Source organism: Camelus dromedarius, chromosome 8 (assembly GCF_036321535.1).
Source record: "Camelus dromedarius isolate mCamDro1 chromosome 8, mCamDro1.pat, whole genome shotgun sequence".
NCBI lineage: Eukaryota > Metazoa > Chordata > Mammalia > Artiodactyla > Camelidae > Camelus > Camelus dromedarius.
The window spans coordinates 64250860-64322948 of NC_087443.1; the positions used below are offsets into that span (position 1 = coordinate 64250860).

General features: G+C 36.9%; 1 long non-coding RNA gene across 1 annotated transcript; it reads left to right on the forward strand.

Moving 5' to 3' along the window:
* Positions 1 to 1380: 1380 nt before the first annotated feature.
* Positions 1381 to 45627, forward strand: LOC135321871 (uncharacterized). Its single transcript, XR_010382055.1, has 3 exons — positions 1381 to 1632; positions 2000 to 2034; positions 45533 to 45627. It is a non-coding gene; the product is annotated as an uncharacterized LOC135321871 (long non-coding RNA).
* Positions 45628 to 72089: the final 26462 nt, after the last annotated feature.

The window sequence follows — 72089 nt, forward strand, 5'->3', positions numbered from 1 at the left end:
GAGTGCTCCAGTATTTCACAATCTTGTCCAATTCTTTTTACTAATTTAAATTTGTTGTTTTTGTTATTTGTTTGATGGGACCTAGTAATTTTAATATAATTACATGTATTTGATTGTGATCTAGTCTGTTTGTTGCCTCTAGATAACATGACAAAGACTCTGGAGATATGTTTCAGGTATCTGTCCCTGGACCCAATGTTCCCATTAAATCTTCTCATTGTTTTCTCATAACCTTTTCTAGGTTTAAAGAATTTTTTTCTGCATTATTTAAATACTGTGACATGAACAATATCTCAGTGGGATAAGTGCCAAGCATGGAGGTGTTCTCTAAAGCAGGAGTCATTCCTGGGCTGTGAGACAGTGTCCCTTTAGGCATGGAGATACCTACATTGAGCCTGCTTCCTGAATTGCTTCTATCATAACCCAACCAACCATGAGTCATTATATTAAAAATCAACAAAGAGTCACTCAGAAAGGTAAGACGCTTCCTAGGGATTGTTTCGGTATGAGGCAGGCAGATAAGAATGAGAAAGTGTCCTAAGTGGTTGTTCACAGGCCAGCTGTGCATTTATGAGACTTAGGTTATTATATTAAAAAACTGTATTGAGTTCAGCATTTTGTAAGATAATGATACATATTTTGAAACAAATTGAAACAATATACAAGGGTATAAATTTTCAAATGATTATTTTTCATTTTTCTGTAGAGAATATTGTGTTAAGGTTTTATGTATTTATATATTTTAAAATATTTGAAATACTATTTTGAGCTATTACAGGCATACAAGAAACAACAGGGAATAGTGTATTGAACACTTCTTTACACGTTACTAGCCAGCTTTATCAAATTCCCATATTTCAGATTTTTCCATGTTTATTTTTTTTATGCTTATACATATTACTAGATTAGCAAATGTTTTGTTCTTTCTTTTTAATGTAGTCATAGTCTGCATACAGTTCTTCTCCTTGCACTGACATTTTCCCAAGTCAGTACATCTAGGATAGCAGTTTGCAAACTGGCTATCCATTATAATCACATGGAAAAATTTTTAAAATATTCCCATATCTACATCAAGATATATCATTTAGAAAATATCATTTAGGACTTCTGTACCATTGCTGGATATATACAAAATCTCAAATTATGTTCCCCAAATTACCTAATTATCACAAAAAGAGTGACCTCAGTAAAGGAAACTGGACACCACCTTAATCATGTTATCAAAGGTGACAATTAATATTGGGACAAAAATGACATCAGTGTGCCTTCTTGATATGATGCATTGAAAGCATATAACATCACTCTTCTGGCATTCTTACCAAAATGCATAAACTGGATCTAGTCATGAGGATAGCTAGACAAATTTAGCTATTGAAGGGCATTCTGCAAAATAACTAGCTTAATTTACAGGGCTAGATTCTTTGTTGTTTTTTTAATACCTTTATTGTGGTATGATTTCTGTACAGTAAACTACACATATTTCACATGTACAATTTGATGAATTTTGATAGATGTATACACCAATGAAACCACCACCACAATCAAGATTGCTAATACTTCCATCATTCCCCAAGAGGTGCAAATTTCGAATTCCCAATTTATCCCTTCCAACGCTCTTCACCCCTGGAAACCGTAAGTTTTGTTCTCTCTGTCTGTAAGTCTGTTTCTGATTTATAAATAAGTTCATTTGTGGCCTTTTTTTTAGATTCCACATATAAGTGATATCATATGGTATTTTTCTTTCTCTTTCTGGCTTCACTTAAAATGACAATTTCCAGGTCCATCCATGTTGCTGCAAATGGCATTGTTTCATTCTTTTTTTTATGGCTGGGTAGTATTCCAGTGTGTGTGTGTGTGTGTGTGTGTTTGTGTATCTCCCTCAAATCTTTATCCAGTCATCTGTTGATGGACATTTGGATTGTTTGTGTCCTGGCTATTGTAAATACTACTGCTGTGAATATTGGGGTGCATGTGTCTTTTCGAATTGTATTTCCTCCAGATATATGCCCAGGAGTGGGACTGCTGGATCATATGGTAAGTCTATTTTTATCTTTTTAAGGAATCTTAAAAAATGTCCTCCATACTGGCTACACCAAACTGCATTACTACCAGCAGTGTAGGAGGGTTTTCTTTTCTCCACACCCTCTCCAGTATTTATTGTTTGTGGGCTTTTTAATGATGGCCATTCTGATTGGTGTGAGGTGATATCTCCTTGTGGCTTTAATTTGTTAGAGAAATGCAATTGGTGATGTTGAGCATGTTTTCATGTGCTTGTTGGCCATCTGGATGTCTTATTTGGAGAGATGTCTATTTAGGTCTTCTGTCCACTTTTTTATTGAGTTGTTTGTTGTTTTGATATTAAGCTGTATGAGCTATTTGTATATTTTTGAAATTAGTCATTTATCAGTTACATCATTTGCAAATATTTTCTCCCATTCTGTGGATTGTCTTTTCATTTTGTTGATGGTATCCTTAGCTGTGCAAAAGCTTTTAAGTTTAATTAGATCTCATTTGTTTATTATTCTAGGAGCTGGTTCAAAAAATACTGCTGTGATTTATGTTAAAGAGTGTTATGCCTCTGATTTTCTGTAGTTTTATAGTAGCTGGTCTTAATTTAGGTCTTTAATCCATTTTGAGTTTATTTTTGTCTTTGGTGTTAGAAAATGTTCTAATTTCAGTCTTTTACAGGTAGCTGTCCAGTTTTCCCAGCACTACTTGTTGAATAGACTGTCTTTTCTCCATTGTATATTCTTGCCTCCTTTGTTACAGATTGACTATAAGTGTGTGGGTTTATTTCTGGACTTTCTATCCTGTTTCATTGACCTATGTGTCTGTTTTTGTGCCAATACCATACTGTTTTGATTACTGTAGCTTTGTAGTATAAAGACAGGGAGGAGATTCTTTGAAAAAGTAAACTGAAAGAAATACAAATCTTTCTTCTATTTAGTGGGTACTCATAGGTATTTACTGAACTGAAGCTAGTTCAGTAAGGTCAAAACTAGTTCCCAGTTGGTCTCTACCCAGATCATATTTGAGGAACCTGTGAGATTTTGAAGCTGATGATACAGAGCAAGCTGCTCTCCTTGAAACCACCTCATGGTGCAACCTTCAGAGCTGGACCTCTCTTTCAAAAGGATACAGGACTGACCTAGGTGGAAGGGCAGAAGCTGGGATTCTGGAAGTCTGAGTTATGATAAGAGTAAGATAGGATAAGACAGAATCAGATAGGATCACTACTGTGGAAATCCTTTGGCGTAAAATGTTACAAATTTCTACACCATCACAAGAAAGTAATATCCTAATTATCCTATTATCATGTGTGTTGCATTACAAGATTAACACTTTGCATTGACTGAGAACAGAGTTTTCTCACCTTCCTTATTGATAACCTTCTGAAGTCAGAACCTCAGATCCTACCACCTCCTTCTCCTCTCGTGATCTAGTCCCTTCTCTTCACCCTCCTCCTCTCCCTGAAGCCCCAGTTTTATTACTGGAAGCACAGTCATCTCTTCCTTAAAAAGCCCCATGGTCTCCTGCAGATAAGTAATGAAGTCTTGTCACCTATGGCCATAGTATATCTCATCCTACAGCCTCACCCCCAGCATATCTTCCTTGTTGATGTATATTTTACTTTCACAATTTGAATGCTGAATTTAGCATCATAAAATTGAGCTGCCAAAAGAAGTAGCTGGTGACATAAAAATGGCAGAGAAGCTTTCTCCAGGATCACATTGTCTTTGTTTCAGTGTTTCTCTAGCTTATCACCAGCAGTCAAGGGTTTTTATACTTGGGGGCAAAGAACAAGGTAGTTTCAGCTAATTCCCTCCACCCTTAAACGTTTTCATTTTAGTATTAATTAAAATCCATTTGAGACGAGGCATATGACTCTGATGGAGGGCTGACTAGGACAGATTCTGGACTCTCCATGCCAGTTCAAGGTGACAACAAAAAAAGCTGCCAAAAACTCGTAGCATGGCCTTAGGCAAGCTATTTGAGCTCTCTGGGCCTCTGTTCCATTACCTGTAAGACAAATGATAATTTTGGAGTGTGAAATTACCTTCAGCTCTGGCACTTCTAGTTCTGGCTTCAATGGGAAAGGAAATATAATTTCCTACATGCCACCTGCATGCGGTCTGGTCATATTTCATGCTCTCCGTGTGCAAATGGAGAGGGAAGGAGTACTGATGTATCAATTCCCAATAGAGGGAACCTGATCAATGCTAGGAGGAGGTGTGATTGGTTGGCCTTGTTCTCTCCTACATCTTCTGACCTGCTCAGGCTGCCGTAATAAGTACCATAGCCTGGGTGGTTTAAATAACATAAACTTATTTCTCACAGTTTCTGGAAGCTGAGAAGTCTAAGATCAGGATGCCAGCATGGTTAGGTTCTGGTGAAGGCTCTCTTCCTGGCTTACAGACAGTCATTTCACTGAGTCCTCACACAGCAAAGAGAGAGACAGAGAGAGAAGCTCTCTGGTGTATCTTCCTATAAGGACATCATTCTATCAAGGATGCCTCACTGTCATGACGTTCTCTAAACCTAATTGCTTTTCAAAGGCTCCATCTTAAATACCATTGCATTGTGGGGTTAGGGCTTCAAAATATGAATTCTGGGGAGACACAATTCAATCAATAGCAGGAATAAGGTGAAATATTTAATCTGCAAAATAGGCATACAAAGCTCTGTTCTACATAATTCAAAGAATTCTTACAAAACAAAATTTCACTTGAACACTTTCAGGTTAACCCACATAGGTCAAGGTGTCAGAAAACTTTAAAGCATTATCATTAACTCTTATTTCTGCACCTGCTTTATTTGAGCAAATGGAGTGCTTTTCCCCCAAAATTTAAAAATCTCCTTGACACAAGGATAATTGTTTCTCCATAGTATCGTCCACAGCACATAACACAGTACAGGCACATAACTGTATGAATTGCGGAAAGGAGGGAGAGAGAGAGGCTTCCAAGGTCCTTTTCTGGTGGGTCTCACTGTGCTGGTAGAGGCTAGCACTGTCCATTCTCCCTGTCGTTTGTCCTTAGGATTTAATTTTTCTGATGAACTGATACCAACATTTTTAAGAATCCCAAAGTTCAAAAATACCACCAGGATAAAGCACATTCTTATTTCAGGAACATAATAAACAGAAGATAAGCAAACTAAATTTTAAACAATCTGATATCCCTATTGAATAGTCAGATTCACTTAATATCTAATACTAGTCACTTTAAATACACATTTTAAATGTGTGCCTTGGCAAAATTTGACTAGGTCTTCACATTCTGACACTCTGAGTCATCCCCTAATGGTCAAAGTTGAATGAGAGTGAGACTCCCAGCCACCTGTAGGTTGTCTTAACCAGTGTCTGAAGTGCTTGGATCTCTTTCCTGAGTCCCTATAGTTACTAGTGAGAAATATTAAAATTGTAACATGAAGCATCATCTGCGTTAATCTCTCACCTGATGGAGGATCTTCTACTACATCCTCTAATGATGGTAATTTAGTCTCCAGTGTGGAACTCTCTGGTTTATAAGATACTTCACCCATTGTTGGATGTTCTTATACTTAGGAAGCTCCTTGTCTTATTGAGACAAAATTTTCTTCCCTATGATCTTTGCTCTTTTATATTAGTTCAGCCATATATAAGATCATTAATATTCAGTGATAAAGGTTTTATTTCCAAACCATGAGAAAACGTTTGGTAGTCCTTAGAAACTTTATAAACACACATAAACAAATTTGAAAGAGGGAGATGGTTGAACATATTAGGTATAATCTCACTCTCCAAACATAATTACTCTTAAATTTTAAGTATACGTTCTTGCAAGTTTAAAAAATAATTTGGCCTTTTAAAAAATGTTATTATACTGCAACACTCTTCTGCAGGTAACCCCCCCACCACACACACACACTTAACAATACAATATCAGCATGCAGGATATCAATATATGTTCTTCTGCATGTGATTATTAAATGTTTCATTGTATAGTTGTATAATAATTATGTAGAACTACTCATACAGGGTTTATTAAATAATGAAAACTATTCTATGAAATGCTAATCTATTTTGGGTATTCTGTATTCCAATGATGTTTGCCTAATTTTTGTCTTAGGTTAAAATGCTGGTATTGGGATTACTGACTAAAATTTTTTTCTTGATTGTTTTTAAATAGCTATGGCATTTTACCTCAGTTTTATATTATTGTCTAAATGAGATAATTATTTTATGTATTTATCTACATTTGTAAAAAAAAAATGCTGTACTAGAGAGGTCCAAGTAAAAATATTTCTAGCAGAATTCTAGATATGAATCTCTAGGTTGACTCATTGAACAGTCGAGGGCTTCCATTAACTGTGTATATATAGAATAATGTCCTTAAATGTCACTGATGTTCGTCCAAGGAGAATCATATTTTATAAATAAGAGTCACCATGAGACTCAACAACTAATAATTTCTGTAATGAATTTTTGTCCTATTTTCTAAAATTATAACAGCAATATATTATTGTGAAATGCTAGTATAAGAATACATAGTTCATTTTCTTCCCTGGCTTTTCTTCCTTCCCTGTTAGGTGCATTTCAAAATCATATGGTCACACAATATTAGGTGGCAAAAAAAGAGAAACAGAACATTTCATTTTAGAGTATAATTCATACTAGCTCCTAAGAATCGCATCTAATTTTTCTCCTTCCCTCTCTGAATGAATGAACAAATGAACTTCTAGGCACTTTCAAACCATCTTTTTAATAATTAGCTATGGAGTTTTGACAACTGTTCTTGCTAGGTGGAATTATTCCATGTTTTATTGTTAGAGTTGCCTGATAATGGTGTGTATTCACTTACATTTATTATTAGACTTGTATTTTCTTACTTGTTTTGGTTCATATTTAATAAAACATTAGTTATCCACACTCTTTCATAGGAGTAGAACCAAGATCATAGACTATCAGTGTAAAAGGGGGGTCTTACAAAGCATCTCATCTAGTGTTGGAATTTTTATTTAATATGGAGTCCAGGGATGGACTGTGGCTTAAGTAAGGTCACAGGTCAGTCAGCGGTAGAGCCTGGACCAGATTCCAGATCATTGTGCTTTTTAGCTTATTGCTTTTTCTCCACTCTCTGCCCCCTTCTTTTTTTCTTTTTTTCCTTAAGTACTCTTGGTTAAATCAATGATTTTGAATCATTTATTGCATCTTCTAAATAATCTTTTTCCTTTCTCTTAATTTGTCCTTTTCGCTTTCCTTCACTATAAAAACTTGGAAGAATCAAAAGAAGGCCTCAGATCCTTCCTGCTCTCACAATTCTGTCCTCTTAGGATTATACACATACTATTGTATGTCATAACCAAGAAGGCTCTTGCCTAATTTGGATTCTAGGAATGTATACGCTCTGCCAAGCCTTTCCTCGGTGCTCACTTTCCCCTGTGTTAAGTTGTACCCACATGCACTGTCTCCTTTAACGTAATCTGCACAACACTCCCATTAAAGAGATAGTATTATATCTAATTTATACATGTGGAAAACTGAATCTCAGAGAGGAAAGAAACATTTACATTTTACAGATAATGTATAATGGACCTAGAATCTGAGGAGCAGTCTGTCAGATTCAGAGACAGCTTGATTTCTTCCCTCTAGAGTTTGGTGTGTATGTGTGCATGCGCACACGCATATATGCCTGAGTCTCTGTGTGAATGCATGTGTCTGAGTCCACATATATATTATGTTTACGTCTGGAATGCGTGCATCCATACACATGCCTAAACAGGTGTGTTAGGACAGGGGAGAGATGATCTTGTCATTTCAACGGATGTGGCTCTGATAAGAAGAGGAAGTGCCCTTTGACTAGTCTGAGCATCTCTCAACACAAGAGTAATGCCTATTCTCAGTCTTTTCCAGAGGGAGAATGTCCTCTCGTTTCAGTTTTCATAGGAACATCTATCCTTAGCACACCATTTATGAGACACATTCTGTCAGGGGGCAGGTGCATGGGCTCACTGCAGTTAATCTCTTTCTCACCCCACACTTCTGAGAGTGAGAAATGAAAGGGCATTAGAGGGATAGAGATACAACCCAAGAAGGGGCCACATAAAATGTTACCTTTTGGCTCAACACACTGGTCCATTCGTGAGTCCTAGTCCTGAGCTCCCATCTCAGCAGGGCAGGCAGGGTATATTGCTAGCTGAAACTCACTCTCCATTATTCTGTAGGAGTATTGGCTAAAACTTTTCTGAAAGCTAAGATTTTATGCCAAATGTTTTTTCTTACCCCATATGTTACATGTAAGATGAATAAATGCAAAGAAAAGAGGTGAACTATTGGTAGAATGTAAACTTTGGAGTCAGAGATTTCAGTGTGAGTCCCCACACTGCCATGTAATAACCTGAAGTGAGATTAAGTCACATAACCTTTCTGGGCTCCCATTTGTAGCATAAGCATCCTGACATGTTTCTTGAGGTTTGGGGGAATGTTGAATGAGTTAAATACATATACTGCTTAACATAGTACTTGGCACATAGTGAGTTCTCAGTGCTGATAATGATATAAATTGAAAATAATTAGAACATTTCCCCCATCTATCATTTATCTTCCCACATATAATTTACAGAGCACATTCACATGCCACTTTTTCCTCAGAGCAGTCCATTCAAGTAGGCATGCACTCTTGTTTCCATTTGCAGACAGGTTTCATAAATTGAATGCATGGTGTGGATAGACTTCATCCAATGCTCTTTCTATCACAACAGCTGCCACCAGGAGGAGAGGATAGTGGCCCTCCTTGCCCTGGTACATGCTGGATGGCTCTATTAGGGACTGCCTCAGAACGAGCCCCTGCTCTTCCACAGTAGGACAGATGGTCTGAAGGAATAAGACCCTAAAGACCAGAATCCTTCCAGTCCATGGTAATAAGCACCTTGGGGAAAAATTTCAATTTTGTTTAACTTTTCTGATAAATTTCAGGGTATTTGTTCTGTTGACTTAGTTTCTTCGGGGGAAAAAATGATTCTTTTTCTCTATGAATCAGGAAAGTAAGTTATGGAGAAAGTTGGTGCAATTCCAAGGCTTGAATCTGATTTTCCATCGAGCAGGTGGTGAGCTAGGAAATGCTATGGGATTATTTCAAGTGTTCACAGAAACATACAGAAAAAGGCTTTGTTGGGGAAAGAGACTTTTCCCCCTCCTACCCTTTTTTAGTTCTTTTGATTGTTAAAATAACTAAATTGACACAGGACAGATTAACAGGAGAAAAAAAGCAAATGTAATTTGTATGTATGGAGGTCTCACTGAAATAGGACCCAAGAATGGCCAAAGCAGGCAGCTTTTACATTTTTATGACAGAGAAACAAGAAACCTATGAAGAGTCGATAAGATAAACTTAAGCTTGGGTACTTCGTTAGTGAAGAATCTAAACAGATTTTGAGTTTGGGGTAGTAAATTAGTAAAGGACTGCTTTTCTAGCTTCTGGTACTGGGAGGGTGCCGTTCACATGGGAGATTTATTTCCTGCTTTCAGGGAGACAGACGACGTTCAAAGTGCCCTTCTTGCACCAGCTGTTTCTTAAGTAACTTTAATTCAAAATAATCAATATGCCACTTGGGCAAAGCTTGGGGTGGTCTGCCCTGAGCCCCAACAGCTTGTTCAGGGAAGTGAGGTTCATACAGTAAAATGCAGATATCCTTCCCTAGTGTTCTCATCAGGCTTGGGTAATTTGTAGAACTCATCAGGCTTGGGTAATTTGTAGAAATAAGGAAAAATAAACAGGTTGTGGGATTTATTCCCTCAAAAGGTGAGAGAAAAAAATGACACAAAACGGAGATACAATGGGAATACGAGAAATTATGTCAGCTTTGTCAGGAAGAAGGCATTAATCTGCATATTCTTGATTTTTCTTCTCTGCATACATTTCGTATGTTTTGTCTAGAAATAGCCTACCCTCATTCTTGCCTTTATATCTGCCAGGACATGTTGCTGGGTATGTGTTTTTTAAGCAGCTCTAAGAATATGCCTGGCAGTAATATTTTCCCCTTAGCGACTATTTCCCATTAGGGTCAACAGTGGCTGTAGACTGTAGACTGTTTTTTATGCATCTCCAAGACAGTATACCACTAGTCTGAAGGGGGTGTGTGTACACATGTATATTCCAATGGCATTTCTTCTTTTCTAGTACCATGGTCTGGCTTGAATCCATAGATACCGAGTTAATATGACCTTTCCTAGATCTTCTGCTTGGTAAGCATTGTCTTACTGAATCCTCACAACAATGCTCTGAAGACAGTACTATTATTAATTTCATTTTGCAGATGTAGAAACTGATCTGGTAAAACAAAGCTGATTGGAAGGGAGAGCTATCAGAAAACTGATTGGTACACTTTAACACTTTTGAGGAAATGGTATAATTATTTGTTAAAGTTTTCCTTTTTCCTAAAACAGATTTGTTTTCCATGCCAGAGAAAGCAAGATGAGCTCTCATTTTTTGCTCTTTCCTCAAGTAGGAAAGTGAGATGACCCAGGATCTGACAGTGATTGTGCTGAAAGGATTTTGTGACTAACAACCTTAGGTCAGGTAGGGACATCCATCTGAAATGATGGGGAATAAAAATAGGGAAAGAGAACAGTTTATTTCAACTCCAATCAGAATAAGACCAAGTGGATAAATGTTTACCAAAAGGAACTTGTCTTTAGATAGCACTCATTCCCATAGGTATTACAAACTGAAACAGGAAATAAAAAGCTATTAAAATAAATGATCCAATAGTGTTCTTTAAACAACTATCAGCACTTGGGCAAGAAGGAAACCCATATCCTCCGTTTCTTTTGTATTCCCAAAGTTCAAACTCCTGCATCTTTCTTGGTAGGTCAGCACTAAATTTGGGTAATGACTTCTAAGTCCTTGACACTACTAGTTAAATGATTAAGTGAGATTTCCAGAAATCCTCTTTCCCATTTCCCAGTGAATTTTAGAGGAGATGTTGCACTTCTCAATCTTTTTTCTTTGCTCATGCTTCATGGAAGTGTCTGTGAAAAGGGCAAGGGGAGGAGGACAATAGAGGTCAAGTAAGAAAAAAAAAGTGGTTTACTTTCCCAGTATTGTTTCTCATTGGTACCTGGAGTTACAATTTGCTATTTAGTTTTATACGGATGGATACTTTTTAAGGAGGGAAGAGTAAAGGTTACTGTAGTGGGTGTTTTAAAAGTATATGTATACATTCAGTGTGTGTGTATATAGACACACACGTATCAATCACATTTTCTTTATCCATTCATCTGCCGATGGATGGATGTTAGGTTCCATGTCTTGACTATTGTGAATAGTGCCACAGTGAACACTGTGTGCTAGTATCTCTTTAAGACTGTGATTTCAATTCTTTTGGAAATACCCAGAAGTGAATTGATGGATCATATGGTAATTCTGTTTTTAACTTTTTTTAAACCTCATACTGTTTTTCATAGTGACTGTACCAATTTCCATTTTCACCAACAGTGTGTAAGGGTCCCAATTTTTTCCACATCTTCACCAGCACTTACAGTCTTCTGTTTATTTTTGATGATAGGCATCCTGACAGGCATGAGGTGAAATCTCACTGTGGTTTTGATTTACATTTTCTGGAAATGAGGAATTACCAATCAGCAGTCATGAAGTTTCACTTATATAAGATGGGTAAGTTCTAGAGATCTGCTGTACAGCATTGTACCCATAGTCAACAGTACTGTCTTGTACAAATGAAAATTGATTAGAAGGGTAGATCTCATGCTAAATATTCTTACCACAGTAAACAAAGAAAAGTACATGAAGGGATGTGAATCACTTTATAATTACTTTTTGTATGTCTGGAGTACGTCAATGTATGTCTCTAGTTGGTGGGATGTCTCTAGTTGGCGGTCTCTAGTCCACGCCCAAACTGCATGCATCACGACTGTTACAAGCAATACATCCAGTCTCTAGAAATAGGTAAGCTATATTTTACTTCTACATTCTTTCCTCTTCTGCTGACTTTTGCTGGCAGTAGGAAGGGTTGATTTAAATGCTTGGTTAGTGTAGCAGAAAAGTCCTGAATATGCTAAAAGTTAAAGTTTGGTAAATTAAATAAGTGTAAAGAAGGACTAATGGTTTTGAAGGACTCTGGCTTCAGTTTTCAAAGTTGTGGATGTATTTTCTCCAACTAAGGTCCTAAAGTAAGGTTTTCTTTCATTCCTTCAAATTCTTATCTCTCCCAGGAGGCTCAAAGCAAGCTATTCCCTGAAATATCTTGTCGAATTTACCCCCTAGAGAGGCTCATTCACAGGGACCAGGATTTACTCAAGAAGTCACTGGTGTATTTGCAGATCACTTGACATTCAAGTTTTGGTTTTGGCTGAGCTATTAGTGACCTGGGGGAAAAAGTTCAGTAGAAGTGGTGGTGACCCAGGAAGAAGGCAGGGACTGCTGCTGCACTTTAACAATACAGACTGGGAGCAAAAAGTGCTGAATTCTTAGGGCCTTGGAATGTGTCTGCCTCACATACCACTTTTATTCATTTACATCCACACACATACGTACTTTTCACACCAAACTGAATGTAATTCTCATCATGAATCTTACACTCCGAGATACACTTTTAAGAATGTGGTAGGCTTAAGAATTGACTTGTTAACTGCTAAGTGGGAACAGTGTAATGTAGAAACTGGTATAACAGAGTCAGGACTTGGGAAGGATGTTCACAATTCTTCCCCGAAACTTTTACCTTTTGCCTGGGTTGATGTGAGAAGATCTATCCAGGGTATGTCTATATGGTAATTGTTAGCATTATTAGAGAACTCAGCTTTAAATTATTACAATTACACTACATTTTTTGAGCCTCCCTTCATAAGAGAGATTCAGTTTGCTAAAGCTCAATTTCTATAAGTAGCTTTTTAAGAATATAGCTAGGATCTGAAACACAGTAGGCATGTGACAATGCATAAAGCAGCAACTTGGATGAAATAGTATACAGGTCATTTCTAAACCTTAAGCTGCTTTTTTGTGTGTGTGTTTTTTTAAGCTCATTCTTTTCTCAAGGCAGTTTAGTTATCTTTGACAGAATATGGTGATAATAAACTGATTTGTTATAAAAAAAAATACATGTTACTGCTGGCTGTGTGACTGTTTCATGATAAATACACAAGTACCTGATCTGGTGATGTGCTGGTGCCCTTTAACTGTTCTTGTTCTGCAGCACACAACTTGCACAGCGTATGCAATGGCTCTGTGATTTGGTGAGTGGATATAGAGAGCTAATGAGAAGCTGCCTATTTCTACTCTCATTAGTCCTGCCTGCTGAGAGTTCGGAGATGTTGAACATTTGAAGTGGTATAGATTATGTTCAGATACCTTCATCTGGTATGAAGAGGTGGAGTTCCTGGAGGTTACAGTGGTCTTTGCAGAATACATTGAGATATTGAGACAAGTGGAAAACATTTCAGGCTGTATCAGATATCATCTTATATTAGATCCAATATTACCAAGTTGAATCAAGCTTTGAGGATTAAATACTTATGAAAGAAAGATTTAAGCCTGAGAAAAAATTAATCCAATAATTTAGTTTCTCTATGACAACTGGGTTAAATTTTATTAGTGGAATATCTCAGTCAAGTTTCTTTTTATATTATTTTTTATTTTATTTTTGTTTTTTATTGAAGTATAGTCAGTTTACAATGTGTCAACTTCAGGTGAACAGCACAATACTTCAGTCATATGGGAACATACATATATTCATTTTCATAGTCTTTTTCACCATAAGTTACTACAAGATATTGAATATAGTTCCCTATGCTATACAGTATAAACTTGTTGTTTATCTATCTTATATATATTAGTTAGTATCTGCAAATCTTGAACTCCCAATTTATCCCTTCCCCGCCCCATAGCCATAAGTTCGTTTTCTATGTCTGTGAATCTGTTCCTGTTTTGTAAATAAGTTTGTTTGGCTTTTTCAGATTCCACATATAAGTAATATCATATGGTATTTTTCTTTCTGGCTTACTTCATTTAGAATGACATTCTCCAGGTCCATCCATGTTGCTGCAAATGGCATTATTTTATTCTTTTTTATGGCTGAGTAGTATTTCACTGTATAAATATACCAGAACTTCTTTATCCAGTCATCTCTCAATGGACATTTAGGTTGTTTCCGTGACTTGGCTATTGTAAATAGTGCTGCTATGAACATTGAGGTGCATGTGTCTTTTTGAATTAAGGTTCCTTCTGGATATATGCCCAGGAGTGGAATTGCTGGATCATATGGAAAGTCTGTTTAGTTTTTTGAGGCATCTCCATACTATTTTCCTTAATGGCTACACCACACTACATTCCCACCAACAGTGTAGGGGGGCTCCCTTTTCTCCACACCCTTTCCAGCATTTATCGTTCATGGATCTTTGAATGATGGCCATTCTGACTGGTGTGAGGTGATACCTCATTGTAGTTTTGATTTGCATTTCTCTGATAGTTAGCGATATTGAGGATTTTTTCATGTGCCTATTGGCCATTCGTATGTCTTAATTGGAGAATTGCTTGTTTAGGTCTTCTGCCTTTTGGATTGGGTTGTGTATTTTTTTCTTATTAAGTTGTATGAGCTGTTTATATATTCTGGAGATTAAGCCCTTGTCAGTCTCATCTTTTGCAAATATTTTCTCCCATTCCATAGGTTATCTTTTTGTTTTGCTTATGGTTTCCTTTGCTGTGCAAAAGCTTATAAGTTTAATTAGGTCCACTTGTTTATTTTTGCTTTTATTTCTATTGCTGGGGTAGATTACCCTAAGAGAACATTGCTGGTAGGCACTGTATTTCTTCACACCAACCCTAAAAGCTATTTTGCCTTAATATTACCCATTTTACAGATAGGAAACCCCAGATTTATGAAACTATTTTCCATGGTCTCTTTGATGGTAATTGTCAGACATAAACTCTAAGTCTGCCTGATATTAAAGATTTCACTTTTATTATTCTAGTTTTTTATGGTTCAGACTGTTTAGGTGTTGTTTAATCACCTAAATGATGCTGGTATTTAGTTTTGAACATATATGCATTTAGTAGGATTATTCTGAATTACTTCTATTTCAATGTATTTATATTTCAATATAATTAGGCTTTTTCTAGATACGGTGGAATCCACAAAGATGAATAGATTCCAATTTGTTTTCATGGAATTTGCATCCATTAGTTTAAGTATCTCTAAAGCAAGGCAGATTATAAATGCCATAGGACAAGAATAAACAAAGGATTAGGGGAGCCTAGAGGAGGGAGGGAGTCCTTCCAGAGAATGGGAAAGAATTTGTAAACTGGACTATAAAACAACACATTTAGAATACTGACTTGCAATTCACCACTGAGAAAATTGGTTTGATCCATAATTTGTTTTTAATTTAAAAATATCCTGGGGACAGTCTTAATTCTTCTAAAGGTTAATTACTTGATGCACTGAGTGGTATGATAAGGATTAATTGAGGTGATACCAGAGGAATGATGAGGAATTAAGAGTATTATGTGGATTTTCTGCTAGATCACTTTCCCATGAGACAGCTAAATCTGATGGCAGCCACAGTACCAAGTTCTAAATGATATTTCTAAGTAAGTTGTTTAAAACTTCATTCTAGTTATTTTGTAATCTGAAAATGTAGTAGCTAACAAAGCTTAAAAAAATAGTGCATACAGATTAAAATTATCTGTAGATAGATAGTGATTTAAAATGTATGACCTTGGGTTAGGCCCAGTGGAGGAGATTAGTCACTCTAAGCAGGAAAGGAATTGGAATTTCTCTTGAAGAAGGATCTCCTAACAGCTTATGCTTTCCATAAAATAGCTGCTACTTGTTAAAAAGCTAACATTTGCCAGAAATAGATGGAGCTGTTTTCATGATGCTTTATTCACACAAACATGTCACAGTAAAGTCAGTGTGTAAGTGGCCTCATAAATTTGATGGGATTTTGAGTCTCACTTTATAGTAATCACTTGCTTGGAGAATGTCCAAAATGTTGGTTTGAAACTGCCAGTAGAACCACTAGTTGACATCTATAAAGACATTACCCTGAAGTGGCCAGACTATCATTTTCTTCTTTAAATCTCCACAGTATTCCTCTCTTTGCTTCACCAACATTTCAGTGATTCTAGGCTATGTGAAAGTAGCTGGATTTCACACAACAAACTGGTCACCAACCCCAGTGCACCCTCTGTAGGCCCTAGAAACCAAGTCTGGATGTGGACTCTGCATTTAGACTATTTGGACCAGAGTTCACAACTCCACCTCCTACTAGGGGAGCAGTATCAGAACATTACTCCTGTTTGAAAAAATGAAGAGCATGGATGGACTTTGGAGTCAGACAGTCACACAAACCTTTGCTCAAATCTGAGCCCTTCTACTTAACTTCCCTGAAGGAAGGGCTGGGGGAAGTGGGGAAGTTGTGGAAAAGACAGATGCAGAAGACCTGGATTATGATGGGGATTCCAAGAAGGTATTGATGCTCCAAGGCTGCATTGATAACATAAGATTAGAAGGATTGACAAGGTTGATGTGGACATTCTGGTGGGATAAAAGTTGACAAGAAAGTTGACCACTTCCAGCTGTGTATCCCAGTAAATTCTCTGCAGGATTTCCCTGGATCGCTCCCAGCCACCAAGGTTTCCATCTGTGTGTGTGTGTGTTCTACACTTAGCCCACAGCATCCAATGTGAGATTGAGAGTAACAATCATTAGAGGGAAAGAGGAAAAGAAAGGAAAAATTTGTATGTGTGTTTTAATTCAGAAATCTGAACTTTAAAAACTAAAAAATATGTTTTTTGCAATCAGGGTTTATAGTAAAATGCTGCTAGGTCTTAAGACTTTGACTTTCCTGACAGCTAGTAGGTTTGAGTTTAATATTTTTAGGGAGAAGTTTACCAGGTAAAGAGTTCTGGTTGTTTCTGTGTGCATTAGTGAAACCTATTATTTGTAGGTTATTCATCAGATATCAAAGCCATGTCTTCTAAAGAGTCTTTGGAGTACAGGGGGTTCTGTGGTGGTGTATTAGAGTCTTAACTTTTTTTTTAATTGAATTATAGTCAGTTACAATGTGTCAATTTCTGGTGTACACCACAATGTCCCAGTCATACATATACATACATATATTCGTTTTCATAATTTTTTTCATTAAAGGTTATTATAAGATATTGAATATAGTTCCCTGTGCTATACAGAAGAAATTTTTGTTATCTTTTTATATATAGTGGCTAACATTTGCAAATCTCAAACTCCTAAATTTATCCCTTCCCACCCCTTCCCCCAGTAACCATAAGATTGTTTACTATGTTTGTGAGTCTGTTTCTGTTTTGTATATCTCATTAATGTCTCTTTTTTAAGATTCCACATATGAGTGATGCAACATTTTTTTTATTTAAGTGTGTTAGTTTCTGATGTACAGCATAGTGATTCAGTTACACAGACATATATTCTTTCTCAGTATAGGTTATTACAAGTTATTGAATATAGTTCCCTGTGCTATGCAGTAGGACCTTGTTGTTTATTCTGTATACTGTAGTTTCTATCTGCTAATTCCAAACTCCCAATTTATCCCCCACCTTTCCCTTTAGTAATCATAAGTTTGTTTTCTATGTCTGTGAGTTTGTTTCTGTCTTTCTCTGACTTACTTCACCTAGTATGATAATCTCTAGGTCCATTCAGGTTGCTGCAAATGGCATTTTTTCATCCTTTTTATGGCTGAGTAGTATTCCATCTTCTTTATCCAGTCATCTATTGATGGACATTTAGGTCTTGGCTACTGTAAATAATGTTGCTATGAACATTGGGGTACATGTATCTTTTCAAATTCGAGTTTTATCCAGATATTTGCCCAGGAGTGGGATTGCTGGATCATATGGTAAGTCTATTTTTAGTTTTTTGAGGTAACTCCATACTATTGTCCTTAGTGGCTGCACCAAACTACACTCCCACCAACAGTGTAGGAGGGCTCCCTTTTCTCCACACCGTCTCCACTACTTATCATTTCTGGAGTTTTTTATGATGGCCATTCTGACTGGTGTGAGGTGATACCTCATTGTAGTTTTGATTTGCATTTCTCTGATAATTAGTGATACTGAGCATCTGTTCATGTGCCTGTTGGCCATCATTTACCTCATTTTCTTTATTCAGCTTCTTTTTTTCCTCTTGTAAGTGTAGCCTCTTTTCTTCATAACACTTACACTGGAGAAATGTCTGTTTAGGTCTTCTGCCCTTTGTTTGATTGGGCTGATTATTTTGTTTTTGTTAATGAGTTGTGTGAGCTGTTTGTAGATTCTGGAAACTAAGCCCTTGTCAGTAGAATCGCTTGCAAATATTTTCTCCCAGTCTGTAGGTTGTCTTTTCATTTTGTTTATAGTTTCCTATGCTGTGCAAAAGCTTACAAGTTTAATTAGGTCTTATTTGTTTATTTTTGCCTTTATTTCTATTGCCTTGGTAGACTGACCCAGAAAAACATCGCTAGGATTTATGCCAGAGAAGAGAGAATAGGCAAAGATTCTTAACATTCCAATTTTCATTTCTGAACTAAGTGTACATATAACTAGCCTGGTTTGACTACAGTGGCCCATATGTGTCAACAAATGATTGTATCACTCCTCTCCCACCCCTTAAGATGTGGAGTTAGAATAGTCAGAACACATTTTATGTCCATTAACATCTCAAGTTATTAGCATTGGGAGTAATATTACTGAACCCTAAGGCATAGCCCATCTTTTTTTTTTTTTTTTCATACTTTCAGAGTTGCCTACTTTAGGACACTAAACTGTAAGATTTGGAGAGGGAGGGACATGGGAGAAAGGTGTAAAATGAAATACCATCATAGATCATTCAAGTCTATAGCTTCCCTCTTTTCTTGAAACAGAGCTGGGGTATAAAAAGTCATTTTTAAGTGAGTTAAATGATATATTTTTTTAATAATCACAGCACATTATTGTCTGTTTCTACTTTTTCATAATCTCTTAAACTTCATCACATACTGTTTATTTTCCCATATTATAATTCAGAATGTCATGTTAAATTTTCAGTTGACTTGCTAAAACCTGTCTGCTTCTGTCAGAGACTTGTTAACTAAAAACAGTAAGACTGCTTTTTCATTCCAACTTGATCCACTAGCTTGAACTGAAAAAACTTTTGACAAACAGCACTGTTAGCAATGAACTGAAATATCAGTGGATTTATTGAAAAATCATCTGTAGAAAATTTTTGTCTGTAGAAAATAAGCTTTTTCTCATAAGCTTGGAAGGCTTATCAGTGTTGTCCAAATTAATTCAACAAATGGTTGTATTCGTTAGAAAAGTGTGTTTGTGATTTGGGTAACGTTATGTTCAGCATATTTAATTTTAGCACTTGCCAGAGCCTTTGATAAAAACTGTGCATTAAGAATCTCCAGTGTATTTGACAACAGGAATGTTTTCCTCTTGGTCCTTATTTTAGAGCTAATGTTCAGTGGAGGACATTTGAGAAAGCTGATGTAGACGGCTTACTTTCATATCGATTGTTTCAACCTAATGAGTAGGATAGGCACATAACTAACCTTTAAAAGAATATTATGACTATAATTGGCAACTTCTTGTCTTTGTCAGAGTCTTTGATGGATCAAGGGATTAAGCCTTAAAAAAAAAAAAAAAACCAGCCTTGGACTGTATACTCTCACTGTTGTCTACGCAGTAATTCTTCTTCCAAATAGCAATGTTTGGTGTTTTTCCTGGGGGTGGGGATGGCAGTGAAGTGTTAATTGTTATACTTCTGTTGCCCCTTTTATAGTTTCTCTTGCAGCTAAGGAGGGTCAGGTAACTCAGTTATGGTCAATAATACAGAATGGGAACACTGTTAGTAAAGGCTGAGAGCATCCTGAAGGAGACAGAGCTCTGAGGTACCAGACCTTTCCATTTGTACTTGTATTGAATGTGTTTAGACTCCTTGTGAAGGTAAGGTGAGGACAAAGGATGAAGACAGCAGGGCAGGAGGTGGAAAAAATGGTTTTCCTAATGGCGTTGCTGAGCTACTGCCCTAAGTGTGGAGGTGCTCAACTCCAGACTGCTGTAAATCATGAATGTCTTCACAGTAGGTATCTACCTCTTAGGTGACTTAAAATATCCTCTCTCCTCTGTCTCTAGAGAGTTGTGAGTATTCCCTGATGTGAGCTACTTTTACCTCATTTTCTTTATGCAGCCTCTTTTCTTCATATTGTAAGTGTTCAAAGACAACAGGGACCTTTGTTTGAATGTTTGAAGCATGATTAGTAAAGTTGAAACTTTTTCTAACATGCAGCATTCAAATAGTTTGTATTTTGACTTCTCACTTTTTTTGGGTGATGGCCATGCAGGCCAAAGATCCCTAAGAAATTTACCTGTGTTCCTCCAAGCCAGCAGAGTAGGACCTGTACTTTTTTTTTTTAATAAAATAAAGAAAAAAATAGAAAGCATGTACATACAATGCAGCTAATAAATTCAGGTCATCATTTACTTTAAAAAAGAATTATTGGTTAAAGGTTTGAATTCCTTGGGACTATTTCAAATAGGATTGTTCAAATAAGCTGTTCAGAGTCTTTGGAGTGAAACAATAATTTGTGTTGATTGTGGTCTGCCTTCCTCCTCCCTCCCTTCTATATTCTAGTTGCTCCTATTTTGTATCCAAACAGTTGCACAGCTTGGCTGGTAAGAACTCTACAGGCTGTTGACCCAAGGTTTGAGGGAGCTAAGAATTTCTGTGTAGAATCAAAGATATCATAGAATTCTGTAGAGTTAGGGATTCTGGGGATGCAGTATTGAGATAACACTACATGATAAGGTATGTTATTTAACACATTTTTAATTTATAGACAGTGTAGCACAGTAATTGATATTCTCAAATTGTTATGTACTCAAATCTCAACCTGTCCCAGCGTAGCCTTCCCCACTGTGTACCTTGTCTAAGACTGTGGACTGTGGCTGTGTTCAAGTAGTCAGACTGTGGGAGACTGAATGAAAGTACAAAGGCTCTTTCCAACACTTTCCCTACTTATCTCCTTAGTTACCTACCAGACCAACTAACCTGCGTAATGTAATTACTTATATGATTTCCATATCCACTTACACACTTAACCTTCCTAACTTTTGAAAATATAACTGATGTATAAAAGTTATGTTTTTAAAGTCTCCAAAAATGTTAAGGCTTTGCTTCATATATTTTTTTAACTTTTTATATTACGATAATAAGACTTACAGAAGAGTTACAAAATTAGTACCAAGATTTCCCAGATAACATTTATTCAACATCTCCTAATTTAAACTTAGCTATTGAACAATTAACTCAACTACAGCCTTTGCTCAGACTTCATTAGTTTTACACCAGTTTCTGTCTTTACCAAGAAAAATCCAGAATCCCTCATTGCATATAGTTATCACACCTTCACTGTCTCCCCCAATCTGTAATAGTTTCTTAATCTTGTTTCTCACTAACTCCAAAGTTTTGAAAAGTACTGATTAGGTATTTGCAGAATATCTCTCAATTTGAATTTCTGGTATTTTCTAATGATTCAACTGAGATTATCCATTGTGTAAAAGTGATGTCTTCCTCAGGGCACCATATGAGAGAGTATTATTTCCTTATAATTAATAACTATCTGAAGGAGAAATACTTTGAAACTATGTAAATATCCTGTTTCTCCTTTTTATTGTTTCAAGGACCTTAAGTCATGTATTGCAAGAACCAAATCAAATATTACAATAGTGTTCTAAATAGTGATATTCTAGTTTCCTCACTTCTTCTATATTTGAGATTTATCTTTTATGCTTTGGATTATGGTCCACACTTTATTATTTATTTTGCTCAAATTACTCTAAGTGTGACCACTGGAAGTCTTTCAGATTACCCCTGAGCCCTTTTAACATACCCCCTTCTACTTGCAAGGATGGGAGGGAGGCTTCTTTACTGTGTAACTTCAACTCTTCCAAATTAAATTATAAGACATGTAGCCTACTGGTTATGGCTTCTTTCACTTGGAAAAATATTTTAAAGATTTATTCATGTTACTTTACATCTATTGTGTGTTTGCTTACCTATCTTATCCCTCTCCTTTGTTTGCAATTTTTAGGGCTAAATAGTGTTTGTATGTGTGTACCACAGTACTTCCCCAGTTGTAGTATATCTGGGTTGCTTTCAGAATATGACAATTTTGAATAAAGCTGCAATAAAAATCCACATACACCTGTGTGTATGTGTATGTGCATGAACATAAATTTTCTCTTGGGTAACGAATGGAATCACTTGGGTATGAATGGAATCACTGGGACATACGACAGGGTTATATTTTAACTTTATAAGAAACTGCTAAACTATTTTTTTTCTCCAGAGCCACTATTTCGTATTTCCACTGGTGATGAATAAGAATTCTAGTTGATCCATTTTTTTCCCAGCACTTCATATTGTCAGTATTTTTTTTTTTTGCCATTCTAGTAGGTTTATAGAGATCACTGTGGTTCCCATTTGTGTTTCTCTAATGATTAGTCATGTTGAGCTTATCACTATATTACCATTCATATAACATCTTTGACAAAATATCTGTTTAGATGTTTTTCTCTGTCTTATTGTGCTGTTTGTCTTAATTTGAGTTTAACATTTCATTATATATTTTGGATACAAGTTCTTTGTAAGAAATATAATTTGCAATTATATTCCTTTATATTTAAAATGGGATTCTTGCAGACAGTATATATGTAATCTTGCTTTTTCTATCCAGTCTGCCTTTTAAATACTATGTTTAGACCATTTACATTAATTATTATCAAAAAAATTAACTAAAATCTACCATATTATTCATGTATGTATTCCATTCTCTTGAGTTACTTGCACATATTTATGGTATCATTTTATCTCCTCTATTGGCTTATTACTGAAACATTTAAAAGTATGTAACAGTTTTCCTAGGATTGATATTAGATATCTTTATTCAATTAAAAAAGACTTTAGTATTATAAAGCTTTAATATGTAATTTAAGGGACATACAGCTGTATAGTCTCAAGTCTTATCTTGTTCTATTGCTCATTTATTTTGCATATTCTTTAAATATACATCTTCTTCGAAAACTTCCTTTAACATTTCTAAATAATCTGAATCAACCCGCAAATAATACCATACCACTCCAGGTGTACTCCAAGAAACTTGTGACAGTATTTTTCCAAGTTCTTCCTTCCATCGTTGGTGCCATTATTACATTTTTATATTTACGTACATTAGAAACATAAAATGCATTATTACTGTATTTGTGTTAAAGAACCAATTATCTTTTAGGGCAGTTAAAAGAAAAATGAGGTCTTTTGTTACTTTCATTTATTCCATTTCAAATGCTAGTGATTCACAGTGTGGATCTAAGTCTCCAACCATTATCATATTGCTCCTCTCTGAATAACTTATTTCATGTTGCATATGCCTTTTGGCATATTATTTGAAGGTTGATTCAGATTGTTTAGCTTTTTAGATCTGTAATTAATTTTAGAAAATTCTTGGTCATTATTTCCTCATATTTATTTCTGTCACTATCAGGCTGCTCTTTTCATCTGGGATTCTAATTACTCATATGATAAGAGTTTTTGATATTGTCATACAGCTCTTAGATGCAGTTTAAAAATTTTTTTATTTCTTTTCTTTTTCTGTTTCTTTCCTTTGAGTAACTTCAATTGATATATCTTCACAGTCTTTATTTCACCCTTTGGAGTCTCCTGATGAACCTTTCAATTCAAAGACAGTCCTCATCTTGGTTGCTATATTTTTCACTTGAAGTATTTACATTTGAATCCGTCTTATGGTTTTCCAGCTCTGCTTCTGCTGAAACTACCCTTCTGATTTAAGATGCTTTCCACCGTTTTAGAGCCTTTAGCAAATGAATTATAATTATTGCCAATATTCTGCTGAGTGGTTCCAAAATCTATGTTATATCTCAGCCTGGTAATGATTGCTTTGCTTTTTGATAGTGTGTTATATATATTTTTTCTTTTTCTCTCTTTATGTCTCTCATATTTTTTTGTAAAAAGGTGAGTATCTTGGGAAGCACAGTAGAGACTACTTTTATTCTGCTAGGACTTTAGAGTGAGGTTTGAGTGGTTCTTATTGGGATTCGACTGGTTTTAAGTTTGCTGTTGATGTGGTTACCCTCAGTGTGACACAGGCTTCAAATTCCTCCAGCAATATTTTGTGTTTGAAGTAGGGGCTTATTTGCCAGATCGCTTTGCTTAAAACCCTGTTCCACACCAACCTTCTGTACTCCATCTCAAAAAGGGTCTTTTTTTCCCACACTCTAGTCCTTCAACTACCACTGTCCAGCATTATTTCCTTGTTTCTTGTTATTTGATGCTTGTCATCTCAGCAATGAGAGACATGTAGGGCATTCATTGTTTTTCTAGTTAAGCTTCAGTCTAAGTGGACACCACCACCTTTGGTCTGTGGTCTTACCAGTGTTCCTTACTTGGCTATAGTTCTTGGTCCTGAACCTATCCCTGCCCCTCCTCCAGAAAGAGTGTTTTTTTTTTCCTGTTTCCTTCCTTCATCTGTAATAGGACTGCACTATTATCCTTAGGGTATCAGTTTTCCCCTTTTGTGTTAGTATCCTGAGGCTGCTATTACAATGGTCACAGACAGTGGTGGCTTAAAACAACATGAATTAAATCACTCACTGTTCTGGATGCTACAAGTCTGAAATCCAGCAGGGCCATGCTCCCTCCAGGTGTTCTGTGGGAAGAATCCATTCCTTTCCTCTTTCAATTTCTGGGACTGCCCTGGCATTTCTGGTCTTGAAGTCACATCTTTTTTCACATCACCCTCGCCTTCATGCCTTCCCTCTTCTGTGTGTCTATAAGAATGCATGTTATGGCATTTAAGGCCTACCCAGATAATCCAAAATAAATTCCCCTTCTCAAAATCCTTAATCACATCTTTGCCATATAAGGTAATACTCAGAGGGCCTATGGATCAAGGAATGGACATGTATTTGGCATGGGGGTTGGTGCACCGTTCAACACACTACATCTTCTAACTCAGGTAAAAGATTTGTGAAAAGATAAGTGGTGACTAGTCACCCAGTGGAGTGGTGTGCCTCAATAGCAGTGGTTGCTATTTTGTCTCCCAGGTCTGTACCACAAGGAACACTTTCTTAGGACTCTCTACATTCTTTGTGTGAGTACCTGTTGGGATTACTACAGAAAAACTCAGAGTGTACTGATGCCTCTAATATCACTCACCTCCAGGGGTTTTACACTTTCTCATCCATGCACACTGTCCTTCACCAATTTTCCAATCAAATTCTAGTCATCATTATCCACTTGTGTCTGTCCCATCTAAGCCAGTGTTTGCATCTTGTCTTTCCTTGAAAGTATCTCTCATATATATGTATATAATGTATGTTATATATTATATATAACATGTTATATATGTATTTGTTTTACTAGTTAGTTGCCTTACAATCCAAACTGAGAGAATCAAGGAAAGTTATGAATCTGCATAGGTCATCATCATCAAAAAATATGTTTTGCTAATTTACCTTATAAAATGATGATGTTTCATGTTTGTTTAAATAGTTGGGAATCCCACTTAAATTTGTATTTCTGCAGAATAAATATCATAAGGATATTTAAAGAATGAATGAACTAATGAGCAAGGTCATGCATTTCCAGCAGTTATTTAAACATGGGCTAAACAACTACTTTGTAGAATGAAAACAAAGTAATATTTGGAATAAAGAGCCTCGAAGTCTCTTTGAATAAAAGACCTTCAGGTCTCCTTAGAATCTTGACAATGTAGTTGTGGATAAAAGACTACATAGAAATGAACTATATCTTAAATGAACTATATCTAAATTCAGAGAATTTTTGAGAAAATTTTCCCCTTTTTGATGTTGCCTCTGTTTCCTCATTTTCACTCTACTTGTTCTCTTATTTTTCCCTCTCCAAAACAAGATGTTGGTATCGTATCATTATCTACTAGCCACTTCAGATTAGCAACCTTCTAAAACATGCCATTTTAGCCTAAAATTTGCTGTCTCTCATCTCCATTGTTTTAAGATCCTATGTTTTTCTCTCCCAGGGAAGTTTCTCATCTTGGATCCCATTTATGGGGAAAAAAAATGACCTTCCTGTTAAGAATTTATTTTGGAAACCTCTTGTGGCTAATTTAGCCTAGTCAGGTATCACTAAGGTCTACAGATTTGTCTTCTCACCTCTGAACTGTTTTTAAGAAGATTAAACATCTGAAATCATCAAAAGATCTGTAGCTTAGGGAGTTGACAGAACTGAATTTTAATCCTAGTTTTATCACTCATCCAGTTTTGTAACTGGAAAAATTTCTCCATGTCCATGGGAACCAGGTTCCTCAAATATAAAATGACAGGAATAGAACTAAACAATCCCAAATAACTATACAATTTTATAGGACAGCCATCTTTCCTACCTTAGAAATTGCCAGTCAAAGAAATAACATACCTTTCACAATAAGGTATTCCCAAACTTATGAAGCCAATATATACCTTGTGCTGTACCTGAGTGTCTCAGAATATAGTACTTAAGGAACATGAATCATATACATTCAAAGTAGTCCCCTTTCAAGCTCATTAACCATATTCAAAATTGTTCTGTCAGTCCTCAGTGGATGTGAGAATGGTTGGTACCTGGTACTAGTGTGATCAAGAAAAGTCAAATTAAATAATGTAGTGGTTAATCACATGGGTTCTGTAGTCAATGACCTGATTTAGAATTCTGGATTCCCTCCTACTAGTGATGTGAACCTAGGCAAATAATTTAACCTCTTGAGACTTAAATTTTCTCACCTGCAAAATTCTTATTATACTAAGCTAACCTACTGAAGTAAATGAGAATCTGAAATGAGTCCTTCTGTGTAAAGCATGATGCTTGTACATAACTGAGATTCATACATTTTAGCTATTATTTTTACACATCCAAACACTTTTAACTGACTTAGGAGCCATAAAGTAGTGTTTAAAACGTGACTGAAATTTCGAGAAGAGGCCAAGATGGCAGAGTAGGACATTCTTAGCTCACCCTCTCCCACGAATACACCAAGAGAGACATCCATGGACTCACCCATTCACTCAGAACACCTGCTGAACTTTGACAGAACATCACCTTCTTCAAAAGACAAAATTTGGTAGGAGGGAAAAAAAAGAAGAAAAAGGAAATTAGTACAGGACAAGTCCTGCACGGAGGAAGCAGCTAAGGAGGAATAGCGCTCTTATGCTGGGACTCCCCTCTCCAATGGAGAGGTCATTGGGGACCGAGAGGGATCCTCTGAAGCTCAGACCTAAGCACAGCAGCCCTTGGCCAATAGAAGTAAATGATATAGGCACAAAAGGTCCCTGTGATCCCCAGCCCTAGACAAGCTGGCAGTGATGGGCCAGGACGGGGAAAGATATTCCATGCTCTTGGATTAGAAGAATTAATATTGTTAAAATGGCCATACTACCTAAAGCAATCTACATATTGAATGCAATCCCTATCTAATTACCAAGGACATTCTAGTTTTTCACAGAACTAGAAAAAAGAATCCTAAAATTTATATGGAATCACAAAAGACCCAGAATTGCCAAAGCAACATTGAAGAAAAAGAATGAAGCTGGAGGAATAACCCTCCCAGACTTCAGACAATACTACAGAGATACAGTAATCAAAACAGCATGGTATTGGCATAAAAACAGACATATGGATCAATGGAACAGAATAGAGAGCCCAGAAATAAACCCACACACCTATAGCCAGTTAACTTCAACAAAGGAGACAAGAATATACACACTGGAGAAAAGACAGTCTTTTCAGGAAGTGGTGTTGAGAAAACTGGACAGCAGTATTTTAATCAATGAAGTTAGAATACTCCTTCACTCCATACACAAAAATAAACTCAATATGGCTTAAAGACTTAAAAATAAGACAAGATAAATCTCCTAGAAGAAAAGATGGGCAAAACATTCTCTGACATAAATCTAAGCATTGTTCTCCAAGGGCAGTCTACCCAAGCAATAGAAATAAAATAAATAAATGGGACCTAATTAAACTTACAAGTTTTTGCACAGCAAAAGAAACCATAAGCAAAGCACAGTGACAACCTACAGAATGGGAGAAAATATTTGCAAATGATACAACTGACAAAGGTTTAATTTCCAGAATATATAAACAGCTCATACAACTTGATTAGAAAAAAATAAACTCAATCCAAAAATGGGCAGAATACCTAAACAAGCAATTCTCAGTGAAAACATACAAATGGCCAATAGGTAAATGAAAAAAATGCTTAATATCACTAATTATCACAGAAATGCAAATCAAAACTACAATGAGGTATCACCTCAAACCAGTCAGAATGGCCATCATAAAAAAGTCCATCAATGATAAATGGTGGAGAAAGTGTGGAGAAAAGGGAACCCTCCTACACTGTTGGTGGGGATGTAGTTTGGTACAGCCACTATGGAAAACATTATGGAGATTCCTCAAAAAACTAAAAATGGACTTTCCATATGATCTAGCAATCCCACTTCTGAATATATATTCAAAGGGAACATTAATTCAAAAAGACACCTGCACCCAATGTTCATAGCAGCACTATTTACAATAGCCAAGACATGGAAACAACCTAAATGTCCATTGACAGAGGACTGAATAAAGAAGTTGTGGTATATTTATACAAGGGAATACTACTCAGCCATAAAAAAGAATAAAATAATGCCATTTGTAGCAACCTGGATGGACCTGGAGAATGTTGTTCTAAGTGAAGTAAGCCAGAAAGAGGAAGAAAAATACTATATGATATCACTCATAAGTGGAATCTAAAAAAAAAAAAGGGACAATATGAACTCATCTACAAAACAGAAACAGACTCGCAGACATAGTAAAGAATCTATGGTTACCAGGGAAAGGGGTTGGGAAGGGATAAATTGGAGAATTTGAGATTTATAAATGTTACCCACTATATATAAAAATAATTTTTAAAAAGCTTCTGCTGTATAGCACTGAGAACTATGTTCAATACCTTGTAATAACCTTTAATGAAAAAGAATATGAAACAAATATATGTATTATTTGCATGATTGTGACATTGTGCTGTACACTAGAAATTGATACATTGAAGTCCCATCAGTTACAATTAAAAAAAAAAAAAGTCCATGTGTAAAGTGAGTAGAAGCCAAGAAAACAGGCATTGCTTTTGACACTTTGTCAAAGTTTTGAAAAGTTAAAAAAGTAATAATAAAAATAAAAATAAAAACCAAACACTGCATATGTGAATAATTGTCAATAGATACAAATTAATAGCACAATCACATATTAAAAGTGAAAAATGTTTCTATAGATGCTTATATCAATGAAGAAAATGTAAATAAGAAAAAGGATGAAGAATATTTTAGAGCTATAAAATTTACAAAAATTATTTGGAAATGTAGGCTAAATTATGAATCTAAAAATCAGTATTTTGACACAATTTATGTTGTGGGAAAAAAAATTTTAATGCTAATGGATCAGTGTCTCCTAAAGCAAAGGAAATAAAAGCAAGAATAAACAAATGAGACCAAATAAACTTAAAAGCTTTTGTATGGCAAAGAATCAATGAAATGCAACCACAGCCTGCTGAATGAAAGAAAATATTTGCAAATGATATGACCTATAAGGAATTACTATCCAACCTACATAAACAGCTCATACAACTCAACATCAAAAAAACTAACACTCCAGTTGAAAAATGGCAAAAGAACTGAATAGACATTTTTCTAATGAGGAAATGCAGATGGCCAACAAGCACATGAGAAGATGCTCAGCATCACTAATCATCAGGGAAGTGCAACTCAAAACCACAGTGAGATACTACCTCACACCTGTCAGATGGCCATCATCAAAAGTTCTACAGATAACGAATGCTGGAAATGGTGTGGAGAAAAGGGAACCCTCATACGCTACTGGTGGAAATGTAAATTGGTGCAGCCACTATGGGAAACAGTGTGGAGGTTTCTCAAGAAACTAAAAACAGAACTACCGTATGACCCTGCAATTCCACACCTAGTTATATACCTGAAAAAAAAAACAACACTAATTTGAAAAGGAACATGCATCCCAACGTTCATAGCAGCATTCTTTACAATTACCAAAATATGGAAACAACAGATGAATGGATAAAGAAGATGCGGTATGGAATATGATGGAACACTACTTGGCCATAAAAAGAATGAAATTTTGCTATTTGCAACAACATGGATGGCATTATGCTAAGTGAAATAAGTCAGACAGAGAAAGACAAATACTGTATGATACCACTTATATATGGAATCTAAAAAATACCACAAATTAGTGACTCTAATTTTAAAAAAGCAGACTCACAGATACAGAGACTGAACTAGTGGTTACCAGTGCAGGGGAGAGCGCAGGGGGAGGGGCAATATGGAGGTAGGGGTACAGTACTGGTACAAACAGTTAGGTATAAAATAAATGATAAGGATATATTGTACAACACAGGGAATATAGCCAGTGTTTTATAATAGCTATAAAATGGAGAATACACCTGTAAATTAGGTAACACTGTACAGCAACTGTATTTCAATTTTAAAAAGTTAATGGATCACATTAAATAAAATTATTTCTTAACAGTTAAAGTCAATGTAGAATTACTCAGTCTCCCATAATTAAAGCTCTGTACTCTCCCTTCTTACTTTCTGTGTGTGTGTGTGTGTGTGTGTGTGTGTTTTGGGTAACAGTAGCAGTAGAAAATATATAAACAAACATATGACCCCAGAAAGTACACCTTAGTGAGATAATTGTAAAACCGCATAAGTAGCCCTCATTTACATAGCAATTTTAAATAACGAAAATTTACTTATTCATGTGTAATCCCCATCCTATGTCTTTGAAAGAAGGTGGCGATTACACCCATTTACAAATAAGGAAGCTGAATCTCACTCAGTTAGCTGTGACTTATAAGTCATCCTGTTCTGACTCTAAGCTCCACATATTTTCTCTTATAAATTACATATACTGCTACTGTGTACCCGACTGCTGGACATTGGGCAGATAAAGATAAATAGAACACCACACAGCTCCAGCCTAGAGTGTTCTCCTCACAACAAGAAGATACACAACCACACAACATAATTGCCTAATTTTTTAAAGAATGCTATGGGGAACAAGTGCCAGAATGAGGGTGAGAAGGCAGAGGATCAATAAAGTTCTGAGTGAGAAGGTGAGTATAGTTGTATTCAGAGAGCTCAGGCACTCTGTCACCCGGCCATCGCTGAGCCTCCAAGAGTGACCATTTCCTATAAAACATCTGACGTCATCCCTGGGATTCACAGTGTACAGAGAACAAGTGTCTTTACAGTATCTTTTGTTCCAGTATATAAGCTCTCAGGAAATGTTGACTGAATAAACCCAGTGCCCCTACACACTCTCCATCTTTGAGCTGTGGTGCTACATGGGCAAAGGGGTATGTAGAACAAGAAGAAGTATTTTGTTACTTCCTTGAACGCTTTTTATATTCAACTACATTACACGCACACTGTACCCTTTATACTGCTACAGTCTGTCAGATTAAAGAATGAAAAAAATGTTTCCCTGTATCGTGAACCAAAACCAATTCAACAACACACTCTTCAACCTAAGTGATGAATCATTTATTTCTAATGTCCACAGAGGACAATAAACTCTCATTACTGATAGATGTAGTGCTGCCTTGTTGCATCCTAACCAAACATTAATACACCAGATGATGGGGTAATTCCCACATTTGACATAGCACCTACCCAGCACACCTTTTCCCCATATAGTGCACTTAATAAAACATAAAATCAAAGTCTCAAAAGGCATCATAGTCAGACCCACCATCTGTTGGAAACATGTCCACTGTGTCTGGCTCTAACCAAGTTGTATAAAGGAAAGAGACTAGGGGCAGGCGACTTGGGCTGTGAAAGCCAAACAGAATTCAAATACTTAAATATCAGCATACTGCTTTATCTGCGATGCCAACTCAACTCTCCAGACATCTGCACACGCACATGCACTCCCCAGAAGTCATCACTGGTTGAATTTGTTTATAATTACTCTTTATTTCTTCCTCTAGCTCCTGATTACCCTCTGTGTGATGACTTTAGCAATCAATGGTTGGTTAATAATAGACCATTAAGAGAGAAGGAAGATAAAGGTAAGACACTTAATCCTCAGACAGGATAATCAGTTTCTGTAAAATCAAGAGTCAGCTCTCTATATAGTGACACTGCAGGGACAGTGGAGTGTGGGATGTTCCAAAGAACTTGGGAGTCCAATAGGTCTGGGTTTAAATCCCAGCTCAACTATCTTGAGTAAACTCTGTACCTCAGCTAATTTGTAAAATGCAGTACAGTATCACTGGGGACTTTGCCTGGGACCATGGATATGGAAAGTCCCAGCTCGGTATTTCCCACAGTAACAGTGAAAATAGCTCAAACAGTATTCTACTCTGCTACCTCTTAGTCATTCAGTCAGCAGTGAAAATGGGTTTACACTGAACTCTCCCCCTCTTTTAACCAGCACATGAGAAAGATAAACAGATGGCTAAGTGGTAATCTCAGCTTCATGATTTTGTTTTTGAAACCTACCCGTGGTATACTTTGTCAAGCGCCCTCCGTGAAAACCCTCGTAACTTTGATGATCGGAAGCATGGGTCATGCTTTGAGTGTCCTGAATCACTAATCACAAAAGGCAAATGTGAAGCACTAGTGATAACTGAAGGGGTCTGACTCAATTTTGGATCCTCATCAGATGCTCAAGGAAAGCACCACCTGCTTTCAGCAGAGTCACACCTGCTTAATCAGCAGTGATAAGAATCTTTGGATGACCACTGAGGAATTACATAGCTACAGATAAATGACTCAAAAAGGCTTAATGATGCTGTACCAGAGAGGAACAGAATGCAATCTAATAACATGATTGCAAGCAAAATTGCAGGTTAATAAACTTGCATTTTGTAATTTAATAGGGCAGACATTGCACCAGAGTGGAAGTAAATGAACGATAGGATATAAATGCATATCCTGGCATTTCCTAAATAAATTATTATAACACTAATTGCAATTAAATTGCCTTCTTTGATATGATCCTGTAATTACACAATACATTGTTCAGTGCCTGGCTCTTCCCTAAACTGGTATCAAACAAAAGTAGCTAACTTAGTCATAGTGTAACCCCATACTTTTCTTTCATTAGGGTAGGAGCGCCAGGCATACCAACTATATACAAAATGATTGTTTCTGTTGGTGATGCTGTTTGGTCTTTGTTTCTTTGTATACATACAAGAGAAAACTAGCACTGTAATGGGTCAGGTAAAACTGAGCCCCTCTTGACCTGTAAGAAACACCACCAGTTCTCTCTCTAAGATGGTGACTGTTGCCAAGGCTTTAGGAAAACGTTCATCTTTTCCTTGTTACTGGAGACATGCCTCCCTGGTCAGAATGCCACAATGGTGAGCTTGTCTCTGGCTTCGTGTAAACCTCCCCCAGGTTTATTTGGGGGCAGGTGTCCTTCCTCTGGGCCCCAGACTTCCTATGTGTGTGCAGCTCCCTCACACCGCATTTCTCACCACATTTATTCATGTGCCTGTTTATGTGGGTTCCTGAGACCAGGACCATGATCCTCTTTGCATTCCCATGCCTGGAATTCAGCAGATGCTCTAGAAATAGTGACTGGCTGAAAAAAGCAAAGAAGGAACGATGTCAAACCTGCTGCTTATGCCAATCACTAAAAGCCAATGTGCGTTTGTTTATTTACTTAACCATCACTACTTATTTGGTGTCTTCCTTGTGCGATAACCTTTAACACTAAAAGCCAAATATTGAAGACATAATTTCTCCTTTCAAAAAATTAAAGAATCAGTTGCTTAAAAAGGAATACAATATTAAGACCAGCTAACAAACAATAACACTATTTTCTAGGTGTTACATTAAATACCAAGATGTTGCTCCTTACCAGAGCCCAGAGCGAAGATGCACTATTATCTCATTTTACTGATGAGGAAACTGAAGCACAAATTGGGAAACATTGTTACCACCTCTCTATAGACAAGTTATGGACCAGGTTTAAATGTAATGAGGGATTTACCAAGAACAGCTTCACCATGTGACTGTCAAAAAATAAATGCTTTGAATTCAAAGGAAATAAAGTCATTGACAACTAAGAATTAAACCAGAGAAAGTGGCAGGCAAGGTAGATGATGAGCTAAGCCTTTCAAGGTTGGGAAGATGTACACGTGCAAAGAGGAACCAATAAGGGGAGCAGACTGAGAAAAGTCACCGTGGATTTGTGAGTGGACGGGGTAGCAGGAGGAGGGTGCATGTCCCTTTTTGGATTAAGGTTCCTTCTGGATATATGCCCAGCAGTGGGATTGCTGGATCATATGGTAAGTCTATTTTTAGTTTTTTGAGGAATCTTCATACTGTTTTCCGTAACAGCTGCACCACACTGCACTCCCACCAGCAGTGCAGGAGGCTCCCTTTTCTCCACACCCTCTCCAGCATGTTATCATTTGTGGACTTTTGAATAATGGTCATTCTTACTGGTGTGAAGTGATACCTCATAGAGATAAACCCACAAAGTTTTGGTAAATTAATCTTTGACAAAGAGGCAAGAATATACAATGGAGTAAAGACAGTCTCCTCAGCAAATGGTGTTGGGAAAACTGGACAGCAGCATGTAAATCAATGAAGTTAGAATACTCCCTCACACCATACATAAATAAACTCAAAATGGCTTAAAGACTTAAACATAAGACACTATAAACCTCTTAGAAGAAAACATGGGCAAAACATTATCTGACATAAATCTCAGCAGTGTTCTCCTAGGGCAGTCTACCCAGGCAATAGAAATAAAAGCAAAAATAAACAAATGAAACCTAATTAAACTTACAAGCTTTTGCATAGCAAAGGAAACCATAAGCAAAACAGACAACCTACAGAATGGGAGAAAATATTTGCAAAAGATGAAGACTGACAAGGGCTTAATTTCCAGAATATATATAGAGCTCATACAACTTAAGATAACAAACAACCCAATCCAAAAATGGGCAGAAGACCTAAACAAGCAATTCTCCAATGAAGACATACAAATGGCCAATAAGCACATGAAAAAATGTTCAATATCACTTTACAGTGTTACTGTTGTTTCGTTTTTCATCATCCTTAGACATCCATATTTTCAGAATTTTCTACAATGGCATGCATCTATTTCTTTATTTTAAAAAGTTATCCCAGTGCCGTTCACCTCAGCACACACACTTACCAAAAACACATACAATGTCTGGCATTGCACTAAAATCTGGTAAAAGGAAACTGCTATCAAGAGAAGACTCAAGTAACAAAATATGGAGGGTGACTAGGGGAAATAACTGGCAAAACGGAAGAGGAAAGCCCTATGGAGGTGACCCTTCTTCCCCTGGGCCTTAAGAGACCTACCTCCTGCTCCACAGTGTCATTTCTCTATGTCCAGGTAGCCCAGGAGTTCTCCTGAGTGGCTGGCAGGTGAGGCCCACGGTCATATCCTTTCACATGAATAAATTAAGAGCCAATCAAGACAGAGGATGTGCCTGCTTGGAGAACAAGTGGGCCCGTGTTTGCCACAAAACAAGTATAAACATGAGTGAAGCCTGACTGTTGTAGAATGATAAAGTAATTTTCAGGAGATTTAAAAGATTAAGGGAGAATCCACAAAAAGTACTTATTAACTTTTTGAAAAATAAGAGCAACATGCCAATCTGCCCTATGTCACTGTAAAAACAAAACAAAACACTGTTAGGAAACTCAACAGTTGTCACTCCAGTCATGGAATAGGGTGGAGGTAGACTGAAGGAAACACAGAGATGTCCGTTGACTATTCTTTTCTCGGATGTTGGGGTAGTTATGATAAATCTGTATTTGCAATATTTCCAATCACCCTCACCTTGAGGATCTGTTAGAGTCAGATGATCTGTTAGAGTTGATTCCTTAAGAGTTGACACCATGTCCTGCTGCCAACCATTGTTCCCTAAATTATAATTCAGTTTACATTCCAGTTATGTTTAATGGGAAAATTTTCTTGCCCTTATTTGGTCTTAAGAAATACTAATGAGCACTTTAAATGTACCAAGTACATAGTGACTCCTTGTTATAGGTTGACTTGTATCTCCCAAACAAGGTATGTTGAGGTCCTAATCACAGTATCTCAGTGTGACCTTATTTGGAACTAGGGTCTTTAAAGATGTCATCACATTGAGACAAGGCCATGAGGGTGGGCCCTACTTGAATATGACTAGGGTCCTCATAAGAAGGGGAAACTTGGACGCAGAGACAGACACGCGCAGAGGGAAGAGGGTGCAGAGACACAGGAAGAACACCACATGAAAATGGAGACAGGTTAGAATGATGCATTTATAAGCGAAAGAACACCAAGGATTGCCAGCTGTCACCAGAAGCTAGGACAGAGGCATGAAACAAGTTCTTCCTCAAAGGGATTTAGTCTTGCCTACACCTCATTTCAGACTTCCAGCACCCAGAATTGTGAGACAATCAATTTATGCTTTGTTAAGCCACCCAATATGTGACACTTTATTAAGGCAACCCTTGAAAACTAATATACCCCTCAAGTAGACTGAAAATAATGCATTTTTTAATTTCTTCAAATTAAAGCCATTGGTGACTTCCAGCAAAACTCTGCTGCTGATACAACTTAGAGACTTCCGTAACAATTTGATGGCATCAAAAGCCTGGAAGGCTTCATACCTCAGGTTTCCTGGCTAAATACCACTTAATAGTTAACACACTGCTTTTCCTCAGATCTATCAGTTTTTCAAAAGAAGGCCCAGCAGCAGGGAAACACACTGTCACTCCTTTTCATGCATAACCATGCACTTTAATTTTTTCAGAGGATGGGAGGAAGTGGGTTCCAGCAAGGAACCACAGGCCTTGGGGGTTACCCAGTTTCCCCTTTGCAGAGGATTCATAGAGTCTGTTTTCTTGTTTTGCATATTTTTGCTGTCAACATCCAGCTGCTTTGACTAATGGAGGTACCCAGCTAGGATGGACCACAACACTTAGTTCCTGAGACTACCTCTCATTTTGTCAGTGGGATGCCCCTAGCCCCGCTCTGCCTCCTATCTGTGAGAAGTTAGTTTGCCCCCAAATGAAAGGTGAAATCAATAGCTACTTCAGGCGCCACTGTTTCAGTTAACGAGGTATTTCATTAAGTTAGGGTGGTGGAGGATGGAAATTTTCTCAGTTCTGATCAATTATGAACGGCTTCCTTTTTAAAGACAACAAGATAGGCCCTCGGTATCCAGAGATAAGCAAGCCAGGCAGCTGCATTTGCAGCTACAGGCACTCTGAGTTAGTAATCAGATCTGGCCTTCCCCATCCATGTTCTTATCTAATTCAGTTAGCACTCCACTGTGCTCAGCCCGACTGATTGAAGAAGGCAGCTCTCTACCGGACATATACTGGCCATCAGGTAGGACCTGGAGGCATCTCCACTTGATCTCAGCATCCTGGGAGAAATCAAAGTATGGCATGGTCATATAGAGGAGAGCTCCATGTGGGGTCTAGTATCCTGGATGAACAAATATTTTAACCATTTTAGGTCAACATTACCATCACTAACAAGAGCAGTGATGGCATGACAACAGCTCAACTGGAAAGGCCTTACTGTTCTAGGACCTTGAATGACTAATTTCATCCTCATTATAACCTTATAAAATGGAAATTATAACCATCTCTTGGTTTCTTGGGCTGCGGTGGTAAAGAACCTGAGTTTCAGAATGGTAAAGTGATTTCCTAAGGCCGAACGGCTATTTATTGTCAATGCTAGGATTTAAGACCAGTCTTTTCAGATTCAAAAGCTCATTGTCTTAGCCCCCGTAGTCTATCCCACCAGTACTGTTTCTAATGCCCCAGGTTAATGGGGTACAGAGGAGTCTGTACCAGACAATCTGAGTTCTGTCTAGAAAGACTACTCATTACCAACACAGATAAAATCAGCAGCTATTTATTGCTAAGATTTGGGGTCTATCTTCTTGAAAGCCTCTGTTGAAATTCAGTGTTATGTGTTGGGGGGAGATGGAGCAGAGTGGAAAATGACTGACTGAACCACCAACAGATTTCAAACTGTCTTCAGATACTGTGTAGGACTTTGGAAAATAGGGCAAACCAGCGTACAGGAAAAGTAGGTACAGATTCCATGGTATTTAATGAGACACTAAAGCAAAGCAGGAAGTTTTGCTACTTTGCTTCCATGGTAGAGGGTGGGGTGAAGGCAGAGTTCTTTAGAAAAAAATCAAGACTTGTCTTAGTGGACTGAAAAAAAAAATTTTTTTTTCATAAATCTGCTGCTCTTACTGACCAGGTTCAGTATCAACAATTATGAAAAGAGTATGATCTATTTAGCAGTGAATGGGAAAGTACAGAGTGCGCCGCATCAACCCCTACTGCAACTGAAGAAATTGACTCCAGATACTGTGTCCCGTATTAGCTCGGGGGCAAATGAAAAGGAGGGGCCCTGAGGACCAGCTAGAGAAAGCTGAGGACTTGCTCCCTTTCTGTCTGGGTTGCTTCGAGTGCATGGGCAGATGTCATGATTTGGAATAAAAGGACCTCACAGATGTGTGTGATCGTGTCAGAAGGTAAGTGTGTAGGTGAGCCTAATGGCCTCTTCCTACACACGAGTCATTACTGCGACAGACCAGAGTCTGACGTTTACATCTGGCTCCAAATCATTCCTACTTCCCCTAGTGTGTAGATGGAACAACATGATCTGAATTCCACCCCCTCCCCCCGCCTCAGCTCACCTTGTTGGGAGGGAGCATGGAGAGACCAGAGAGAATAAGGGCTGCTCCTTTTTTTCATTTGTCCCCTAATGATAAAGAGCTGTTTTAAGAGTCTTCCTTTAACAGAGACTATATAATAAACTAGGCTTTGCATGTGGGAAAGGCAGGCAGGGTTTTCAAACTATCCAGTGCTCTCTACGGGTGGAGTGAGGGTTGAGAAAATACAGAGATATCAGTGAAGAGCGATTTTGGGCAGGGGGTGGGGTGGGGGAGGTTATCAAATCACCATAAGTGATGCAAATTACCAGAACAGACCAGTGGCCATATAATTACATTTTCTGCTTCTCACAGCGACAGTTTCTTCAGAATAAACTTGTTAGAGAGATAATGATTCCCATCATTGCCAGCCGATCAGAAAAACAACTCTAAATCTTTTATCTTTAGAAGGCCAGTCTTAAAATGAGAAGAAACAATATAGCTGTAGTTTGTCTTTGATGGGGCTAACAACGGCTGAAATCAATCATAGGCCTGGCTAGATTTCAAGTATTTGAGAGCTTAACTCATGTTTAAGGAGGCTGGTGTTATACGAGAGTCGTGCTCTGGTTCCTGCACGCAAGCAGCTTATAATTTAGAAGTCTCAGGTGTCTGGAGAAACAGACAGGTGGTGCGTCAGGAAATACCATCAGGGTTAACTAGGAAGAGTCTGTCCTTTGCCAGTAACAAATATAATATGGTCCATAGCGTATAGACTCCAGTCAGCCCCAAGTGGGTTTGCATCCCACGAAGGCCATCTATTGACTGTGCTTCTCTGTAAATTACTTAACCCTGTAAAGGTTAATTTCATCACATGTAAAATAGGGATAATATGATTAGGTAATAATAGAACTTGTGCAAGGATGACTTTAGATAATGCAGGCAATTTTTAGGTTGTCATTTTGGATGATTTATATCCATGTTTAATTCAAGATCACAACTTAGATACACATAAGAAAATTGCAAATAATGTAGATTGTCCTTAGAAATTATTTCAAAACTCTGAATAGAATAGTTAGAATAGGAAAATGAAAGGAGAAAAAAAAAAGAACGTTAAAGGTTTTCAGTTGAAAAAAGAAAATCAAATCCAGAGTGTTGTCAATAGAACCAATTATATCTCAATGGGCATAATGGAAAACAGTTTTCACTTACTCTAACAGCTCCTTTTTTAATGTGATGCCTGGCAATACGTCACACTAACTACTGAATCAGAAGCAGACTGGCATGGAAATATAACCCATCCTTGCTTCCAAATGATCGGCCAACAAACAAGGAGCAGTTTATGTATCTATATTGCAGAGTACATAATTCAAAATGGCATTAAAAAGCCTTGCCTAATTTCACGTACATGAAGAGTAAAGTTTCCTGACAAATTTATGTGTTTCAACTCGTTAAACATTCCTCTGCTGAGGTTTTTTTTTTTCACTCATTTCCCTTAGAACATAGTTAATCTCGAGGCTTGTCAGATGCTCTTTCCCCAGCTCCTGATGGACGTTAAATCTGTCAGGGAGTAACATACTAAATCTGAGTCAGTGTTCAAACTGTAGCTGTCTGAGGTTCTGAGTCACAGAGGCACTGAAGGTGGCATGCTACCCTTCAGGTGGTATTTTATCTTAGAGAGTCCCCAGGACCCCCAATTAATGTGGGTGAGATGACATCTGCAATCCCTGCTCCTATTTAAAAATCCATCTTCTCCAACAGCCAAGTGACACAAACCACAGGCCACATGGACAAAGACACAGGCACATTGTGTTCCTTTCTCACCTCACCTTTCCATGAAGGTGGAAAGAAAAGAACTTAAAATCACGTGATCGTGCATCTCCAGGACAAGGAGGCCAGTCACTCTGACAGCTACCAAGAGCGCCTTAAGAAATTGCTGGAAATTGGTTTAAAACTATCATCCAAGAAACAAGGCAAAGATATGTTTGTGACCAGACTTGGCAGCTTCTGTCTGGGGGCACTGAATAGTCCCAAAGGGCTTAAGTTCAAAAAAACTTTCCTTTAACACCCTCTGTTGTGTGGTTAAGGTCATAAAAATTCCTGGAACAATAATCTTTCACCAAACTGAATTAATTTTTTTTCTATCCATCTTATGCCCCAAACAGTGGTTACACAGCAAACCCTGATCAAAGGAAAGGGTTTTGCTTTTTGTGAAATATATTTGACTGAGAGTTCCTAGCATGGTACTTACTAAGTAGATGTTCTATAAAATCCCCTCTTCCCCCATCCACAGGTGGGCCACCCCATTTGCCTCCTTCCAGAGATGTCCCTACCGAGGGCAATGGAAGAGAGGGTGCTAATTATGTCCAAGAAGATTCTCTGAGTCACTGATAGAAACCTCCTTTCTCAGTACAAGTCAAGGTTCAGGAAACATCTTTACCATCTGCTTAATAGTCAGTTAAATGCCCACCACAAATAGGAAGAAAACCTTATAGCCTTAGCAAAGCTGGGGGAATCCTAGCGAACTTTCTGCCAACCTGGGTGGCACCTGGAGCTGACCATTACCACTCTTTAGGCTCTCCTCCGTTAGTGTGTTCAGTCAGACTGACTGTAGTGTGTGAAAAATAGTAAGAAACCTCACTAAAATGGAGTCAGGAGGCCAGAAGGGGGCGCTCTCCTGCACATACCACTGGACATCAGTACAAGTCCCCACAGAAAGAGATGACCTGTATCTCCAGCAGGAAGTGACACTACTTCATACCTCCGGCAGGAGGAAGAAAGATTATTCTCCTTACCTGGAAACAGCTCAGCCAATGAAAAGCCACTATACTTTAAATTCCCAGTTTACTCCGATGGACTGTTAGCTTGTAACAGCCCCTCCCAATTTTCCCGTCTCATCTATAAGAGTTTCCTCTCCTCTGCTTTACCGGACTTGCATGTGGTTCACCATAGTTGCATGTCCTGAATTGCAACTATCTGCTGCTCCCAAATAAACCCATTTTTCTGATAAAAATAACTGGCTATTTTATTATTTAAGGTTAACAAATAGACGGAGTGTATTATTTGCCCTATTTACTAGCTCTAACAGACAAGACAAGCTAGTTAGCCTCTCTGGGATGTAGTGTTTCTGTGTTTTGCTTTAAAAAAATTTTTAAGTGAAATGGGGATCAAAATATTTGCTTGGGGTGAGGTGAGGATTAAAACCTGGCACTTAATAAATAACTGGTAATACTTTGCCTTAAAATATCATGAAGGGGTAATTTAATGTGTCACGTTGACTGGGCACCCAAATATTTGGTCAAATATTATTTCTGGCTGTGTGTGTGTGAGGATTTTTTGTGATGAGGTTAGTATTTGAATACACACACTAAGCAGATTGTTCTTCCCAATCTGGATGGGCCTCTTCAATCTATTGAAGGCCTAAATAGAATAAAAGATTTGAGTAAGAGTTTTTTTGTTTTGTTTTGTTTTGTTTTTGTCTTTACACGGATGTCCTTGAAGTGAAACATGAGTCTTTTCCTGCCTTTCAACTAGAACTGACACTCTAGGCTCTCCTTGGTCTGGCTTCTCAGCCTCCACAACCATGTGAATCAATTCCTTACAGTGAATCTTTGTGTGTGTGTATGTGTGTGTGTGTCTCCTATTGATTCTGTTTCTCTGGGAAACTCTAATACAAATATTATCACTTGAGATGGATTTCTTTCAGGTAAACATTTCCTCTCACTTCAAGCCTTACTTTTAAATCCAAATATCCAGATGTCATAGAACATCTGGAGTGTCCTATGACAAACTGCTAAATGTTGCAACATTTCCCAAGTCTCAGATTTTTCTTATTCCTTCAGGGGAAAAAGGTCCATGTGATAACTGCTACTTTATTACCATACATTTATGTTAAAATACAAATGTCACTAACAATATTGTAAATCAACTATACTTCAATAAAAATATATCTGAAGTGTATAGTATGCTAGTAAGAAAGAAAACTCAACATTATAAGCCGAATAGAAAAAAGAAATCTCAAGAACTGAGACTAGAATCATTCTGGAAAGAAAAAGAAATGGATCGAAAAACGAGGCAACCCTCTGTCTTTTCACTTTTGTTACCAAGACAATTTGAGTGTGCTGAGCTTTCCCAAATAACCCATTAAAAAACAATGGGAACAAATAAACAAAACAAAAACCCACTAATTATAACATTCTCCCAGACTAGAGTTTCAAAAGATGTGTGTTGAATGGGAAAGAGCACATGGCTAGAAGTACATGCTCTGAATCAACTGCCTGGTTTTGAGTACCAGGCTGAGCACTGCCTACGTGCATAAATCATCTTGTACTCTTTAAGCCTCAGCTTCCTCATCTGTAAAATGTGAATAAAAATTATAGTAAGAACTGTATAGGATTGTATGAGAAGTAAATGAGAGAATGCAAGGGGATTTATTCAAAATTTGATGTATGATATACAATCCATAAATGGTACCCAATAAAGAATATCAGTGTTACCATTTACTTCCTCGAATAAATATGTTGGACCAGCTTTACAGTAGAAACTGGTCAAAAAAATGACATTCAGAGCAACCAGATTCTATTTTACTGTTATTATTCTAGATTAGTTAACCTGCAGCTGAGATTCAGGCAAAATTGTTCATATATTTGAAAAAAAAATGATTACGCTTTCTCAGAAGCACTGAAAAGCTATGAAAATAGAGTCCAGGGAAAATGAACACAGCCAGAAACAAAGGCCTTCGCAGGGGAGAAACTGCCCAAGTTAGAAGCCCCCTCGCTGAGTCAAGGAATACTCAGGGAAAAACACAACTCCCCAGTAACAGGATTCCATTGTTCCTGAACACAAAGAGAATTTCTAGGCCACTGGCACTCGCCTCCTCAGCAGGAGAGGCAAGTGCTTCATGAATATACAAAGCACCAGACCCAACAGAGCAGGCAGCTCCCTGCTTTCATGAGCACTGATCTTGCTCATGAAAGCTAAAATATATACCTAGGACCAACAGGACACACCCTGTCCACTGGGATTAGAATAAAGATTGAAGGAACTCACAGAACCCTGAAAGTAAGCAAAACACTCCCAAAATGCCAAATGTTTCTAACCCTTATGACTGTCATCTGGCAGAAGCTCTGTCTGAGGTATTTCATGTTCTCTACTGACATAATTAACTTCATTTACACAATTCCTGGAGAATTACTGAATCTAAATTAGGACCAAAGGAAAAGCATTAGAATTAATAAAGAAGTTTTGTTTTGTTTCCCTCTAGAGTATTAAAGTAGCTCCTCTCTAAACATGACCTATCCAGGAACGTACCTTCCAATACCCATGCCACCGGGCAGTTCCCTTCACTTGAAATCTGGCCAGCCCAAATATAACTTGCTTTTATCCAATAATACCTGGCAAAAGAGATACCTTGTGACTTCCAAGGCTAGGTCGTAAGGTTATTTTTAGCAGATGTCTTGGTTTTTTGAAATGCTTCTTCTCTAGCCTCTAAGAAATGAGTATGAATACGCTGAGATCACCATGCTTTGAGGAAGCCCAAACTAGTCACACAGAGATGCTCTGTGAAGAAAGAGATATGGGTAGCCAGGAGACAACTGTCCTACCCCCTCCAAATGAGGTATCAGATAATTGAGTGAAAAAGCTGTCTTGGGCTTCATGTCAGTAAAGGTTTTTAGATAATTCCAGCCACAGCTGCTACATTTGACACCCTAAGAATGAACTGTCCTGCTGATCCCAGCCAACCCACAGTTGATAAATGACATCTTCCTGCCTAAGTTCTCTACGTAGTGAACTGAAGATAATGGTAGTACCTACTCAGAGTTATTTGGAAGATAATTTATGATTAATAATAAATACCACCTTTAAAGGAAAGAAAAAGGCACAAAAAGTAAAAGATATAAAAGACTCTGAAACCATTTCTTTAGTTAAAATGCTTAAAACAAGACAAGTTAGAATAAATCCTTCTTGTGGTTAGTAATATTTATTAAAGGAACTATTTCTTGTCCTCTCGACTTAATTAAAAAAATAAGAAAAATGTAAATATGAAGAAAACTCCAGCAGCCTCCTTCTAGAAACCTACGCCCCAGAGACCATCGGTGGAGTGGTGGTCCCTTTTTTGTAAACTGTGTGTGTACGCCTATGCATGCGTGTGTTTGTGTATGTATCTTTAAAGAAAACTAATTTTCCCAGAGAAAGGGAAATCCTGAGGATTGTGGAGTGTTTGAAGATCAACGCTTTTGCTGTGCAGGGCAAATAAAGATGTAATTATGCAGGGCTTCCCAGGGAAGGGTGCAGGTACAGCAGCATAGAAAGATCCAAGTGAAATGACTATCATTAGCCAGTGAGACTGCATGCTTCCTCAGATCTGTAAGGGGAAACACTCCCGGCCTGGGTCTGTTATCGCCCCTCAGTGGCTGTTAGTTTTACAGGTAGCTTCTCTCACTATTTTGCGCCTAGGTTGTGGTACAATGAAACCATCACTACATTTTAAAGATAGCTTTTCTCACTCTTTGGGGTCTAAGATGTAATATGTGGAATGATCACACTTTGTCACCCCCATTAATGTAAAACAATAGATAATGTTCTTAGTTCCCTATTAATTTAAAATAATAGATAACATTTTTCCCTTACTTTAGTAGAACACAGCAGCCACCAGCTGCAGAATACATTAAGGCAGTTGTGTAATTTATTGTGTTTATCAAGATAATTTTAAAAACAAAACAGGATACTGTTAATCATTTTTCAGTAAGAGAACTTCTAGTAATTTGAACTGTTCTCTGCAAGGAGGGTCTTAAGGCTACCTGAAGGATAAGACATTCAGCAGAAGCCGGGAGTGAATTTGGTTAGAGCTTCACTTGGCAGGAATCCCTGTAAGAAGGAACCAGGTATGTCCTTTCCATTGGTTAAACATCTTGTGTAATATAAAAAAGATATTAAAAACTGCATGTCTCAGTATGTCACCACCAAGGCTAGAGATAGCTGACAAAAGTCTTTCCAGCAATCTCTATGCAGAGAAGTATAAAATTCACCTGATAAAGAAAGGAAACTAAAGTGAAGCAAAATGTTCTTTCATCATGAGAAAGATGAGCTCTGATTCCCAAACTCTCCATTTCTCTATGATACGGTGCGTGCTAGTCTGATGTGACACCAGCCTACCATCAACATACCTTGGATAAAGGATACAGTAGGTCTTTGGCTGCAACGATGTAGACATCTTTGGTGGTTAGACTGAAGAAACACCAAAGGTAGTCGCTATGCTCCCAGATATCACCCTCATGATCCTACTGTGGGGTCTGTGATTTCTACTTGCAGAAATTTGAAATTTGCTGATTTGAGGAATGGCCTCTGTTAAAACTCGCTAGTGATCCTTGTGAGGATTAGTGTCCTGTGGTGGAGAGAGAACTTGGCAAGGAGTCAGGAGACCTATGCATCAGCCTCAGGCTTGTAATGACAATCCAATTATCACTTAAGGTTTTTGAGCCTTAGCGCTCTGCTCTCCTTAGAAATTTGGTTAAGAAGATAAATGAGAAATAATGTGTGGGAAAACATATTTTAAAAAACACTGAAGTCAGCAGATATAAGAATAGTTATATCTTAGAATAGTGCCCAAATTTGTTAAAGTATATTTTGGGCCTTAACCCAAATAAGTAAAGGAAGTAAATTAGTCACATTTCTTTGACTTTGGCCAAGTTATGTAACCTGAGACTCAATTTCTGTATCCTTAAAATGGGGATCATGATAGAACTTATTTTTTAGGGTAACTGTTAGAATTACGGGACAGCCTGTAGAGTTTAGCATATTTTGGCTTAACAAAATCAGTCAACAGATGTCAGGGGAAAAGACAGTAAGTTTTCTTGGTGAGAAGGGGTCTGAGGCAGTGCAGGGATAGGCTATTTCCTGGTCATGGTGTGTCTACATGGGATTTGCTAATGGGGAGTCAGGGCCGCCCTAGAATGGCACGATGCTACTCAGAACAGAAATCGGCAGGAATGGCAGCTCCCCTAACGACAGACTTTTAACTAAGCCACACCTACCAACTTCAATTACACAAAGGTTGAATGTCATGCTAAGCATTGTGTAAGATGTATGAGCAGTATCAGAGTAGCATGGTGGTTAGTAACGTGAGCTTGGGATGCTCTGCCATGAGTATGCTGTGTGACCGCAGCAAGTCACTTAACCTTCCTGACCATGTTTCTTCACCTGCCAGGAGGAACAGGGAAAGACTATATTTATATGTGGTGTTTCTCACAAGGCCTGTTACCAGGAATAAGTACTTAATTAACAGTAATTGCTCTTAGTACTACATTTATTGATAATTTCCTGCCCTCATGGAGTTTTCATTATAGATGGAGGGACATATGGGTAGGAATGCTAATCTACATTAGATGAGCCAAGAAGAGAAGATAGGAAAGAATTAAATTCTGAAATTATTCATCCCTTTAGTCAACATTTACTGAACATCTACTGTATATTAGGTAGCATGCTAACAGCTGGGAATGGTGTGATAAATTAACTATGCCATCTGTCTTGTGGAACTCACATTCAAGTGGTGCTGATGACTTAAGGGTCCCCTAATCCTAATCACAGCTGAAACCCTGTGTCTTTTCATGCTAGCACACACGAGACAACTTCATAATCTTTTATGATAATGCTTATTATGTTTTCCTCTCCTAACTTGGTACCCCTTGTCAAAGCACAGTGGAGGGAAAACCTTTGACACTGTAGGCAGGTACGCATTGTGCCTGGGGCACTGGCTAGTGGTACATTGGCTATTTCCTTCTGCCAAGAGAGTTGGAAACTAGGAGTGATCCTGGATGATAGTCATGGAGCATGTCCCTGTGTAATGTGGTCAAAGCCTCACTGGAGACACACATTATACTTCAAGTGAACATTGAGCTCTGCCTGATAGTAAAGAGCAAGAATTAGACAAATGCTCCCAAAGAAAATTCAAAGGATTAGTGATGTTAAGTGAGTCCAGGGATGTGTGGATGAGCACACTCCTCAGGACTTTGTTCAGAGTTTTTATGAGAGCTTTGAATCAGAGTCCAAATACATGTACAGTTCAAGTCCAGCTTAATGTAGTCTGCCTGTTAGCATTTTTCTTTATTTAATATTCAACTAATAATATATGGCTTAAAAATTAGAAAAATTATACATAAAAACTTTAAAACTACACAGGGAAGATTCATTATCTCCCTTACTTAGTTTCTACCCTCCTATTTGTAGATAACCACTATTACTAGTTTCATAGGTGTTTCCTTCTAATTTTATACAAATGTAAGCAAATATAAATTATCACTACCTCTTCTTTGAAATAGATTAAATATGATGCACATTATTTGGCATGCTTTTATTTCAATTTTTTAGAAATTTTATTTTGCTCATGGCATTTGTTTTATTATTTATTTGCTATTCAAGCAAATAGATTAACCATGATTTAACCAGCCCTCTGTTAATGGACACGTGATTTAAGTTAACTCGATGGCCATTATAAGCAGTGCTGCCGTGAAACTTTTTGTGTATGTGCCATTTCACACAATGTATGTAAATCTAGAAGATGAATTCCAAGGAATGAAATTGCTAGAGCAAATCTCAGATGTCTAATTTTGAAAAAAAATTACTGAAAATCTTTAAGATTTTTTGTAAAGTATCCATGATAGGTTGGTCTGGGTTGAGTGCACTAGGTAATGTGTGCTATCTTAATCTCAAGGTTAATAAAATAATGTCTTATTTTCAAGGTCTTTCCTCAAACTCAGGTGAAGAGCTTTATTGTTCTCTTACTAATTTGGGTTTCCCATCAGTTTAATTTATCCAGAACATCACACCCTCCTCTGTTACTGAACACAACTTGGATCCACTCTCCAGATGCACAGCAGAGCCAACCTACTAACACCAGGTTGTGGAGCATTTATTTGCAGGGCAGCAATCACGGAGAACAAACAGCTAGTGCTCAAAGACCAGAACGCCCTGGAGACTTTCAAGGAAAGGTTACTAAAGGCAACGTTCAGGGTGAGTGTTGTTGGGTATGTGATCAGCTCATGGATAGTATTCTGACTGGCTGGTGGTGAGATAACATGGTGATATTTCAGAAATGTCAATTATCAGTTTTCTGTCTCCAGCTAATCTGGGGTTATCTTCTGGTATTCAGAATGCAATCAATATCCTCCACCTGGTGAGGGTTTTAATTTCTGCCAAACAACTTAAGGATATCCATCAATATATCATCCATTGCCCTTGAGGAGAAACTGAGGGTCCTTGACTTTGTTTTATGGCTAAACCTTTACTATTTTGCTGTACTTGACTGCTTTCCTCCTCTGCAAAACTAAAAGTGTCACATGCCAATGAAGCCAGATAGGCATCAAGTGCTCAGGCCTGTCCCTGAGACAAAGGTGCTCAGGTGGCTGCTGGACAGAACCTGAGAGCTGCCATTGGCCAAGGGCTGATGTGCCACAGATGCAGCAGCCACTTGGGACATTGGTCCCTACATGGTCACCAAAACTGTTACTGAACCAAACTTGGGTCTTCTTCCCCATCCTTAGCAAAGGCAATCTACTGACACTGGGTTGTGGTAAATGAAAGTACAGCATTTATTTGCAGGGCACGAAGCAAGGAGTTTGGGTCTTGTGAGCAGTAGCTGAATTTCTCCTTGCTTGGTGCCCTGCAAATAAACACTGTACTTCCCTTCACCACACCTTGTTTCATCATAGATTGACTTTGCTGCATGTTTGGTACGCAGAGCTGAGTTCAGTTCAGTAACACTTGCTTAGATATCTTTGAGGCAACTCCACTCTACTTTGAGGCCACAGATGGAAATTCAGGTCATTTACAAATGACTGTAATGGCTATTTCCATGACTCCTCTGCACAAATCCATACTTTGTGCTAGTCTACATTCAGGCTTGTGATCTTCTGTTTCTAATCCTCTTCTCACACTATTTACTTCAAATGTCTCTTTCAAAACCTAAGTCACTAAAATTGTGCACATCTTTCAAGGCCGTACTCAAACACCACCTCCTCTATGAATTGTCCTGGATTTTGCTTTACACTTTACTCCCAATTCTTACATGGAACTTTATCAATTTCAATCATTTGGTCCTCACCTCTCTTTTACATGGGTTTGCATCTTCATGTTCTCTCTCCCTAGATTACAAAGTTTTTTGGAGTAGAAGCCATGCTATATCTTTCTGACTTTTTCCATCAAACTAGCAAAGAAGCCTGTTACATAATTAGTGTTTACAAATATTTGTGGTGACTCCTGTCAGGTTCCCTAAAGCTCTGACCTGTGATTTCCCTGCTCCTTGCTCCAAAGAAATGTGACAGCAGCTCTTCTTCGTGGCAATTTCCTATGACGATGTCTGTTGATTTCTAACTGATTCTCACTCCCTATAGCCTTTCAAAAAAACTCTAGGACTCCTCTAAAGAGGGACAGTTCCATTATAAGTTCTCCTTCTTGAAAGCACCTCACAGGAAAGCCCGTAATGGGCCCTGTGCTGTACAGTTTAGATAACAGCTAAGGAGAACACTTAGTTCCAGAAGTGTCAGAAAACTGAAATCACACTGGCTTAAGCAAAACCGAGACTGCAGCGACTTCTATATAAGGTATTCAGAAGTAGAATTCCAGCTTCAGACATAATCCACAGGCTCAAAGGATATCATCATTTTCCTGATACACTGTTTCTCTGGCTTCTACTTTCCTTCGTGTGACTTTACGCAGGTGGAGTCTCTTCACATTATAGCTTCAGTGGCTCAAGCCTTAGGACCTTCTTTGCAAGTTCAGCAGAAAGCAGGCTTCTCTTTTACAGTATATCCAGAATGTGCCAACTTGGATCAGAAATCATTCCTGAACAGTCACTGTGGCCAGAAAGTTGAGAATATCCCTGAACCAAATCACAATGACAGATAAGTAGAAATAACTTCTTGAAAAGAAAATCAAGCTGCTTTTACAAGAAGTGAGGATGGATATTGTGCAGGCCGAAACTAGAAATCACTGCAATTCATGAATGTATTTTTCTGGGAAGCAATTCTATAACTTTCATCAGATTTTCATTGTAATCTAATTTTCTTTAAAATGGTTAAGAACTTATATAAATCAATGGTTCTGTAAAATCTTTTAAGATAGATATGAATGGTGGGAATACTGAAATTAAAATAAAATTTCTCAGATTCTTGTCCATAACAACTCATTGAGGGGTTTCAATGTTCGCATATATTAAAATTGGAATAGTAACACTTCCAGTAGGCTAAAACACCTACCACACTTCTATTCTAAAGCTCTTTTGTAATTAGCTATTTTAAATTCAATGCCTGCTTCACGTAAGTTCTATGAGGATAGAGACCATGTCATTGTTATTCAAGTATTTAGTCATTTCCTGGTGACATGTAGTAAGTTCTTATTAAATATTTTAAAAATGGATAATAATAGGTAATACATGATATGAATAGGGCTATAAACAAAAAGGAGATAAAATCAGAATTTTATTGATGTTAATTCCCTAGGCTTTAATTAAAACCAAAGTAGATCATGTACTGAATAGGTGTCAAAAGTAGATTGATTTTGTGTGTGTTGGGTCAACATACCCGAGTTTGGTTCAATGACACCTGCTTAGACATCTCTGAGGCACCTCCACTGGCCACACTTTGAAACTCAGGTCATTTACTAATGACTCCAAAGGTTTTTCCATGGCTCCTCTGTGCATATCCATGCTTTGTGCTAGTCTACACTCAGGCTTGTGATCTTCTCTTACAAAATCTAGATTATAATCCTAGCTCTCCTGTTAATGAATGGTATTATCTCAGATAACTACTAATTTTGCTGAACCCCAATTTTCTCTTTTGGAAAATATGGAGTATAATGGATGATACCAAAAATGCTTTTCAAAATAAAATTGGTAATTTAGATACTTGGTTTACCAAAGTCTTTCACTTGAAGTAGAATAATTTCATCAAAATTCAAACATAAAATGATTGCTTTAAAGGTGTAAAACATGCATATGAGACCTGACTCTTGAGAATATCCATTTTATCCTTTCCCCATTTTATTTCCATTTCCTTTTTTATGCATTCAGAGTTACTGGGCACTTGTTCTCTATATACCAATACTGAGAGTTCTAAAATTTAGCTAGATCCCTCTATATCCCTGTTTTGAATTAGTCACCCTACTTTGGTCCTGTAATAGTCCTCTTTTGACATTATTAAAATCTAGCTATCAATAACTACCATTAATTTACTGTGTAAAATGGTTAAGAGATTTTGTTCTGATTTTAAATGCACCGTCCATAACACATAATGTAAAAGGCAGGAAACCAATTTGCTGTGTATCTTTATCTTTAGAATAGAGCTTGGTGACAATATAATAAAACACACACTGGAGAGGGGTAGTCTTCCATAGACCTCTCCTTCCCTGTTCTTTTATTCTTCCATGAATGACTGATTTGGTTGTACTAATTTTTCCAAAAGCCTCCCTTGCCTTCAACCATTCATCAGTGCCAAACAGTTCTTACAACTCAGTATCAGGAAAAAAAAAACCCAATCAAAACTGGGAATTTTTCCAAAGAAGACATACAGATGGCCAACAGTCACATGAAAAGTTACTCAACATTGCTAATTATTAGAGTAATGCAAATCAAAATCAAAACCACAATGAAGTACCACCTTACACTGGTCAGATTAGCTAATATCAAAAAGTATACAAATAATAAATTCTAGAGTGGCTGTGGAGAAAAGAACACCCTCATACATTGTTGGGAACGTAAACTGGTGTAGTCACTATGGCAAACAGTATGGAGGTTCCTTAAAAGACTGAAAATAGAGTGTCATGTCACCAATTCTGACATGTGGGTGTGTGGGGGCAACCCCCTCCCTATATACCAAAAAAGCAATTCTCTGACACCAGCTGGGTGTCCTACAATTTAACTCAATTCTGACACTACCTACCTTGAGATAGTGTCAGATCTCAGAGTTTAACGGGTCAGTCCTAAAAGACTTCCCCTTGACACACACTTCAGATGCCAATCGAATACCCAGGTTGTCACCTGTGCTTCTGATCCACTAGCTATAAATCACAGGTTCCCACAACCCCCTTTTTGGGTTTGATTAATTTCCTAGAGCAATTAGCAGAACTCAAGAAAAATGTTTACTTACTCTATTACAACTCAGGAATAGCCAGATGGAAGTGATGCATAGGGCAAGATATAGGTGAAGAGTGTGAAGCCTCTCTACTCTTTCTCAGAGTGCTACTCTGCCCACATCTCCACATGTTCATCAACCCAGAAGCTCTGTGAACCTGTCCTTTTGGGTTTTTATAGAGGCTTCATTACATAGGCATGATTGAGTCAATCGTTGGCAATTGATTAAACCTCCAGACTCTCTTCCCACCTCTAGAGGTCAAATGGCTGGTACTGAAAATTCCAACCCTCTAATAGATTCTATTGGCAACCATTTCCCAGCCTTCAATCTTTCCAAAAGTTTCCCTTATTAACATAACAGAAGACACCTTTATGGCTCATCACCAAGGAAATTCCAATTTTATGATTTAGGAGCTAAGTGGCAAGAAAAGGGGAGGAAAAACAGATATATTTCTAATAGATCACAATATCACAGGAACAGTGACACATTTGGAGGTGATGAGTATGTTCACTATTTTGTTTACACTGATAGCTTCTGGGTGTGTATGTTTACCAAAACTTACCCAATTGGGCACCTTAAATATATGCATTTTATTGAATGTCATTTATATCTCAAGAAAGCTGTTAAAAATGAAGGTGAAACAAAGAGCTTCTCAGAAATACAAACGCTGTAAGAATTCATCAACAGCAGAACTATACTACAAAAGTACAGTACGATGAATCTATGTAGGAAAAATATTCTATGACATTTAGAATTATTGATACTGAGATTTTGCAATTGAAACAGTAGCATAATACTCAGCAATAAACTGGCACAGAGAAAAAAGGAAAAGAGTATCTCCAAACGCTGAGTTTTATAGAGGCCATCATCCAAGTAGCTCTGACACAGCCTAAAAATTTTTTTTAAAAAAAGCCTTCTTGATAATCAAAGGAAAATTCAGCAACCTTTAATTATGTTTTTACCACATGTAGGTTAACTGGAAAGCAAGCTAGGATGTTACAAATTCTGGCCCAGAGCTAATGGAAAGAAGCCCTCCCTGGGGCTACAGAAAATGACAAGGCTGAAGGGCTGACCCTTGCTGACAGCTAACATTCAGTCCAAAGGTATGACAAATGGAAGAATTTCAGACACGTTCCAGTATTCATGGATGTCTCTTTCAGAAATGTCAAGAGGAAGGTCTTTTTCTAATGCAGATGCGGGGAATTACTATGGCTCTGAGTAATTGGTTTGTTTATTTATTGGTTAATTTATTGTAAGAAGCCAGATTATGGCTGATAATATAGAAGGAAAATTCATCTTTGCGGGAAAAGTTGATGGCAAGAGCAGGATAGATAGAATGTCAAGAGCCCTGCCAAGTAGGCCAGGATTCAGAAACTCAGTCTGGGAAATCAAGTCCAGTGCAAAGATGCCAACAGGGAAATGCAGTCGTATGGGCAGAACCAAGGGAACAAAAAGGTGAGGTTGAGAAAGCCATCAATTATAAACACACATATCCAGACCACATAAAAGACACCACCACACAGACCCTGTGAACTGGCACACTAAAAGTGCTAATTAAATTCCAGCTGCTCAGAAAATCTCAGGGATTTGTTAGGCTCAGGCAGAAGCTAGAAAGCTTCATTAATTTTAATTGAAAGGGGCTGAGTGACTAAGTGGATGTTATTGGTGGAGCTAGCCTCAGCCCCTCCTGAGTGCCTCCTATGAGTCAGACACATGATTCTGTGATTTAATCCTCCCACTAACGCTAAGCCATAGACATCTTTAATGGTCTGCACTGCATGAGAAAACTGAAAAGCAAAGAACTATCTAAAGTAACACTAAGACAGTGACAGAACCATAATTCAAAGCTCATTTGCCACATTCTAGAGCCTACCTACTTAACCCCTATATTTTAGTGGCCCCTCTACTTGGGACACCTTTGGCTGGGGACAGGGAAACACTACATGTTTATCAGCTCAAAGGGCACAGTCACCCCTTTACCCATTATTTCAAATCAGGGCAAGTTTTTTCTCTCCAAATCCAGAGTCCTTAGAGTTTTGTATATAGCAAGTACTGTCTTTTCCTTTTGTACACTGGAGTGTTTCATTGATGGACTGGACATAAGGTACTGAGGTTCAGTTAAGACCAAAGGAAAAACCAAAACCTTTGTCTTTAAGCACATGAGATTAGTATTTTCTCCTCATCCCACAGCAGAAAATGGGCATGGGGTGCGTGGAAAAGCAAGAAGTAGTAAAGAAATCAACAACAATGTATAAAATTATATTCAACTGAATTTATTGTGTGTACTTTGCAACACACCAACAACCTATCAACTATTGAAATCAGCATAATGGTATTGAGGTATTCTGATGAGCTGTACATTTCACCCAGTATATGATTCCTAGGTACAGAAAATTTGTTTAATTTTATTAAGGATTTTGTGTTATATTTCAAACAAATCCGAGTTTGATAAATTATTCAGTGAAAGCTAGATATGAATCCAGCACCCCCTGCATGCAAAGCAAATTCGATTCAAGTAAATGTATTTTTGACAAATGACTTGTGCCTGCATGATTTGTCAGTGTAACGTGAAATGGCCCTAAACCAGCATGGTATCAGGCTTGCTTTGCATTAGGTCCTTCTGTGGCCGACTGAGAGTCGCGTGGCAGAAAATGTAATTCATTTCCATGAGGAAGGTAGGGAAAAAATTGGATTTGTGTTAAATTGTCAGTGTGTCTTGAACAACAGAGAAGAAAGTAAAAGCAATAAAGAAACCTAAAATTTACTTGACTCTACAACCATAGAAATTATCTTTGATTGCTGAAGAAAGAAGATATATCATTAGAGCTAACAGAGCTTATTAAACTGTAACACAAAGCACTTTCTTACTCGATCAGCTTGAAAAGGCCACAGTCAGCTTTGAGGGCACCACCACCACAGCCCTGACCACGGTTTAAAAAAAAAAATCTTCTTCTGGGGTTTCAAATCATGGGAACTTTTTACATCTCAAAAGTTTTCAGTTATTTACCTGAGCAACACAATCAAGAGATATTTAGATAGAATCACCAGGAATTGATGATAGACTATATACAGGGAGAAAGGGGTACCAAGGTTATAAAGGATAGTTTCTAAATTTGCTCAACATAATAAAGATTAGGAACCTTGGATTTGTAACACTGGAAATAAACTAGTTTTGGGGAACGTAGATGGAGATTGTAGTTCTTAATTTGTTGCAGTTGAGGTGCCTTTTGTTTATTTTTAACATCCAATTCCATATACTGAGTTGGAAGTGTACCAAAACAGAGCTCATAAGTGGGGAAAGCCGAATATAAAATCCCAAAAGTTCCTTGTGCTTGGGATCACTTAGGGGTATATACATATATGCAGGCATATATATATAGAGAGAGAGAGACACATTATTTTATATTCCCATCAGCAATGTATGAGAGTTCCAATTTCTCCACACCTTTGTCAACTCTTTTCATCATTTTTATTGTAGCCATCCTAGTAGATCTGAAGTGATTTTTGTCGGTTTTGTTTTGCATGTCTCTAATCACTAATTTTCCCATATGTTTACTGGCTATATTTACATCCATTTTGAAGAAATGTTTATTCCCAATCTGTTGTCCAATTTTTAAACTAGGTTGTCTTTTTTTTTTTTTTTGCTTTATTTAGGATTTTTTTATACAATCTGGATGCTACTCCTCTAATAGATGCATGTCTCTCATTCTGTGGCTTGTCTTTCACTTTCTTGAATATGAAATTTGGAGAAAAGATTTTCTATTTTTCCTTTGGTTGTTTGTGCTTTGGGTGTCATATCTAAGAATCTCTTGCTTAATCCAAGGTCACAAAGATTTCTAACTATATTTTCCTCTAAGAGTTTTATAATTTTAGTGCATACATTTGGGTCTTTTAGTATTTGGAGTGAGGTAAGGGTCAGATTCTGTTTTTTTATGTGGCTATCCACTTGTCTCAGCACTATGTATTGAAAAGGCTACTCTTTTTTCATTGAATTGTCTTAGCAACCTCTAAAATATCAACTGATTTTAAATGTATGGGTTTATTCCTGGCCAGTCTATCCATCCATAATCTCCTTAGCTTTGTAGTACATTTTGTAATCTAAGAGTGTGAGTCCACTATCTTTGTTCTTCCTTTTCAATATTGTCTTGACTTTATGAGTCACTTCAATTTTCATATGAATTTTAGGGTCACCTTGTCAATTTTTACAAAAAAAGGGAGCTGGGATTTTGATAAAGATTTTGCTGAATCTGTAGATCAATCTGGGGGAGTGTTGTTATCTTAATGATATTACAGTCAAATCCATTAACATGAGGTACCATTTCATTTAAGTATAATTTCTTTCAGTTATGTTTTCTAATCTCCAGAAATTAAAAATTATACTTCCTTTGGTTAAATTTACTCCTAAGTTTTATTACTTTTAAAAGTTATTTTTAACGGAATTGCTTTACAAATTTCATTTTAGATTGCTCATTGCTAGAGTGTAGAAATAAAATTAATTTTCATATATTGATCATTTCACATACAATCTTGCTAAACTTATTACCTTCAATAAATTTTGTGAGGGATTACTTAGAATAGTCTATATGCAAGACCGTATTTTCTGCAAATGGAAAGTTCTTCCTTTTAATCAGTATGCTACTTATTTTACTTGCCTAGTTTTCATGTTTAGAAGTAACTGTACAATGTTGAATAGAGCTGATAAGAGTAGATATACTTTCCCTGCTTTTCATGGTAAGAGGTAAGTTATTAGGCTGTCACCATTAAGTATGATGTGAGTTCTGGATTTTTCATATATGCAGTTTAGCAGTTTGAGGCGTTCCCTTCTATTCCTAGAGTGGTGTTTTGTTTTGTTTTGTTTTGTTTTCCCCATCATGAAATGTTGGTTTCCCCCCACCCCCAGCTTTTTTCCCAAATATCTTTTTTTAAATGATTCACTGGTAAGTGATTTTTATACTCACTCAATAGATATCTACTGTAATGATCAGTTTGTGTCCTTTTTTCCTAATAAACTGCAATATTTAGTAATTTTGAATGTTGAACCAGCCTTATATTCCTGAAATAAATGTTACTTGGTCATGATATATAATAATTTTTTATATGTGGCTGGATTTAATTTGCTGGTATTTTGTGGAGAAATTTTGCTTATACAGCCATGAGGAATATACATCTCCAATTTTCTTGCTGTATCATTTTGTGGTTTACTATTAAAGCAATGCCAGACTCATAAAATGAATTATGAAGTCTTCCTTCCTCTTCTGTTTTTGAAAGTGGTTTGGGAAGGACTGCTGTCAAATCTTTAAATGTTTGGTAAAATTCACCAGTAAAGCCATCTGGTACTGAGCTTTACTTTGTGGGCAGCTTTTGATTACTAATTCAATCTCTTTTATTTGTTAGAGTTCTTCAAATGTTTTACTTCTTGAGTCACTTTTGGTAGATGTTATCTTTTTAAAAATTTAAGGAATCTAAGTCATCTAATTTCATGGCATTAAAGTATAATATTCCCTTACAATCATTTTTATTTCTGTAAGGTAAGAATTATAGGCCCTTTTCCACTCTTGATTTTAATAACTGAAGTCCTTTTTTTTTTTTTTTTTTTTAATCTCTTGGACAGTAGAGTTAATGGTTTGTCAATTTGGTCAATCTTTCCAAATAACCAACTTTTTTCTCTATTTTTTATTCTTTATCCTATGTTTCACAATTATTATTTCCTACTTCTGTTTTAGTTTATTTTTTCCCCTCCTTTACTAATGTGATAAGATTGAAGTTTAGGTTACTGTTTTTATTTATTTTACACTGAAGTATAATTTATTTAAAATATTAGTTTCAACTATACAACATAACAATTTGGTGTTTATAGATTATACTCCCTAAAATCTTATTATAAAATACTGACTATATTCCCTGTGCTCTATGTTACATCAGGGAAATGGAAATCAAAATCATAGTGAGATATCACCTCACATCTGTTAGAATAGCTATGTCAAAGAGTCAAGAAATAACAAGCATTGGCAAGCATGTGGAGAAATAAAAATTCTTGTGCACTGTTGGTGGGAATGTAAATTGGTGCAGCCATTATGGAAAACAATATGGAGGTTCCTTAAAAAACTAAAAACAGAACTACCATAAAATCCAGTGATCTCACTCTGGGGTATTTATCTGAAGAAAACAAAAACACTCCTTCAAAAAGACACATGAACTTCAATATTCATAGTGGCATTATTTATAATAGCCAAGATTTAAGAGCAACCTTAGGACCTAAAAAATATGAATGGATAAAGAAATCATGAGATACACACACACACATGCAATGTAATATTAACCATAAAAAAGAATCATTTTCCATTTGAAACAACATGGATGGACCTGGGGGTATTATGCTTAGTGAAAGAAGTCAGATGTTTTAAAATATAGGCATTTACAACTTTACATTTCTCTCTGAGTACTGCTCTCACTGAATATCCTAAGTTTTGACATTTTTTTCCATTTATCTCAAAGTGTTTTTCAATTTCTCTTGTGATTTTTTAAACTATTCATTGTAAGTATAATGTTTAATTTTTTACAGATTTGTGAATCCCCAAATTTCCTTATATTACTGATTTCTAATTTCATTTCATTGTTTTAAAATTTATTGAGGCTTCTTTTATGGCCTAAAGTGTGGTCTGTTCTGGACAATATTCCATGTGTGCTTAATAAGAATGTCGTTTCTGCTACTGTTGGGTAGTATGTCATGTAGATGTTTATTAGGTCAAGTTAGTTTACAGAGTTCTTTAGGTGTTCTGTTTCCCTGATCTTCTGTCTATTTGCTCTGAAAAATACTTTTCAGATTTTCTGATTTTACTTTAAAACAGTTTCTGCTAGCCTTATATTTCTGATTGGCCTGATACCTTTACAACTACCAAAGATTATGCCAGAGAGGGGAAGAGAGAGGATTATGCTATTATGATATTAGTGATAAATAATATTGACATCAATTGCTTAAAAAGCAGTCATGCTTCACCATGTACCAGTCCTTAAGGTAAGAGCTTTCTTGTGACAAGGAAGCATCCGAGAGAAAATGTTTACCCTCAAATCTAGCTTTTCATGGCCTATGCTTCGTATAATCACAAATACACTTTTCAAAAATAGCCCTAAAAGCCTTGCAGAAGGGTTGGAGCAATAATTATTAGATATTAGAATATCCTCATATGACAGGAAATTGAGGTGGATACAAAAATAGGTATCGTTACATCTGCAATTAAACAATGTCAGCCTATTATCAATAAAACAACACATATTGGGACCAATAGATGGCTCCTCTTCATTTAATTTCTCTAATCAAATAAACCCAACCAATGCTTTTCACATACAGTATAGGAGATAGCAAATTATAGTTTGCAGTGATGACTGCCTAGAGCTCAAGGAAGAAAATTATTGGTGCTTAAAATTGCACATAGCCTTTCCAATAAAAGATTTATCTAATTTCAATTTATGAGTCAAATAATCCAAAATACATTTATAAGAGAGTTGACATTTTTGCCTTCATCTTTTAGTAAATATTTTGTATAGCTGAAAGAATTCTTCTTTCTTTTATATCAAGTCTTACATGTGAGATCGCTAATTAAGGAGAAAGAAAAGCATATATAATCCCCCTCTCTAAATCAGTATCATACAGAAGGTTAGCCTAAAGCTAATCAATAGAGGGAGTGTGAGTTCTAGAAGGCTGAGGACTGACTGAACATCTGAAGAGGCTGGCTAGGGGACTGTGAGCTGAGTTACCTAAGCTCACTAATTCTGCCTGAGTCTCCTGACAGTACTGCCCACGGCTCTCTTGGAGACAAATTTCACAACTTCCAAACTCGTCTGCTTCCTTCCATTCATGGCACCTTCAATAAGCCTCCTACACTATGTTCTGCAGCATCTGCTTTGACCAGTTCGTGAGCACAGGTAAGACACATTAGGGACGCCGAAAACTTTTTTGAAGATGTTCTCAACAAAATGAGGTCTTGTTTCAGAAATGGGATTAGGAGTCAGTCATGTTTGCTATATTTGGGTCTGTGATCTCATTCAAATACACAAGCAGGTCTAGCTTAGGGGAATTTGTGCTACATGTAAATAAAGGGATTGGATTAGGTCACTGATTCTCAACTCTAGCTCAGCCCCAGAATCTTGCAAAGGATATTGTGGAAATGCCAATAATCCAGGCTCCAACTCAAAAGTTTCTGATTCATATGACACAGAAGGGCCCTTAGTATCTCTTTTTAAGAAGATCCATGGGTAATTCTGATGACACTGCGTATTTGGAAACCATAGACCATATGATCTCAAAAGCCCAGGCAGAATCTATTGTTAAAGTTAATGAATTTTTGTCGTATCTTTCTAGAGATCATTCGTGTGTGTTTGTTTTTTACTTGCAGATTTGTTTTACATGTTCTTCTTTGGCTACACATGCAGGGTCTACCAAGCCTTACTTCTACAATACACCTAACCCCTACTCATAGGAAAGTCTCTGCAGTGAGTGAAAGCCTGACACAGATGGTCTGTGGACCCATAACAACCCTAAATATGACTCTAGCCACCTCCCACACACATACAAAGGCTGCCTATGGTCGGCACAAGGATTTCCTTCTCACTTGCTTGCCTTCTATGATTTCCCTTCCTTTTTCTTCCCACTTGTCTGTCTGCTGCTTCCAGAGATTTTATCACTCACCTGGATAACACATCTCTCATCTCTATCCATGGACGACTCTGTTGTAGCAGAACTCCAGAGCCTCTGCTTTCTCTATCACCTCATGCTATATATCAGAACTGAACTTATGATAGACTGTTTATAGAGATTTATGGTAAGACTCCATTGAGAAGGTGACTGGAGTTTGACAGATGAGTAAAAGTCATCAGGTATGCTACGAACTTAGCTAATACCCAATAAAGAGTTCCCAGTTGTTTCACTGATAAATGGACCGATCAATTAATTAATTAATTAATTAACTTGTTTTAGCAAGCATATGTGTGGGTGGTAAAAGCTTCTGATTTAATGATGACTCTTGCTTCCATGAAGCAGAATTCCAACTCAACCTGACTTAAATTGACAGTAAAATGATAGGAGCAACAATACCAATTTATTAGCTTACAGGTATGCAGATCTAAAGACTCAAACATTTAAGATGAGTGCAACAGTTTATTCATGTCTCAGTTTGGCTTACTGTCATTGACTTCATAGGTAGGCTCATGTATAGTACATAAAATAGATCACCAGCTACTCAGGGCTTGTATATTATGAGACTGGCAATCCTAGTATAAGAGCACTGAGTCAGGGACAGTGCCATGTTTTTACCTCACTGTGCCATTTCATGGGTACAAGAGACAGTTAAATTTAAGGGCTTCCCTAGCAGTAAGTTTAGGGTTACAACTAAATTCTGGCTACTGAAATGTAGTCAGAAGTGGTTATGTCTAAGCATAGTCTTAAGAGCTTCTTGCTGGGCCATTCAGCTTTTCATCCAATGCTGTGGTATCCTTGCCAATGCACGTGTTCCAGGCAGTAGAGCTACAAGATGTAAGAAGGTCATCCAATCCATATTAGAGTTTGCATTATTGAGAAATAAACCTTCATTGTGCAAAGCCACTGAGATTTCAGGGTTTATTTGTTACCCAAGCATAGACTAGCCATACTGGTTAATACAAGCACCTCTTCCCCAATTATTTTAGCATAAGTTCCAGAACTGACTTGGGTCACATGACCATGTCTGAAATAAGCTCAGTGACTGGGGTATAGAATATTCTGTTGGGCCAACACAGGCTTCACACCCTATTTGGGCAAGCCAGAAATAAATCATGTAGACTGTTTGGAGGAGTCAATCCCTTAAAGAATAGTAATTTGATACTGAGTGTCTTCTATATGTTCCAGGGCTATATCCAGTCTTGTGGTAGGTGAACTCTTCTGTATAGAAATGGTAATTTCTGGGAGTATTTGCTGGCACCAGCCCAAAGTTATAAGGAAAACTGAAGTAGGAGTTTGGTTTGGTCTACTACTTTCACACAGATTAATTTCGTAAGTCAATAACCAGGAATGTTAGCCTCACAGTATTCCTCTCACTCATGCTTCTTGTATAACCAGATGGTAATACTATTCAATGTAGTCTTTTTTCCCCTCAAATATAGAAGGGCTTTATGCAAAATCCATATATTCTACTAACACTCTTATCTGGATTGGTTTTTATTAAAATGAATACATTTGTCTTAGGGAAAAATAAATATATTTCCATGAAAATCCTGTGAAAGTGGAAAGTTAAACTTCAGGGTTTATCACTGATGCCCTGTTTGGAGGATTTTCATCAACTTTAATCTCATTCTGGGGCCAATTTTCATTACAGAAAATCTTGCTTTCATTTAAGAGATAGTACAGGGAATATAAGCAATCCAAGAGCACAGAATAATAATAAAAATGTCTTTTTATATACTAGGAATTATATAGCATAATCAGAGAGATCATTATATGCAGATGGTTTCTTTCATTTTGAATTTCAGACTTCTAATGGAAAATTCATCTTTCACAATTGGGCACAGTCTCAAAGGGAAATCCCTATTAATAGTATAGATTAACCACCTTATCTGTATAGATACTTTCTTGCTCTTACAATTTATATGTGACTGCATACTATGATTGGATGCTGTAATGGAGTCAAGAGAAGTAGAAAACACAGAAAACAAAATGTTATCAGATAAATGATAAAATCAATAAAGGAGTCAACAATTTAAAACTATTGGTTTCAGAGTAAGATCATTTCAGATGAAACCAGAGTTATCTTGAATTTCAAGAAAGAAATGAGCCATAAAATGGCCTCAAGTGTGTTTTATGTTTGAGGCAGGTGTCTGCTTTAAGGGAAATATAGACAAGTCAGAGTTCAAGAACTGAGAACAGACAATGAAGGGATTTGGTGACCAGCCCTTGGGCACTCTGAATGGGTTGTTTAGGTTATAGATTAGTGGGAAATAGGAGAGTGTCCATGAACCATTAGACTCAGGAGACCCCTATGGGGGAAAAAAACATCAACATCAACTTTGTATATATCAAACAAATGTCTGGACAAACTTTTCATCCCAACTGCTATAACAAAAAATGATAGCACTGTGGTTCCACATTCAAGGAGCTTGAAAGTTACCACTCCTTCCTAACAATAGGAAGCTCCAACAGATTGAAAAATAAACTACTTTTGTTATGCATGAAAGAGAATGGGGAACACAAAATACCTGCCCTCAAGACTTAAGAGACAGGCAAATACAGAGGATCACAGTTTACATCAGCAGAGACCCGATAGCAGAAAGAACCTCAGGAACCGGTGACAGTGTAAAAATCTGACCTTTAACTGATAAATTGCTAGAGGCTTTGCATGGACAACTCTGAGAGTTAACGACTCCAGGGAGACCCAGTCAGAGGAGCTCACCTCCCTAGTTTTCTGATATTTACCTCCGGGAGATCAAGGGGGTTCTCACAGTAAACATCAGAGTTCCAGCAGGGGAAGGGGGAATGGAACCATTCTGAAATATGCCAGAGCACTCAGTTCTTCTAACGAGGCCTGCCCTCAGGGGAAACTAATTAACCAGAGCTCAATCCAGTGGGGTACTGTCAGATCCTAACTGACCTGGGGGAAGGGAAATACCTAACTCCAGGCCCATCTAGCCCTTTTACAATGAGAATGAAAATACTTAACTTCAGCTCACTCCAGCCATCCTGTCCCACCTGAGGGGTGGGGATGACTGAGGAACACTTGTGAAGATCATAGTTCTGAGACTTACTAAAAGACTAAAAATTGCAGGAGTATGGAATGCGTCTTCTCCCCACACACCTTCCCACCACACAACTAAAAGTTTATTTACAGCAGTTCCTTTTACCCAGTACATCGTGGCTGGTTATCAAGAAAAAATTACAGAGCATTCTAGAAGGAAACACACACACTTCGAAGAAACAGAGCAAGCATCAGAATCACACATGGCAGGAATGTCAAAACAATATGTTGTCTACCAGAAACCTTTATACTTTAAATATGAAGATGCGTGTAGATTAAAAGTAAATGAATGGAAGACAATATACCTGCCACCACTAATCAAAAGAAAGCAGAAGATGCTACTTTAATTCAGACAGAGCAGATGCAATTCAAGGAAAGTTATCAGGGATAAAGAGGAGCATTACATAATGATAAAGGGGTCATAATCCTTAAATTTATGCATCTTACAACACAGTATCAAACTATGAAAGGCATAATCTAATAGAAGTGAAAAAAGAAATATTTGAACCTGCTATTATAGTTGGAGACTACAATACTTCTTTAGCAGAAATGGACAGATTTAACAGGCAGAAAATCAGTAAAGACATAGTTGAACTCATCAACACCATTAATCAATTGCTTATAATTGATGTCTATAAACTAGTTCATCCAACAAAAACAGAATGCACATTATTCCCAAGTTCACATGAAACATTCTGGGCCGTAACAGTTTAACAAATTAAAAATAATAGAAATCATACAACGTCTGCTCTCAGAAAACATTGGAATTAAACTAGAAATCAATAATTGAAAGATTAGTGGAAAAAACATAAAATATGTGGAGATTAAATAATATATTTATAAGTAACCGATGGGTCAAAAAGGAAATCAGAGAAATTAAAGAATATTTTGAACTAAATGAAAATAAAAACACACAATAATTTGTGGGATACAGGTAAAGTAGTGCTTAGTAGGAAACTGAAAGCTTTTAATAAATATATTAGAACAGAAGACCTAAAAGTAATCATCTAAGTTTCCACCTTGGGAAACTAGAAAAAGAAGAGTAAATCCCACCCTTTCTTTAGTTGAAGTTTGCAGCGCTAGCGTTGTAGTAGTCATCTTGTAATAGGTAGGGAAGTCGGCCTGAGGACAACACAAACATGTAGGATATGCCAGAGTCAGGGGAAAAAAGAAAAACACACACACACACACACACACACACACACACGAAAGGGAACCGTAACCCTGAGAAAACTGTTTAATGCCTATATTCCAATTTATAATCTAATAAATTCCCTTCATTGTTTATTTTGAAATGGCTTTTCTGTAACTTCTGTATCTTGTCTGATAAAAATATGTATTTTCATCTATTTTGAAGTTGCTCATACTAAAGATTTGAGAGTTTATATTAATTGCCCAAGACTTCCAGGTCATCAAATGTCAGTGGGAATTGAACCCAACTAGCTTAATATAACACAAAAACCAATGACTTGTTTGTTTTAATAATTAATAATCTTCACAAAGGCACAAAATCTGCAATTTTGGAAATTAGTTATACATAAAAACATAATTGAAGGATTATTTTAAAATAAGCAAATACTGCACATTTGGCAGGGTGAATAATAAAGGTAACTTTTTTAGAGTGCCTTAATAAACCTCAATGCTGCCAAGTTTCCCAAAGGGAGAAAACATTTAAAAATGCAAAATCCCCGGGGGTCCTCTAATAGTTTATCACTGATGGGCCACCTGTCCCAGCCTGACCTTGATAAGAATGTCAAGAAGTAGCAGAAGCATCCTGTCTAATGAGACTTCAGCTGAGACTGACAAATGCACGTCAAGTTAACTTGCTACTGAGCGCCTGTGGGTTGAGTCAGGTGTCAGCAGTTTGTGTTCACAAGGTGGGAGAGAAACATCTGATATACACTCTCCTCTCCCCACTCTCCGGCATCAGATACCCTGAGCACATTTTACTTCCATTGCCTCAGCTCTTCCTCCTAATCCATGAGGTCACTTTCCAATGATAACATGCTGACAGCAACAGCTTAATAAACACGTAATTGTTTCACACCTTTTTACTACAAAATAATAATCATGATAACAAAAAAGGCTTTGGAAAGAAAATAAAATGAAAAAATAGTATCACTCATGATCTTGTATTAGAGAAAAGATGGTATTCTGTCTACTTCATAATTTGGCGGTTGTGCATGTGTGTGATTTATAATCATGGTGGTGACGTAGAAAATTTTATATGTATTTATCTTAACACTATGCCAACTATTTCTTCTGTCATTAAATATATTTGAAAACAACATTATGAATGTTGCATGCTATTTCTATTCTTTAGTATGGTAAATCTAACTATTAGCCAAAATGTGAATGTTCAGATTATCTCCGACTATTTGAAATAAAAGCGAAACTTTGTGTATGTGTGTGACAGATTTTTCTCATATGTGAGGACAGTTTCCTCCATGAGCAAAAAGTTGGTTTAAGGTTATCTACTTTTTAAAAGTTTATTATAGTGAATTGAAAATTGCTTTTTAGGAAGTTTGAGCCAGTGTAAAATCATGTCAGAAGTACAACTAAACTGCCCATTTTATTGCCAGTACCATTACCGTCATTAATTATTTTCTTCATTACTTATCTGCTAGATAAACATGAAACAAAACAATACATTATTATGCTAGCTTTATTTATTTAAAACACTAAGGTATTGACTTTTTACTTCCACTCATGTTTTCTATGTTATCTGCAAGTAGATATTTCCCTCTACCCTTTAATCTACAGGTAACTTATTGTTTTATTTGTATAAGTTATTTGGATGTTAATAATACTATTATTTGATTGAATTATTCTCTCTGGTTTTATTTAACCTTTTTATTTGTGCATTTAGACAGAGAGAGTTACTGAACTCATATTAATTCATGTGTTTTTTCTTAGAAACATTTAGATTTTTTATCAATAATTCTGCAAGATATTTAAGGATGTACTTTTTTGTTTGGTTTACATCTGACTTTTACCCATCTGGAATTTAAGTTGGTATTTCGTCAGAAGAGGTTGTACTTTTTTAAAAGCATCATCTAAATCTAGAAGGAAACAGAGGCCAGGTGGTAAAGACAGTGACGGCAAGAGGGAGAGAGACCATGCTATTATAGCTGGTAGTAGGGGATCACAGAACATTTCACAGGGGGACATCTTTTAATTTAGCCATGGAGAAAGGAAAAAAGACAACAGGTGGGGTTGTGCGTGAGTTCTAAGTTGGCTCAGAGGATGTCACTGACACAAGACCGTACAAGCTTATTCTGAGAACTGTGATCAGCCCAGTTCAACTGCAGTGAGGTCCAGCAGTGAGGAAGAGGCATGTCAGGGGATTAGGGCCTGAATACTGAGTGTCACTGTTTAATTCCAGGCTCAAACATGCATTTCATCAATAGGAAAGTAATAACTAGATATCAAAGGATTTTGTTCAAATGAGAGGTATGAAGGGGTTAAAAAACAAACAGAAAATTACCGTGGCACAGAAACAGTTTCCTGGGATGGGAGATGCCTAACAGTACAGAGGCCAGTGTAGATGATCAGTACTGGACTCTGAGCTAGGGCAAGGTCAGTGCAACTGAAAGTGGAGCTTCAAATGAGAGAAAACTGTGGAGGCAAAGATCTCTTAAAGTTCAAATTAATGGTAGGAACAGACAGCAAATGAGTTAAAGATGAACCCAAATTTGTCTTTTGAAGTATTGATTAGTTACTAGTTTCCGGTATCTAATATGCACTTGAAATTGTGTGTCTGCAACTTAGGAGAGAGACTGTGGATGTAGATAGTAAAGTCAGTAGTAGAGGTATAGATGGAGCTGCGGAATAGGTACCGCTACCTGGAAGGGCAACGGAATTTTGAGGAATATGTAAGGGGTTGGAGTTGGAAAAGACACCGCCAAAAGGAGCAAAGAGAAAATAAGCAGGAGAACAGGACAGGGGCTGGAACAGCTTGGCGCAGATGCCTAGCAAAATGCAAGTCAGTAAAGGCCTTTGGAATGGGGGTTTGCAAGGTATTGAGGATATTTTTTTTAAATCCTAAATATTAAAAAAAAATCAAAAAACCAAGTTACTGAGCTAGACTGCAAAGACTTGAGGATTTCATAGTGGAGGAAAGATAAGAGTCAGCTAGTATAGACTACTTTTTAAATTATTATTATTTCTACAGCACAGGAAAGGGGGAAGAAATGCCAACGTAGCTTAAGCAGGTATTCAATTCAAGAAACGTTCTCTTAGGAAGAGAAAAATGGTTTGACATTGATAATATCTTTGTTGTTCATTTAGCATGGGAAACTATTAAAATAAATAAATAAATAAAGAGGCAAACATAAAAGGAAGGTATCCAGGAGGCTATAAAAGGATAAACAAGGACCATTCATTAAAAATACAAAGCTGGTAGGGGAAGAAACATAGGCTTCTAAAGACAACAGAATGAGGCAATTCCATGTTATATAACATTGACCCAAACAAGCATACGAAGACTTAATTTATGAGAACAAGGGACCAGAAGTAAAACTGGAGGGTAAAGAATAGGAAATGTTTATAAAATCTGTCATTAAAATATATCAAATATTTAAGATGAAATAAAATATATTTGGCAGCATCAAGAGACCCACTATGATGTAAGAACAAATTTTTAAGTAGATGCAAAAAAAGTTTGTGGATTCACCTAGCATTATAAAAATGCTTTGTTATTATGCTTCTTCAGTTTATCTGCTTACTTACGAACACATCCAATGATCATATTAAGAATGCACAATGCATTTTTAGTATGTATGACAGAGGTGGAGACAAGAATGCACAGGATACAGTTCCAACCAAAGAGTTTAGAGGGTATGAAAGAAGAGTTAAGTGATGACAGACTGGACTGATGGATATGCAAGAATCAGACGATGAAAAACTTGGCTTGACATATTAAAGATACTATCCTGAAGAAGAAAAGGGTTCATTGGAGAATTTTAAGCAAGTATGTATGCTGTTTGGGTAGAGAATGAATTGGAGGGATAATACTGAAGACATGGGAGACGAGTTAGGTTACTGCAATAACCCAACTGCAATACGCTGAGACTAAGTCAGCAGCAGCAGGGATAAAGAAGAGTTTTTGATACAAGTGCTATTAGGCAGCTTAATGAGAACGTCATTGATTGGACTAAGGTGAGATAGGAGAGGAGTCCAAGATCATTCTGTTGGTAGAGAGTAGTGCTGTTAATTGAAAAACGGTAAAAGAAATGAGACATGTTTCAAAGTGTGGAAATAAAGATATTGGTAAGGTAAAAATGGGAAACATTGAAAGAGTATATGATTCTAGGTAGGAAATAAACACATAATTGAAATAGCATACCATGGAATCTAGATTTGGGCAAATGAAGTCAAAAGAGATAAGGAGTATAATGGAGCTAGAGATCAAGGTGGCACACAAAAATAGATCCAGTGGATATTAGGGAATGGAGAAAATTAAAGGCAAGAAAATTCTCTTAGTAGACTGAGACTCTCACTTCCAATTTTAGCCTTGGATTCTGTGACAATTAAACATGTTAATAACTCCAAATCTTACACATCCTCAGTCCTAATCTCTAAAAGCTCAACATCATATTTAAAACTAATTTATCTCTTTATCTTGATCTTTCAATAGATATCTCAAACTTAACCCATTTCCCAAAATGATCACATTATTTCAGAGAAATACTAAATTAATTATGTAAGAAAATTAGCCCTAAATTAAGAGCAATCTTAACAAACCTTTAAAAATTAAAAGCAAATCTTAGAAGGCCCGTTTCCAAGTAGCTTAGCTTTTGACAACAAAAGTCAACTATATTTTATGGATACAACAAAACCTACTACTCACTATAAAATTTTAAAATGCCCATCATCCAATCAAAAAATACTAGTTATACAAAGAATCAGGAAAATATAATTTATAATTATGAAAATAATCATTCAATAGAAATGGATACAGAAATGATGAAGATGATACAATTAAGTGACAACCATAATAAAAACAGCAATTATATATGATCCATCTACTCGAGAGAGCAGAGGGAACCTTGAAAACATGATAAAGTGAAAAAGGAAAAATGTAAAAGAGATCGATAGGAAACTGGTAAAAAGCGTACTAAAAGCGTATTTGATTGGAATAATACAAGACAGTCACTACATAGGAGACACTTCAAAAAAGTGAAAGCTTCAAGATAGAGCAATGGGAAGTATAAAACTTAAGCACAGGGAAAAAAATAAAAGGAAATGAACAAAGCATGTGATAGAACATACAGGAAACTGGAACACCAGAAAATTAGGGGAAGACAGTAAAAATATTTGTAGAAACAAAAACAATCTTGTGATGAACTATATTGTAAGTTAGGGGATGTCAAACTACTAACTGCAGGCCAAATTTAGCACGTGGCCTGCTTTGTGCGACTTCTGAGCTATAAATCAATTTTACACGTTTAAAAGGTTGAAGAAAGAAAAATAAAATGTGACAGAGATGGTATGTGGACACAAAACCTAAAATAGTTACTATTTGGTTCTTCACAGAAAGTTTATCACTGAGATAAACTCTCAACCAAAGAACAAAATGAAGCCCAGGCCACATAAATACAAAGAAACAATGCCAAATACTTTCATAATCAAATTAATTTTAAAAATCAATACAAAAGAGAACATCTTCAGACAGAGTGAAGTATTGTGTACAGAGGACAAAAGAATGATAGTGGAATGCTTTTCAAAAATGGTGCAAGCCAAAAGAGAGAGTTTAAATATAGTGCTGATGGAGAAACAAAAACTGTCAAACTATCAAACTTTCAACATAACATTCTTCTTTCAAAGATAAAGTATAATGTTTTAAAGAAAAAAAAAAAATGAGAGAATTTATTGCCACCATGTCTGCACTATAAGAAATGTTAATAAAGTTCCTGACACAGAAGATAGTAACAGACAAAATATGGATTAAACAAATGAAGAACATTGGAAATACTAAATGCATAAATGTATTTTTCTCATTTTACTATCAAGCCCTTTAAAAGGTAGTTGAATGTTAAAGTGTGTTATAAAATGTATAGTATGTGTAATATAATGCATAATAATGTCACAAAATATAGAAAGCAAAAATATAAATGTTCTGTTGCTGTAAGTGTCTTATATTATAAATGAAGACATATAATATTTTTTACCATAAGTAAATGTATATATCATGGAGTCACTACTAGTGTGTGTGTGTGTGTGTGTGTGTGTGTGTATAATATGGCTAAGAAAACAAACTGTGGAAATGGAATTAAATAATTAAAAAAAACACTAATAAAACAGAAAATAGTAAAAGAGGGAAAAAGAAACAACACATGGGATAAATAGCAAGATATAGATATAACCCACATATATTGATTGGAATAAATTAAGTATAAAATTTACCAATATCAGGAGTGAAACAAAGGTACATTACCGGCCTTACCTGTGCTAATA